General features: G+C 43.0%; 1 protein-coding gene and 5 non-coding genes across 6 annotated transcripts; 3 read left to right on the top strand and 3 right to left on the bottom strand.

The window, feature by feature from the left end:
- Window positions 1-44,550: 44,550 nt before the first annotated feature.
- Window positions 44,551-44,714, top strand: LOC130843196 (U1 spliceosomal RNA). The gene has a single exon (XR_009050804.1). It is a non-coding gene; the product is annotated as a U1 spliceosomal RNA (small nuclear RNA).
- Window positions 44,715-46,322: 1,608 nt separating this feature from the next.
- LOC130844775 (cytochrome c oxidase subunit 6C-like) lies at window positions 46,323-46,563 on the bottom strand. Its single transcript, XM_057720938.1, has one exon. The coding sequence runs from the start codon at window positions 46,561-46,563 to the stop codon at window positions 46,336-46,338; it is 228 nt and encodes a 75-aa protein (XP_057576921.1). The 3' UTR covers window positions 46,323-46,335.
- A 1,510-nt stretch (window positions 46,564-48,073) lies between these two features.
- Window positions 48,074-48,147, bottom strand: TRNAN-GUU (transfer RNA asparagine (anticodon GUU)). Its single transcript has one exon. It is a non-coding gene; the product is annotated as a tRNA-Asn (tRNA).
- A 3,004-nt stretch (window positions 48,148-51,151) lies between these two features.
- TRNAN-GUU (transfer RNA asparagine (anticodon GUU)) lies at window positions 51,152-51,225 on the top strand. The gene has a single exon. It is a non-coding gene; the product is annotated as a tRNA-Asn (tRNA).
- Window positions 51,226-65,783: 14,558 nt separating this feature from the next.
- On the bottom strand, window positions 65,784-65,949 carry LOC130842017 (U1 spliceosomal RNA). The gene has a single exon (XR_009050326.1). It is a non-coding gene; the product is annotated as a U1 spliceosomal RNA (small nuclear RNA).
- Window positions 65,950-67,687: 1,738 nt separating this feature from the next.
- TRNAQ-CUG (transfer RNA glutamine (anticodon CUG)) lies at window positions 67,688-67,759 on the top strand. Its single transcript has one exon. It is a non-coding gene; the product is annotated as a tRNA-Gln (tRNA).
- Window positions 67,760-72,089: the final 4,330 nt, after the last annotated feature.

Raw genomic sequence — 72,089 nt, 5'->3', positions numbered from 1 at the left:
AATGTTTTCTTAAAAACAAGGGTTACTGCTTCTTCTATTGGGAGAGATGGAGAAGAGCTGCATTAGGCATCTTATCAGCGACCCAATTTTCTCCAAGTCCGTGCAGATGAGATGAAATGAAACAATGGTTTAAAGAGGTCAGGTGAGAAGGAGATCAAGATGGTGGAGTAGAACACCATTGAGCTCACCTTCCCCCCCCCCCCCACAACACATCAAAAACGCATCTACCTGTGGAACAATTCTCACATAATATCAACTGAAAGCTGGACGATCTTTCACACAACCAAAGCTGCAAGAAGGATTTCCACATAACCAGGTAGGAAAAAGGGGGGGGGGGAGAAAAAAAAAAGGATCAGGATGGGACCTGCACCCCTGAGAGGGAGCTGTAAAAGAGGAAAGGTCCCCTCACCCTGGGAACCTCCTGCACTGGTTGGAAGGTCCACTGCAACTCTTAGGAAGCTGGAATGGCCTGGAATTTGCTTAAGAGAAATGTGTGGGTGCTGGCTTGCTGCCAGGCAGAGTAGAGAGGGACTGGCACTGATGGCTGCGATGTTGCCACACTTCCCAGCCCAAGCCATATGCTGCTGGTGCATGGAGTGGCTAGGTGCTGAAACTCAAGCCTCAGCAGACAGACCTGGGGAAAGGACTGTTTGGCTTCACGGAGACAGCCCAAAGGGCCTGCAGTGTGGTCCAGGCCACCATTAAGTGTGCACACAGGACAGAGCACAGGTCTGCCATAGAAGCTCCACTGTCAGTGTGCCCAAGGTTGGGGCATAGCTCCATCCCTGGTGGGCTTTGATAGCATAAACATGGACCTGACATTAAAGCTGATTATTGGAGTTCCTGCAATGGGGGTGGGTCTAGGGGTAGCGCCAGCAGCAGCGTACTTTGTGGGTGCACACTTTGGTTGGCAGGCAGCATCAGAGTCCAACTTCCTGGCAGACAGCCCCTGGGAAGGAATACATGCCAACTTTTCCCATCAGTAGCACTCCAGTCCCACCTACCTCATACCACAGCTGAGAACTGGATCTGGGGGCTTCTATTCCAACAACTGGGGAGCAGTCCCTACCCCCAACAGGGCTGTGACAGCCACAGAGCAAAAAGGGGGCCTGCCCAACATCCAGTGCAGGCTCTGCTCACCACAACATGAAACACACCTCCTATCAGGGCACAACAGCAAGCAGCTCTCAGGAAAGACATGATAGGCATCCACCCATACCAAAAACAGCCTGTGCACCAAAAATACTGGACTCAGACAGTCTACACAGGAATACTCCCATATAAAAACAGCCCTTCAGGACCACAGTAGATAACTGTTTCTCCTAAATTCATAAAGTCACAAACATTTAACTAAACTGAAAAAGCAGAGGATCTACTCCCAATTAAAAGAACAAGAGAAATTCCCCAAAGAACAAACAATGAAACAGACATCTCCAGTCTACCAGACCCTGAGTTCAAAAAAGAGATAATAAAAATCTAACTGAATTAAGAAAGACTATCTACAGAAATGCAGATCTCTGTAACAAGGAACTAGAAACTATGAAGAAGAATCAATCAAAATTAGACAATTCAACTGCTGAGATAAAAATTGAACTAAAGGCAATAAATAGCAGACTAAATAATGCAGAAGAACAAATAAGTGATCTGGAAGATAGAATAATAGAAATCACCAAAGCAGATTACCAGACAGAAAGACAAATGAAATAACAAGGTCCCACTGTATAACACATAGAACTATTTTCAAAATCCTGCAATAGACCATAATATCATACACACACACACACACACACACACACACACACACACACACACACAAACACACACAAACACACTTTGCTATACACTGGAAATGAACACAGCACTGTAAATCAACTGTACTTCAATTTAAAAAGACAAAAAAAAAAAAAAAAAAAAAAAAAAAAAAAAAAACCAGAAAACTACACATAAGGCCTATGAGATAATGTAAAGTATGGCAACCTATGTGTGATAGGGATTTCAGAAGGAGAAGGAAGAGAAAGGGGTATTAAAAATGTATTTGAAAAAATTGTGGCTTACAACTTTCTGAACCTAAAGAAGGAAACACATATTCAGATACAGGAAGCACAGAGAGTCTGACACAAGATGAGCTGAAACAGACCTAACCAAGACATATCATAATTAAAATGGCAAAAGTTAAAGATAAAAAGAGGATTCTAAGGGTAGCAAGAGAAAAACAGAGTCAATTACAAGGCAACCCCCATAAGGCTATCATATGATTTCTCCACAGAAACATAGCAGGCCAGAGGGGAGTGGTATGATATATTCAAAGTCCTGAAAGGGAAAAACCTACAACCTAGAATAGTCTAGGTTATCCTTTAGATTATCCTTTAGAATCAAGGGAGAAACTAAGAATTTCTTAGACAAGCAAAAACTGAAAGAACACAGCAACACTGAACCTAACCTAAAAGAAGTATTGAAAAGTCTTCTCTAAATAAAGGAGCAAGAATCTATAAAAAGTGGAAAACACAATAGGAAAGGAAAACACATAAAAGGACTGAAGATTGCTTAAGTAATCCAGTACACAGATTTTAAAAACTTTTTTTTAAACTTGTGAATGTAATTGTAACTACAGTGAACAGCAAAAGGATGAAAGTGAGATGTAAAATAGAACTTCAGAATCACAAAATGTGGGAAAGGGGAGTAAGGAAATGTAGAATCATTAGAAAATGTTTGGACTTATATGACCATCAGTCTAAGGCAAGTAGATACTTGAAAAACACAGTAACCACAAATCAAAAATATACAATAGATTTACAAAAAATGAAAAGAAAGGAACCAAAGCATAATGCAAAAGAAAACCATCAAATCACAGGAGGAAAAACAAAGAAAAAAGAAAAGAACAAAGAAGAACTACAAAACCAACTGGAAAACAAGGTTTAAAGTGGCGATAAATACAAATGTGTCAATAACTACTTTAAAGATCAAAAAACTAAATGTTCCAATCAAAAGACACAAAGTAGCAGATTGGATTAAAAAAAAAAAGAACCTACAGTATGCTGCCTACAAGAGACAGACTTTAGGGCAAAAGATACATATAGATTAAAAGTGAGGGGACGGAAAAAGATATTTCATACAAATGGAAACAATAATAAAGTGGGAGGGATCATTAAACATCTCACTCAAGACTTCTGGGACAAGATAGCAGAGTAGAAGGACCTTGAGCTCACCTCCTCTCATGAGCACACCAAAAAACTAACTACTGAACAACCATCAACTAAAAAGACTGGAACCTACCAAAAAAGATAGTCTATTTTCAAAGACATAAAGAAGAAACCACAAGATGGTAGGAGGGGTGCACTTGCAATATAATTAAATCCTGTACCCACTGGGTGGGTGACCCACAAACTGGAGAACATTTATATGGATGAAGTTCTCCCACAGGAGTGAGAATTCTGGGAGCCTGATGTGGGGTCTGGAGGAAGAGACTCCAGAGCATGTGGCTTTGAAGGCCAGCAGGGCTTGATTGCAGGAAGTTCACAGGACTGGAAGAAACAGAGACTCCACTCTTGGAGGGTGTACACAAGGTCTTGTGTGCACCATGAGCCATGGCAAAGGCAGGGACTTCATAGGAGCCTGGACCAGATCGACCTGCTTGTCTTGGAGGGTGTCCTGAGGAGTCAGAGGGTGGCTATGGCTCACTCTGGGGACAAGGACACTGGTGGTGGAGGCACTAGAATGGTATGCATTGCTGTGAGCCTTCCTGGAGGCTGACATTTTGGCACCAAGACCTAGTCCCACCCATCAGCCTGTAGGCTCCAGTGCTGGTATGCCTCAGGCCAGATAACCAATAGGGTGGAGACACCACCACACCTATCAGCAGACAGGCTGCCAAAGACTTTCTGAGCCTGCAGCCACCTCTAGACACACCCCTTGACACAGCACTGCCCACCAGATGGCCAAGATCCAGCTCCACCCCTCAGTGGGCAGGCACTAGCTTCTCCCATCAGGAAGCCTGCACAAGCCTCTAGACCAGCCTCACCCACCAAGGGTAAAACACCAGAAGAAAACTACAAGCCTGAAGCCTGCAGAACTGAGTCTGCAAACACAGTCCAGACATTACCCTGGGAACAGCTGGCCCCTGATCCTTGGGTGACAAGAGGGGAGTGTACTTCTGGGACACACAGGACATCCCTACAAAGGGCCACTTCTCCAAAGCTGAAAACATAACTAACCTTCCATATACATAAAAATACAAATAGAAATTTAGACAAAATGAGATGGCAGAGGAATATGTTCCAGACGAAGGAACAAGATAAAACCCCAGAAGAACAACAAAGTGAAGTGGAGATAAGAAAATCAACCTAAGAAAGAGTTTAGAGTAATGATCTTAAAGATAATCCAAGACTTCAGGAAAAGAATGGATTACAGAGTGAAAAGTTACAAGATTTTTTTTAAACAAAGAGTTAGAAAACATAAAGAAACAACTAAACACAGTTGAAGAATACAGTAACTGAAATGAAAAATACTCTAGAAGTCAATAGCAGAATATGAGGCTGAAGAACGAATAAGTAAGCTGGAAGACAGAATGGTGGAAACCACTGCCATGGAACAGAATAAAGAAAAGATTAAAATGAAATGAGGACAGTTTAAAAGACTGCTGGGACAAAATCAAATGCACCAACATTCACATTATAGGGGTCCCAGAAGGAGAAGAGAGAAAGAAAAAGCCTGAGTAAATATTTGAAGAAGTGATAGCCAAAAACTTCCCTAACGTGAGAAAGGAAACAGTCATCTAAATCCAAGAAGTGCAGACAGTCCCATCCAGGATTAACCCAAGGAGGAATACAATAAGACACACAGTAATCAAATTGAAAAATTAAAGATAATGAGAAAATATTAAAAGCAACAAGGGAAAAAGCAACGAATAATCTACAGGGAATCCCCATAAGGTTAAGTGCTGATTTTTCAGTAGAAACTCTGCAAACCAGAAGGGAGTGGCATGATATATTTAAAGTGATGAAATGGAAAAAACCTACACTAAGAATACTGTACCCAGCAAGGCTCTCATTCACATCTGATGAAGAAATCAAAAGCTTTACAGAAAAGCAAAAGCTAAGGGAACTCAAGACCACAACACAGGTTTACAACAAATGCTAAAGGAGCTTTTCTAAGCAGAAAAGAAAAGGCCACAACTAGAAACAAAAAAATTACAAAATAAGAAAGCTCACTGGTAAATGCAAACAACCAATAAAGGTAGGAAATCATTCACACACAAATATATCAAAACCAGTAATCAACAAAGGAGAGTACAAATGCTGGATATTTGAAATGCATTTGAAAGTAAGAAATCAGCAATTTAAAACAATGTTGTATATATATAGATTGCTATATCAAAACCTTATGGTAAGGAGTTCCTTGGTGGCCTAGTGGTTAGGATTCTGGGTTTTCACTGCCTTGGCCCGGGATCAATCCTGGTCATGGAACAGATCCCACAAGCTGCATGGTATGGCAAAATAAACAAACAAACAAACTCTCATGGTACCAAAACCCCAAAATCTATAATAGATATGCACACAGAAAAGAAAAAGGAATCCAAACAACACTAAAGATAGTATTCAAATCATAAGAGAAGAGAACAGAAGAGGAAAAGAAAAAAGACAAACAAAAACAAATCCAAAACATTTAATAAAATGGCAATAAGAACATACATATCGATAATTACCTTAAATGCAAACAGGTTAAATACTCCAACCAAAAGACATAGACTGGCTGAATGAATTAAAAAAAAAAAAAAAGACCCATATATACACTGCCTACAAGAGACCCACTTTAGATCTAGAGAAACATACAGACCAAAAATGATGGGATGGAAAAAGGTATTGTATGCAAATGGAAATCAAAAGAAAGCTGGAGTAGTAATACTCATATGAGACAAAATAGACTTTAAAATACAGACTTTAGGGGACTTCCTAGGTGGCACAGTGGTTAAGAACCCACCTGCCAATGCATTGGACACAGGTTCAAGCCCTGCTCCAGGAAAATCCCACATGCTGCAGAGCAGCTAAGCCCATGTGCCACAACTATTAGGCCTGTGCTCTAGAGCCTGCAAGCCATAACTATTGAGCCTGTGTGCCACAACTACTGAAGCCCATGCACATAGAGCCCATGCTACACAACAAGAGAAACCACTGCAAAGAGAAGCCCATGCACCACAATGAAGAGTAGCCCCCACTCACTGCAACTAGAGAAAGCCTGTGTGAGGCAACAAAGACCCAATGCAACCAATAAATAAATAAATAAGCAAATAAGTAAATAAATTTATAAAGACTTTAGAGGGGACAAAGAAAAATACTATATCATGATCAAGGGATCAATCCAAGAAGAAGATATAACAACTGTAAATATATATGCACCCAACATAGAAGCACCTCAATATATAAGGCAAATTTTAACAGGCGTAAAAGGAGAAATTGACAGTAACACAATATTGCGGATTTTAACACCCCGCTTACATCAATGGACAGTCATCCAGACAGAAAATCAGTAGGGAAACACAGACCTTAAATGATACATTAGAGCAGATGGACTTCATTGATATTTTTAGACCATTCCATCCAAAAGCAGAATACACATTCTTTTCAAGTGCACATGGAACATTCTCCAGGATAGATCACATGCTGGGCCACAAAGGAAGCCTTGGTACATTTAAGAAAATTGAAATCATATCAAGCATCTTTTCTGACCACAACACTATGAGATTAGAAATAAACTACAAGAAAAAATTGCAAAACAAACAAACAAACAAAAACAAAACACACACACACACACACACACAAACCCATGGAGGCTAAACAATATGCTTCTAAACTGCCAATGGATAATTGAAGAAGTCAAAGAGGAAATCAAAAAATACCTAGGGGCAAATGAAAACAGAAACACAATTATCCAAAACCTATAGCAAAAGCAGTTCTAAGAGGGAAGTTTATAGTGATACAATCTTACCTCAGTAAACAAGAAAAATCTCAAATAAACAACCTAACTTTACATGTAAAGCATCTAGAGAAAGAAGAGCAAACAAAATGCAAAGTTAGTAGAAAGAAAGAAAACATAAAAATCAGAGCAGAAATAAAGAGATGAAGAAAACAATGGAAAAGAGCAATGGATGGAAAAAGATGGCGGCGAAGTAGAGGGACGTGGAATGCATCCCTCTCCACAGATGCATTGGGAATGCACAGAAGGACGCAATAATTCCCACAGACAACCAGCTGAACACCAGCAGACGGCCTCAGACACCAGAAAGGACTGTAAGGAGCCCGACATAACTGGTAGGGAGGCATCTACGATGGCTCAAAGAGGGTGAAGCGGCAGAGCTGTGGCAGATGGGAAGGAGTGAGAAACATACGGAAGGTCCGCACCGCTGCTCAGCGTTCCCAGACTGAGACATAGACTTACAGCTGAACAGAGGGTCCGGGAGAGGGAGCGTGGGAACCGGAGAGCTGGTTCAGGATGAGAAATATTGTTGCCAATAAGGTGATGGGCCGAGAGGACAGGAGGGAAGAGGTCCGCGGCGAGGAGTGCCCATCCCTGAGAGCTGCCTGGCCATGATGGCGGCTGGAAGCTGCAGGCTCACAGGTGGTGGGGAGGAGCTGCACACATAGCCTCTCTCTCTCTTTCGGGCACCTCTGCAGCGGGCAGTGGAGAGACGCCCTGTGGGCCACCTAAGGTGCTCAGGGATAACAAGCACCCTCAGGCACTTGGGCGGGGATAGATTAAAACCCCTTTGAAAGCCGGCAGCACGGAGGCTGCCGAGAAAACAAACAAACAAAAAAAACCTGAGAGAGGCCCAATTCTAAGACTTTCTGTTTACACCTGAGCCACCGGCGTCCCTCTGCAACAGGCACCTCCAAGCCCGACTGAAACAACAGTGCACCACTGCTCACTCACTCCCAGGGGAAGGAGCCACTATTGTACCCTCTCCCTCCCCACACACTGACGCTTACAGACAACAATAAAGGAACCTCTGCTGGTCACAGAATAATGCAAAAAAACTCAAGGCGAGTAGAAGGACACTTACAGCTGAGACTCTAAGGAAACAGAAATATTTGTATTGATCCTATTGAACTGTTCCATTCTGGGATCAGTTCTGGATTTTTTTTTTTCTTCTCTCTCTTTTTTTTTCTTTATTAATTACAATCTTAGTCCTAAGGGATCTACAAGTTTTATAACATAATTTTTTAATGATATTTTTATTCTATTTTCAGTTTTTTGCCTTTTTATATACTTCTGTATCTAGCTAAGTTTTTGGTAGTATGGACAATATAGTTCACATACTTTCCTTTCATCCCTATCTTTTATACATTTCTATTCCTTTCTTTTTATTTCCATATTTCCAACCACACTGTGCTCTTCTGTTTCCCTTTCTTCCAGCCATTTTAAGTTTATTTTCTCTTTACATACTTATAAGCAACACTATCGATTTGCTCAGACTCCTTGCTCTATTCTCCAGATGATGCACAACCTTGGTATTTAATATTAGGTTTTTGTCTTTATCTTACTTCTTAGTACAACTGTCTAATTTCATTCTGAGAATCTCCATTCTGTCTGGTGGTACCCTAGCTCTTTTCTATATTTGATCCTAGCTTACAAAATCTCCCTGGATTAGTGTTTGTATGTGTAAGGTGTTATTTGTTTGTTTGCTTGCTTTTGCTTTTGTCTCTGATTTGTTCTGTTTCAGTTGTCAATTTCTGTTGGGTTTCTTTATGAATATCTGATAGCATACTGGGGTTCTGTCAGGTCTTTCCAGAGCCTTATGTCCTAATGGATTCAGTAATTGTGTGTCTTATACATGTATGTGTTTCCTAGACTTAGTATTTGTTTAATTCAATCCTTGGACATTAGTCTGAGGCTTGGACAGTCTTCTATAAACACCTCTATCGCCGGGACAAGCAACCCGAAAAGCTTGGACAACCATGAGGAAACAAAGAAACACCATGCAGGCAAAGGGGCAGGAAAAAAACCCCACAAGACCAAATAAATGAGGAGGACATAGGAAAAGTGCCTGAAAAAGAATTCAGAGTAATGATAGTAAAAATGATACAAAATCTCGATAACAAAATAGAGAAAGTACAAGAAACAGTTCATAAGAACTCAGAAAAACAAACAGCAATGGATAACAAAATAACCGAAATTAAAAATACTCTAGATGCTATAACCAGCAGAATGACTGAGGCAGAAGAACGAATAAGTGAGTTGGAAGATAGAATGGGGGAAATAAATGCCACAGAGCAGGAAAAGAAAAAAGAATAAAAAGAATAGAAGACAGTCTCAGAGACCTCAGTGATAACATTAAGCATACCAACATTCGAATCATAGGCATCCCAGAAGAAGAAGAAACAAAGAAAGGGTCTGAGAAAATATTTGAAGAGGTTATAGTGGAAAACTTCTCCAACATGGGAAAGGAAATAATTAACCAAGTCCAAGAAGCACAGAGTCTCATACAGAATAAACCCAAGGAGAAATACACCAAGGCACATATTAATCAAACTAATGACAATTCAACACAAAGAAAAAATATTAAAAGCAGCAAGAGAAAAGCAACAAATAACATATAAGGGAAAACCCATAAGGATAACAGCTGGCCTCTCTACAGAAACTCTGCAGGCCAGAAGGGAATGGCAGGACATACTGAAAGTCCTGAAAGAGAGAAACCTACAGCCAAGAATACTCTACCCAGCAAGAATCTCAGTCAGATTCCATGGAGAAATCAAAAGCTTTACAGACAAGCAAAAGTTAAGAGAATTCAGCACCACCAAACCAGCCTTACAACAAGTGCTAAAGGAACTTCTCTAAGTAGGACACACAAGAAAAGGAAAACACCTACAAATACAAACCCAAAACAATTCAGAAAATGGTAATTGGAACACACATGTCAATAATCACTTTAAATGTAAATGGATTGTGGGAAGACATTCGGGAACCTTTTTGTAACCTTGAAAATGTTGAAGTATGTGGGCTGAGCGATGGGATTCAGAATGTCCTGCTTGAGCAGTGGAGGAGCTGAGGGTGCGGGGCGTGGAGACTAATATCACCCTGTTTGGTCCTGAAGGATGGCTGGTTAGCCGAAGACGGGTAAGATTCCTCAGAGGAGGAACAACCTAAGACAGGCACAGCCGCAGAGGGGCCAACAGGGGTGGTGCATAGAGCCTTCCTTGTATCACCCTGTTTGGCCCTAGAGGATGACTGGTTAGCCAGAGACGGGTAAGATTCCTCAAGGGAGGAACAACCTAAGACAGGCACAGTCTCAGAGGGGCCAACACGGGTGGGGCACAGACCCCCAATATCTGAGAGAGGTCTCCTGCCCCCAGGGCTGTTTTGCTCTCCACACCCAGCTCAAATCCACACCTGCTCAGCTCCGACCCAGGAGGCAAACAAGGATCATTGCCCCAGTCATGTGAGGCCTTTGATTGTTTATGAGTGTAACCTGAGAATGTTAGCTGAGGAACTCAATAAAAGCAACCTGGGATGAGTCAGCAGGGCTCTTGATCCTAGAGGTCTTGAGTCCCCCGGTCCCACTTTTCTCTTCAGTCTGTGTCTGTGTCTTCTTCAAGCTTGCGGCACCCGTCACTCGCCTCGAGTCGCCGAGCTGGTCTCGGCAAGTGGCGCCCAACGTGGGGCTCGAAAGGCTTGAGTGACGAAGGTTCACGGAAAGTGAAATTGATAAAAGTAAAGAATTGGGAAGTGCCATGAAGCCCCCAAGAGGAGAGTAAGAGGCCTCTGAGAAAATCCTGCCAGTAAGTAAATCTTTTGGGTAGTCTATGTTCGGGGTAAAATATGGGAAATAAAAGTTTAGATTAATATCGACCAGATGTATGCCTGTTACGGCAGCTCCTAAGGGCAGGTGGAGTAAAAAGCAAGTGACGGTCTTGTAAAAAGCAAGTGAAGGTCGATTGTTAGAAATTCTGCAAATAGTTGAGAATACTGTATGTGGTTTCCTTCTTTAGGCTAACACTGGGTTTATGTACTTAGGGATAAGGTTGGGAACGAACTTAAAAACTTGCATTCTAAAGGGACTCCCATACCAGGTTCTGTTCGGTCAAATGTGGTCTCTGATTAAGTCAGTATTAGAGTCTCTATTAGAGCCTCTACGGGCTCCTGAAGGCTCAGATGATAGCTTTGATGAAGAAGCTGGTCCGTCAGAGGACCGATGGGCATGTGCGGTGCCAAACGAAACTGAAAAACAAAAGGGAATACAAATGGCTGAGGGATTAAGACCCTCGGCTCCCTCAGTTGTGGAGGAGGGCAAAGTTCCTATACTGCCCCCTCCTCCACCCTCTTTAATGCCGCCTGGGGGAGTTTATGCCTTTCCTGTGTCTATAGGACACTCAGTTTTATCACCCTTACAGAAGGGTATTTTACAGGCTAGACAAGAGGGAGATCTGGAAGCTATGCAAATGGCATTTCCAGTGACTATTTATGAAAGGGTGGCACCTGGAGTGGATCCTAATAATCCCAATGGAATTTATGAGGCAGTACATGAGCCGATACCCTTCAAAATATTGAAAGAATTAAAACAAGCAGTACAAAATTATGGAGTAAATTCTCCATTCACCATAGGTATCATACAGGGAGTAGCCGAAGGCTCTCGTTTGATTCCAGCTGATTGGGCAACGTTGGCTCGTGCAGTACTAGCCCCGGGAGAATTTTTACAATTCAAAACCTGGTGGTGTGATCATGCTGAAACTATGGCAAACCACAATCGAGCAAGGCAGATTCCTATCTCCTTGGATCAATTGATAGGTAGTGGAAATTGGGGCAGAGTTCAAGATCAGATTCTGATGGAAGATCAGGCCATAGAACAGGTGAGACATTGTTGTTTAAGAGCCTGGGAGAAAATAGAAGCTAAAGGGCAAGCTCCTGTCTCTTTTCAAAAGATCATGCAGGGGGCAAGAGAGCCCTATACTGAATTTATTGCCAGATTACAGGAGACTATCAAGCGGCAGATCACTAATGCTGAGGCTGCTGATACTATTTTGCAATTATTGGCCTTTGAAAATGCGAATACAGATTGTAAGAAGGCCATTGGATCTATGAACGGAAAGGGAACATTAAATGATTATATTAGAGTGTGTCAGGGAGTGGGAACTGAGAGCTTTAAAGCAACAATGATGGCACAAGCTATGGCTGGACTGAAAATAAATAACAAATTTCCAGGGAAATGCTTTAACTGTGGTAAACAAGGACATACAAAGAAACAATGTAGGAAGAGAGTGGATAGAAGGGCTGTTAATTTTCAAGATAATGTAATCAAAGGGCAAAAACAGCCTGGACTTTGTCCAAGATGTGGAAAAGGATTTCACTGGTCAAGCCAGTGTAAATCTAACTTCCCTAAGGATGGAACCCCTTTGTCGGGAAACTATCAACGGGGCTCACTCCTAGCCCCGCAACCAAAGGGAGCCTATCAGATCTAGAAACAGGCAGAAATGGCCCAATACTCCGAAATGCCATGGAATTATCACCAGCCACAGCAGGCAGCGCAGCCTTAGACCTTCCTTGTGCAGAATCTATTATTATAGTGCCTGGAGAAACTCCAACATTGGTCAGGACAGGAATTACTGGACCTTTGCCAAAAGAAACCGTTGGCTTAATACTAGGAAGGTCTGGTTTAACATCAAAAGGAATTAGAATTCATACTGGAGTAATTGATAATGATTATACTGGAGAAATTAAAGTGATGATATCAACTTCGGTTCCATGGAAAGCCCATCCAGGTGATAGAATAGCACGGTTGCTTATTCTGCCATATTATAAGATTGGCAATAGTACAAAAGTAAGGAGAACGAGAGGCTTTGGAAGCACAGGAGAGGCTGGAGTTTTCCTCTCTGAAAAAATTTTAGAAACACGCCCGACGTACTCAGTAACTATAAATGGAAAAGCTTTTAGAGGATTAATAGACACAGGTGCTGATGTTTCAATTATAAGCAGTAATCACTGGCCTTCTCGCTGGCCTACTTGTCCTGCAGACATTACAGTGGTAGGTTTAGGTAGAGCTCATGGCTTGCAGCAAAGTGCTAAAATATTGCCTTGTATTGGCCCAGATGGGCAGCCAGCCCACTTACAACCCTATATAGCAGACCTTCCCATTAATTTATGGGGAAGGGATTTATTGCAACAATGGAAGGCTGAAATCCACATTCCAACGATAGATACTCATAGTATGCAAAGTCAAGAAATGCTATTAAATCAAGGATATCAGCCAGGGTTAGGTCTTGGTAAATATCATCAAGAGAAACTATTTCCCATTCCAGCTGAAGGTAATGCAAATAGAGAAGGTCTTGGATATCAATCTTTTCACTAGTGGCCACTGTTCGTAAAAGCTTACTGCTTCCCCCAGCACCAATCCCATTGACCTGGAAAACTGATATACCTGTATGGGTTGAGCAATGGCCTTTAACCATAGAAAAGTTAGAAGCTCTAACAGAATTAGTGACTGAACAGTTAGAAAAAGGACATATTGAAGAATCTTTTAGCCCATGGAACTCTCCAGTATTTCCAATAAAGAAAAAAACTGGTAAATGGTGTTTATTAACAGATCTCAGAGCAGTCAATGCAGTTATACAACCAATGGGGGCCTTACAACCAGGCCTCCCATCACCTAATATGATCCCTGCTAATTGGCCTCTCATAGTTATTGATCTGAAAGACTGCTTTTTCACCATTCCATTAAATCCCAAGGATAAAGAAAAATTTGCTTTTTCTGTGCCTGCACTAAATAATAAAGACCCTCGAAAAAGGTTTCAATGGAAGGTGTTACCTCAAGGCATGTTGAATAGCCCTACTATTTGCCAGAATTTTGTTGCTAAAGCCCTTGAACCAGTACGACTAGAATTTCCTAATTGTTATCTTATCCATTACATGGATGATATCTTGTGTGCTGCTCCTAATCAAGATTTACTTACTTCTGTGTATATTAGCATGCAGCTTTGCCTTGATAAAGCAGGACTTAAAATAGCTCCGGAAAAGGTACAAATGCATAGCCCATATCAATATTTGGGCACAATAGTTGATAGAACAACTATTAGACCACAAAAGGTGGAACTGAGGTCAGATCAAATCCAAACTCTTAATGATTTGCAAAAACTCCTAGGAGATATTAATTGGCTTCGCCCATGCATAGGGATCCCCACCTATGCATTGTCTAACCTATTTGCTTTGTTAAAAGGAGATTCAAAATTAAATAGTCCAAGAACTTTAACATCAGCTGCTTTAGAGGAACTAAAACTTGTAGAAAATAAAATTCATTCTTCTCCATTACAGAGAGTAACTGTTAATCAGCCATTGCAATTAATTATATTACCTTCTTCTCATTCACCTACGGGGATATTAATGCAAAATGAAGGAATTGTGGAATGGTTGTTTTTAGCAAATACTATGGTAAAATCCTTGTCACCTTGTTTAGAATTATTAACTCAGTTGGTTCTGAAGGGAAGAACTCGAAGTAAGCATTTAATTGGAACTGACCCTTCACATATAATTATTAATTTAACTACTAAAGAAATTCAGGCTTGTTTCCAAAATTGTGTAAGTTGGCAAATTGCCTTTGCTGCCTCAATTAGAGAATGGCAGAGCTCAAACAGAAATATGGAAACTTCCCTTAAGTTTAAGAACATTACAAATCTGGAATGGCCATGATGCCAATGACACATCTGCTGGGATATGGAGCGGATGGTCTCACACTGGACATACAACAATTACAAACTAAAATAACTGGCATGCAATATGATTTTTGCAGTCTCTACACCAAAGTGCTACTTTACAAAGTATAGCTGGTGGATTAAAAGCATTGCATCCATTGGATTGGATAAAAGGCATGAATAGCAGTCTCCTAAGCATTTTGATACTTTTTGTTGTCTTTTAATTATCCTATGTTTAAGTTCTCAGGTGCACAGGAGGAATGCTCCAAGGATTGACTGAAAAAGAAATAACTCGAATAGGCTTATCTTCTCCTACAGGCTTATCTTCTCCTACGAAAACAAAAAGGGGGAGATGTGGGAAGACATTCGGGAACCTTTTTGTAACCTTGAAAATGTTGAAGTATGTGGGCTGAGCGATGGGATTCAGAATGTCCTGCTTGAGCAGTGGAGGAGCTGAGGGTGCGGGGCGTGGAGACTAATATCACCCTGTTTGGTCCTGAAGGATGGCTGGTTAGCCAGAGACGGGTAAGATTCCTCAAGGGAGGAACAACCTAAGACAGGCACAGTCTCAGAGGGGCCAACACGGGTGGGGCACAGACCCCCAATATCTGAGAGAGGTCTCCTGCCCCCAGGGCTGTTTTGCTCTCCACACCCAGCTCAAATCCACACCTGCTCAGCTCCGACCCAGGAGGCAAACAAGGATCATTGCCCCAGTCATGTGAGGCCTTTGATTGTTTATGAGTGTAACCTGAGAATGTTAGCTGAGGAACTCAATAAAAGCAACCTGGGATGAGTCAGCAGGGCTCTTGATCCGAGAGGTCTTGAGCCCCCCGGTCCCACTTTTCTCTTCAGTCTGTGTCTGTGTCTTCTTCAAGCTTGCGGCACCCATCACTCGCCTCGAGTCGCCGAGCTGGTCTCGGCAATGGATTAAATGCTCCAACCAAAAGACACAGACTGGCTGAATGGATACAAAAACAAGACCCTTCTATATGCTGTTTACAAGAAACCAACTTCAGACCAAGGGATACATATAGACTGAAAGGAAAGGGATGGAAAAAGATAGTCCATGCAAATGGAAGTCAAAAGAAAGCTGGAGTAGCAATACTCATATCAGACAAATTAGACTTGAAAGTAAAGACTATTACAAGAGACAAGGAAGGACACTACATAATGATCAAGGGATCCATTCAAGAAGAACATATCACAATGGTAAATATCCATGCCCCCAACATAGGAGCACCTCAATACATAAGGCAAATGCTAACAGCTATAAAAGGGGACATCGACAGTAACACAATAATAGTAGGAGATTTGAACACCCCACTTACATCAATGGACAGATCATCCAAACAGAAAATAAATAAGGACACACAAGCTTTAAATGACACATTAGACCATCTCGACTTCATTGATATTTATAGGACATCCCGTCCAAAAACGACAGAATACACTTTCTTCTCAAGTGCACATGGAACATTTTCAAGGATAGATCACATCTTGGGTCACAAATCAAACCTCAGCAAATTCAAGAAAATTGAAATCATATCAAGCATCTTCTCTGACCACAACGCCATGAGACTAGATATCAATTACAGGAAAAAAATCTGCAAAAAATACAAACACATGGAGTCTAAACAATTCACTATTAAACAACCAAGAAATCACTAAAGAAATCAAAGAGGAAATCCAAAAATATCTAGAAACAAATGACAACGAAAACACAACAACCCAAAACCTATGGGACACAGTAAAAGCAGTTCTAAGAGGGAAGTTTATAGCAATACAGTCCTACCTTAAGAAACAAGAAAATTATCGAATAAACAACCTAACCTTACACCTAAAACAATTAGAAAAAGAACAAAGAAACCCCAAAGGGAGCGGAAGGAAAGAAATCATAAAGATCAGAGCAGAAATAAATGAAAAAGAAAGGAAGGAAGCCATAGCAAAAATTAATAAAACTAAAAGCTGGTTCCTTGAGAAGATTAACAAAATTGATAAACCATTAGCCAGACTCATCAAGAAAAAAAGGGAGAAGATGCAAATCAACAGAATTAGAAATGAAAAAGGAGAAGTAACAACGGACACCTCAGAAATACAAAAGATCATGAGAGACTACTACAAGCAACTATATGCCAATAAATTGGATAACCTGGAAGAAATGGATACATTCTTAGAAAAATATAATCTTCCAAGACTAAATCAGGAAGAAATAAAACCATGAACAGACCAATCACAAGTACGGAAATTGAGGCAGTGATTAAAAATCTCCCAACACACAAAAGCGCAGGACCAGATGGGTTCAAGGGCGAATTCTATCAAACATTTAGAGAAGAGCTAACACCTATCCTTCTCAAACTCTTCCAAAATATTGCAGAAGGAGGAACACTCCCAAACTCATTCTACGAGGCCACCATCACCCTGATACCAAAACCAGGCAAAGATGTCACAAAAAAAGAAAATTACAGACCAATATCACTGATGAATATAGATGCAAAAATCCTCAACAAAATACTAGCTAACAGAATCTAACAGCACATTAAAAAAATCATACACCATGGTCAAGTGGGGTTTATCCCTGGGATGCAAGGATTCTTCAATATACGCAAATCAATCAACGTGATACATCCTATCAACAAATTGAAGGATAAAACCCATATGATAATCTCAATAGATGCAGAAAAAGCTTTTGACAAAGATCAACATCCATTTATGATAAAAGCTCCCCAGAAAATGGGCATAGAAGGAAATTACCTCAACATAATAAAAGCCATATATGAGAAACCAAAAGCCAACATCGTTCTCAATGGGGAAAAACTGGAAGAATTCCCTCTAAGAACAGGAACAAGACAAGGGTGTCCACTCTCACCATTATTATTCAACATAGTTTTGGAAGTGTTAGCCACAGCAATCAGAGAAGAAAAAGAAATCAAAGGAATCCAAATTGGAAAAGAAGAAGTAAAATTGTCACTCTTTGCAGATGACATGATATTATATATAGAAAACCTAAAGACTCTACCAGAAAAACTGCTAGCACTAATTCATGAGTTTAGTAAAGTAGCAGGATACAAAATTAATGCACAGAAATCTCTTGCATTCCTATACACTAACAACGGAAGAGCAGAAAGAGAAATTAAGGAAACTCTCCCATTCACCATTGCAACCAAAAGAAGAAAATACCTAGGAATAAACCTGCCTAAGGAGGCAAAAGATCTGTATGCAGAAAACTTTAAGACATTGATGAAAGAAATCAAAGACAACACAAACAGATGGAGGGACATACCATGTTCCTGGATTGGAAGAATCAACATCGTGAAAATGACTGAACTACCCAAAGCAATTTACAGATTCAATGCAATCCTGATCAAATTACCAATGGCATTTTTCACAGAACTAGAGCAAGAAATCTTACAATTTGTATGGAAATGCAAAAGACCCCGAATAGCCAAAGCAATCTTGAGAAGGAAAAATGGAGTTGGTGGAATCAGGCTTCCTGACTTCAAACTATACTACAAGGCCATAGTGATCAAGACACTATGGTACTGGCACAAAAATAGAAAAGAAGATCAATGGAATAGAATAGAGAACTCAGAAGTAGCCCAAACACATATGGGCACCTTCTCTTTGACAAAGGAGGCACAAGTATACAATGGAAAAAAGACAGCCTCTTCAATAAGTGGTGCTGGGAAAATTGGACAGCAACATGTCAAAGAAGGAAATTAGAACACTTCCTAACACCATACAAAAAATCAACTCCAAATGGATGAAAGACCTACATGTAAGGCCAGACACTATAAAACTCCTAGAGGAAAACATGGGCAGAACACTCTATGACATCCATCAAAGCAAGATCCTTTTGGACCCACCTCCTAGAATCATGGAAATAAAATCGAGAATAAACAAATGGGACCTCATGAAACTTAAAAGCTTTTGCATAGCGAAAGAAACCACAAACAAGACTAAAAGGCAACCCTCAGAATGGGAAAAAATAGTTGCCTATGGAACAACGGACAAAGGATTAACCTCCAAAATATACAAGCAGCTTATGAAGCTTCATACCAAAAAAGCAAATAACCCAATCCACAAATGGGCAGAAGACCTAAATAGACATTTCTCCAAAGAAAACATACAGATGGCCAACAAACACATGAAAAGATGCTCAACATCACTCATCATCAGACAAATGCAAGTCAAAGCCACAATGAGGTATCACCTCACACCGATCAGAATGGCCATCATCACAAAATCTGGAAACAACAAATGTTGGAGAGGGTGTGGAGAAAAGGGAAATCTCCTGCACTGTTGGTGGGACTGTAAGTTGGTACAGCCACTATGGAAAACAATTTGGAGGTTCCTTAAAAACTACAAATAGAACTACCATATGATCCAGTCATCCCACTACTGGCCATATACCCAAAGAAAACCATAATCCCAAAAGAAACATGTATCATAATGTTTACTGCAGCACTATTTACGATAGCTAGGACATGGAAGCAACCTAAATGCCCATTAACAAACGAATGGATAAAGAAGATGTGGCATATATATACAATGGATTATTACTCAGCTATAAAAAGGGATGAGATGGAGCTATATGTAATGAGGTGGATAGACCTAGAGTCTGTCATACAGAGTGAAGTAAGTCAGAAAGAGAAAGACAAATATTGTATGCTAACTCACATATATGGAATCTAAAAATGGTACTGATGAACTCAGTGACAAAACCAAGGACGCAGGTGCAGAGAATGGACTGGAGAACTCGAGGTTTGGGAGGGGGCAGGGGGTGAAGGGGAAGCTGAGATGAAGCGAGAGAGTAGCACAGACATATATATACTACCAAGTGTAAAATAGATAGCCAGTGGGAAGTTGTTGTATAACAAAGGGAGTTCGACTTGAGGATGGAAGATGCCTTAGAGGACTGGGACGGGGAAGGTCGGGGGGACTCGGGGGATGGTGGGGGGGAGTCAAGGGAGGGAGGGAATACGGGGATATGTGTATAAAAACAGATGATTGAATTTGGTGTACCCCCCCAAAATAATAAATAAATAAATAAATAAAATTTAAAAAAAAAAGAGCAATGAAACTAAAAGATGGTTCTTTTTTTAAATTGGGGTATAGTTGCTTTACAATGTTGTGTTAGTTTCTGTTATACAACAAAGTAAATCAGTTATATGTATACATATATCCTCTTCTTCTTGGACCTCCCTCCCACCCCACCCCCATCCCACCCATCTAAGTCACCACAGAGCACTGAGCTGAGCTCCATGTGCTATATAGAAGCTTCCCATTAGCTCTCTGTTTTACACATGGCAGTGTATATATGCCAACCCCAATCTCCCAATTCATCCAACACCCCTCCCCCATGTCCATGCTTGTTCTCTATGTCCATGTCTCTATTCCAGCCCTGCAAATAGGTTCATCTGTACCATTTTTCTGGAATCCACATATATGCATTAATATACAAAATTTGTTTTCCTCTTTCTGACTTACTTCACTCTGTGTGATAGACTCTAGGGCCATCCATGTCTCTACAAATGACCCAATTTCATTCCTTTTTATGGCTGAGTAATATTCCATTGTATATATGTACCACGTCTTTTTATCCATTCATCTGTTGATGGACATGTAGATTGGGATAAACAAAACTGATAAACCTTTAGTCAGCCTCAACAAGAAAAAAGGGAGAGGGCTCAAATCAATAAAATTAGAAATGAAAATCTAGAAGTGACAACAAACACCACAGAAATACAGAGGACAATAAGAGACTACTACAAGCAAGTATATGCCAATAAAATGGACAACCTATAAGACATGCACAACTCTAAGAAATATACAGTTCCCAAGATGGAACCAGGAAGAAATAGAAAATATGAACAGACCAATTGCAGTACTAAAATTGAATCAGTAATATAAAAATTCCCAAGAAACAAAAGTCCAGGACCAGGTAACTTCACAGGTGAATTCTATCAAACATTTAGAAAAGACTTAACACCCATACGTGAAACTATTCCAAAAAAATTTCAGAAGAATGAACACTTTTAAACTCATTCTATGAGGCTGCCATAACCCTGATACCAAAACCACACAAAGATAACACATGCACAAAAAAGAAAATTATAGGCCAATATAATTCATGAACATAAATGTAAAAATTCTAAACAAAATACTAGCAAACCAAATCCAACAATACATTAAACAATCACACACCATGATCAAGTGGGATTTATCCTAGGAATGCAAGGATTTTTCAATATCCACAAATCAATCAGTGTGATATACCACATTTAAAAAACTGAAGAATGAAAACCATATCATCATATCAATATGTAGAAAAAATGTTTGCTAAAATTCAACATCTATGTATGATTAAAAAAACTGTTTAGAAAGTGGGCATAGAGGGAACCTACCTCAACATAATAAAGGTCATATATGACTAACCCATAGCTAACATCATGCCCAATGTCAAAAAGCTGAAAGCATTTCCTCTAAGATCAGGAAGAAGACAAGGATGCCCACTCTCACCACTTTTATTTAACATGGTATTGGAAGTCCTAGCCACAGCAATCACAGAAGAAATAAAAGAATTCTAAATTGGAAAAGAAGTAAAACTATCACTCTTTTCATATCATATGATACTATGTATAGAAAATCCTAAAGACACTACCAGAAAACTATTAGAGCTCATCAATTAATTCAGTAAAGTCACAGGATAAAAGAATTAATAGACAAGAATCTCCTACATTTCTATACATTAACAATGAAAAATCAGAAAGAGAAATTAAGGGAACAATGCCATTTACCATCAGGTCAAAAAGAATAAAATACGTGGGAGTAAACCTACCAAAGGAGGCAAAAGACTGGTACTCTGAAAACTATATGATGAAAGAAATCAAACATGACACAGATGGAGGTATACCATGTTCTTGGATTGTCAAAATGACTATACTACCCAAGGCAATCTGCAGATTATATGCAATCCCCATCTAATTAACAATGGCATTTCTCACAAAACTTGAACAATTTTTTTTTAGTTTGTATGGAAACACAAAAGACCCTGAATAGCCAAAGCAATCTTGAGAAAGAAAAATGAAGCTGGAGGAAACAGACTCCTTGACTTCAGACTATACTATACTACAAAGCAACAGTAATCAAAACAGTATGGTATTTGAAAAAAAAAAAAAAACAGAAATATAGATAAATGGAACAGAATAGAAACCCCAGAAGTAAATCTATGCACCTATGGTCAATTAATCTATGACAAAGGAGGCAAGACTATACATGGAGAAAAGATAGTCTTTTCAATAAGCAGTGCTGGGAAAACTGGACAGCTCATGTAAAAGAATGAAATTAGAACATTCTTTAACACCATACACAAAAATAAACTCTAAATGTATTAAGGAACTAAATGTAAAACAAGATACTATTAAACTCCTAGAGGAAAACCTAGGCAGAACACTCTTTGACATAAATCACAGCAAGATCGTTTTTGACCCACCTCCTAGAGTAACAGAAATAAAAACAAAAACAAACAAGTGGGGCCTAATGAAACTTAAAAGCTTTTGCACAGCAAAGGAAACCATAAACAAGATGAAAAGAAAACCCTCAGGATGGGAGAAAATATTTGCAAACAATGCAATCGACAAAGGTTTAATCTCCAAAATATACAAGCAGCTCATGCTGCTCAATATCAAAAAAAAAAAAAAAAAAAAAAAAAAACCCAATCCAAAAAAAAAAAAAAAAAAAAAAAAGAAAGAAAGAAAGAAAGAAAAAAGAATACACCTACCAATGGAAAAATTCTCACAGAGCACCTGCCGAACACTAGCAGAGGACCTTGGACACATAAAAGGACAGGAAAGATCCCTGCATAACTGGGTAGGAAGGAAAAAAGAAAAGGAGAGGAAGTGGAATGGGACTTGCATCCCTGGTGTGGGGAGCTGAAGGAGAGGAGAGGTTCCTGCATCTGGGAAGTCCCCACACTGGTGGGGATATTGGCTGAGACAGAAGGAGAGCTTCATGGGCTTGGAGGAAAGCAGAGCAAATGGTCTGCTGCAGGCATGACAGAGTAAGACCTACACAGATGGTCTGTGCCACAGCCCATTATGCACTAGCCTGAGACATGTGTCTGCCAGTGTGGTCAGGGGCTGTGTGCTGGAACGTGGGGCAGGCCCAGGGAGAGGACTGATGTTGGCTATGAGGAGACAACATGAGGGGATGGGAGTGAGGAGCTCCACAACTGGTGGTCCAGGCTTCCTCCACAACTGCTTGTGGAGGAAGCCTGGACCACCATAGAAGTGAAGCACTATTGCTGAGTGATGCACAAAGGGCAGAGCCACCATTGTGAGCTCTCTCCCCATGCACCAGCCTGTGCCTCCCTGGCACTAAGAAGGGCTCCCACTGGGGTGGGCACTTGCACCCCAGGAAACTGCCTCCTCTGTGCGCCCTCTCCACCACAGCAGGCTCTTGTGTCCCCAGCTATCACCTCTTCCACACCCCATCCCCAACAAGAAGGGCTCTCATGTCCCTGGCTACCACCTCCTCCATATCCCCTCCCCACAGGGGTGAGCTCTTGTGCCCCCAGTTGCCACTGCCTCCACTCCCCCTCCCTGCCAGGGTGGGCTCATGTGCTCCAGGGCAGCCTCAGGAGCAGACACCTGTGGATGGCCCACAGGCAGAGGTAGGGCTGAAACCACAGCTGATCCCCAGGGGCCATGCAACTAAGGAATAAGCACTGAAATCTCTCCTCACAACTGCACAAACTGCAGATTTACACCCTCGCAACTGGCTTTGTAAACTCAGTAACTGTAGAACATCTGAACATACAATGAGTGCTCCCACAGTCAAGACAGGTCTAGCTTTAGCAGCCAAGTGGGGTCTAGCTTTAGCTTTTGTGTGTATGGACATTGTGAGCACATATACAATGGGGTTGGGTCAGACCAGAGTCTGAGCTGCCCTCATAGTGCCTACAGCAGGTCCAGATCCATGATTACTGCAATCCTGGGACCTGATTTCAGTAGATCTACACTGGTGGTCTGGTGAAAACAACACCTGAGAAGCACCAGGACCAATTGCCTGCATGACCACAGTTAAGGTGGGGCCGAGAGCAATACCAACAGCAGTGCAATCTGAGAGCCCACATAATGGATGAAAGTTGACAATAGAGCACATCCATGGATGAACAACTCCAGAGGAGGAATACTCAGTGGCTTCTCTCACAGTGGGTGTGCTCCAATCCCCCTACCTCACACAGCAGGTCAGAAACACAGCTAAGAAACAGATATTGGGGCCTCCACTCCAACAAGTAGGGAGCAACCCCCACCACTGACAAGGCAGTGACAACCACAGAGCAAAGGGAAGGGCCTGCTTAATATGCAGTACAGGCTCTGGTTATCACAGCATGAGTCACATCTATCAACGGGATAATGGCCTGTATACACTGAGAAAAGAGGTGGCAGACATCTGTACTAAAAACTGCCCTCGCAGCAAAAAATATTAAACCTACACAGACTACACAGGGATGTTCCAACATAAAAATAGCCCTCCAAGACAGTCTGAGGGTCTGGCGTCAAGAGAAAGAGCCACCAGAGCATTCCGCCTTGAAGGCCAGCAGGGCTTGAGTACAGGAGCTCCACAGGGCTGGAGGAAACAGAGACTCTACTCTTGGAGGGTGCACACAAGGTCTCATGTGCACTGGGACCCAGCACAAAGCAGTGCCTCCATAGCAACCTGGGCTAGACATACCTAGATGTCTTGGAGGGTCTTGTGGGGAGGCAAAAGTTGGCTGTAGCTCACTGTGGAGTAAAGGAGACCAGTAGGAGAGGCCACAAGGAATATTGACCTGTGTGAGCTCTCCCAGAGGTCTGCATTTTGGCACCAAGACCTGGCCCCACCAACAACCTGTAGGCTCCAGTGCTGGAAAGACTCAGGCCAAACAACCAACAAGATAGGACCACAACCCCACCCATCAGAAGACAGGCTATCTAAAGTCTTACTCAGCTCAAAGCCTCCTCAAGATACACCCCTTGACATGGCCCTGCCCACCAGAGGGAGAAGATCCAGTTCCAACCACCAGAGGGCAGGCACCAGTCCCAATAGGACACCTATACAAGCCCCGGGACCAACCTCACCCACCAGAGGTTCAGACACCAGAAGCAAGGGGAAGTATGATCCTGCAGCCTCTGGAAAAGAGACCACAAACACAGAAAGGTAGACGGAAGGAGATGACAGAGAAATATGTTACAGAAAAAGGAACAAGATAAAAATCCACAAGAACTAAGCGAAGAGGAGATAGGCAATCTGCCTGAAAAAGAATTCAGAGTGATGATAGCAAAGATGATTCAAAATCTCAGAAAATGAATGGATGCACAGACTGGGAAGATAAAAAATGTTTAACAAAGAGAAAGAAGATTTAAAAACCAGATGGAGATGTACAACAGAATAACTGAAATGAAAAATACACTAGAAAGAATCAATAGCTAAATAACTGAGGCAGAAGAATGAATATGTAACCTGGAAAACAGAGTGGTGTAAATCACTTCCACAGAACAGAATAAATTAAAAAGAATGAAAAGAAATGAGGACAGTCTCAGACACCTCTGGGACAACATTAAATGCACCAACATTCACACTAAAGGGGTCCCAAAAGAAGAGAAAGGGAAAGGGCCTGAGAAAATATTTGAAGAGATTATAGCCAAAAACTTCCCTAACATGGGAAAGGAAACAGTCACCCAAATCTAGTAAGAACATATAGTCCCATACAGGATAAACCCAAGGAGGAACATGTCAAGATATACATTAATCAAAATGACAGGGACTTCCTTGGTGGTTCAGTGGTTAAGAATCTACTTGCCAGTGCAGGGCACATGGGTTTGATCTCTGCTCCAGGAAAATCTCACATTCCATGGAACAACTAAGCCCATGAGCCACAACTATTGAGCCTGTGCTCTAGAGCCCATGAGCCACAACTATTGAGCCTGCATGCCACAACTACTGAAGCCAACATGCCTAGAGCCCTTGCTCTGCAACAAAAAGAAGCCACTGCAATGAGGCAACTGCACACCACAATGAAGAGTAGCCCCCACTCACTGTAACTAGAGAAAGCCCATGTACAGCAATGAAGGCCCAATGCAGCCGATAACTAACTAAATAAATGTATTAAAAAATCAAAATGACAAAAATTAAATACAAAGAAAAATATTAAAAGCAGCAAGGGAAAAGCAAGAAATAACACACAAGGGAATCCCCATGAGGTGATCAGCTGATATTTCTGCAGAAACTCTGCAGGCCAGAAAACAGTGGCATGATATATTTAAAGTGATGGAAGGGAAAAACCTACAACAAAGAATACTCTACCCAGCAAGGCTCTCATTCAGATTTGACAGAGAAATCAAAAGCTTTACAGATGAGCAAAAGCTAAGAGAATTCAGTACCACCAAACCAGCCTTACAGCTAATGCTAAAGGAAATGCTCTAGGTGGGGGAAAAAAGAGGGCACAACTAGAAACAAGAAAATCACAAATGGGAAAGCTCACCAGTAAAGGCAAACATAAAGTAATAATAGAAAAATCATCCAGATGCAAATAGGATAACAAAACAAGCAACCATGAGAAGAGGAGATTACAAATGCAGGAAATGGGAACTGCATTTGAAATTAAGAGACAAGCAACTCGAAACAACTTTGTGTATATATAGACTGCTATATCAAAACCTCATGAGAACTGCAAACCAAAAATCTACAATAGATACACACAAAAAAGATAAAGCAACCCAAACACAACACTGCAGACCCAAACCACAAGAGAAGAGAACAAAACAAGGGAAGAAAGAAGACTGATAAAAACAAATCCAAAACAATTAAGAAAATGGGAATAGGAACATACTTATCAATAATTACCTTAAATATAAATGGATTAAATGCTGCAAAAGCCATAGACTGGCTGAATGGATACAAAAATAAGACCCCTATATACACTGTCTACAAGAGATCCACTTCAGACCTAGGGACACATATAGAATGAAACTGAGTGGATGCCAAAAATTTTCCATGCAAATGGAAATCAATAGAAAACTGAAGTACCAATAGTCACACCAGACAAAATAGAGTTTAAAATAAAGTCTGTTATAAGAGACAGGGAAGGACACTACATAATGACCAAGGGATCAGCTCAAGAAGAAGATATAACAATTGTTAATATCTATGCACCCAATATAGGAGCATCTCAATATATGAGGCAAGTGCTAACAGCCATAAAAGGGGAAATCAACAGTAACACAATAATAGTGGGTGACTTTCACACCCAACTTACACCAATGGACAGATCATCCAGACAGAAAATCAATAAGGAAACACAAGACTTTAATGACAAATTAGGCCAAATGGAATTAATTGATATTTTTAGATCATTCCATCCAAAAGCAGCAGAATACACTTTCTTCTGAAGTGCGCATAACATTCTTCAAGATAGATTACATCTTTGGCCATAAACCAAGCCTTGGTAAACTTAAGAAAAATGAACTCATACCAAGCTTCTTTCATGACAACAACTCTATGAGATTAGAAGTAAATTACAGGGAAGAAAAACCTGTAAAAAACACAAATACATGGAGGCTAAACAATATGTTAATAAACAACCAATGGATCAGTTAAGAAATCAAAGAGGAAATAAAAAAAATACCTAGAGAAAAATGACAATGAAAACAAGATGATACCAAACTTACGGGATGAAGCAAAAGCAGTTCTAAGATGCAAGTTTACAGCAATACAATCTTACCTCAGTAAACAAGAAAAATCTCAAACAACCCAACCTTACACCTAAATCAACTAGAGAAAGAGCAAACAAAACCCAAAGTTAGTAGAAAGAAAGAAATCAAAGATAAGAGCAGAAAGAAATGAAATAGAGACAAAAAATAAAAATAAAAAAGATCAATGAAACTAAAATCTGGTTCTTTGAAAAGATAAAGTTGATAAACCTTTAGCTAGACTTATCAAGAAAAAAAAGGAGAGGGCTCAATAAAATTAGAAATGAAAAAGAAGTTACAACTGACACCACAGAAATACAAAGGATCACAAGAGATTACTACAAACAACTATATGCCAAAGAAATGGACACCTAGAAAAAATAAACGAATTCTTAGAAAGGTACATTCTTCCAAGACTGAGCCAGGAAAAAAACAGAAGATATGGACAGACCAATCACAAGCACTGAAATTGAAACTGATCAAAAAACTTCCAACAAATGAAAGTCCAGGACCAGATGGTGTCACAGGTGAATTCTATCAAACATTTAGAGAAGAGTTAACACCTATCCTTCTGAAACTATTCCAAAAAATTTCAGAGGAAGAAACACACCCATGCTCATTCTCTGAGGTCACCCCTGATACCAAAACCAGACAAAGATACCACAAAAGAAAATTACAGGCCAACACCACTGATGAACATAGACGCAAAAATCCTCAACAAAATACTAGCAAATAGAATCCAACAATACATTTAAAGGATCAAACACTGTGATCAAGTGGGATTTATCCCAGGAATGAAAGGATTCTTCAATATACGCAAATCAATTAATGTGACACACCATACTAACAAACTGAAGAATAAAAACCATATGATCATCTCTATAAATGCTGGAAAAGATTTTGACAAAATTCGACACCGTTTATGATTAAAAACACTCCAGATAGTGAGCATAGAGGAAACCTACCTTAACATAACAAAGGTCATATACAACAAACCCACAGCTAACATGGTTCTCAGTGGTGAGAAGCAAAGCATTTCCTCTTAGATTAGGAATGAGACAAGGATGTCCACTCCCACCCCTTTTATTCAACATAGCTTTGGAAGTCCTAGCCATGGCAACCATAGGAGAAAAAGAAATAAAAGGAATCCAAATTGGAAAAAAAAGTAAAACTATCACTGTTTGCAGATGACATGATACTCTACATAGAAAATCCTAAACATGCTACCAGAAAAGCACTAGAGCTCCTCAATGAGTTTGGTAAAATTACAGGATAAAAAAATTAATACACAGAAATCTCTTGCAATTCTGTATGCAAACAATGAAAGACAGAAAGAGAAACTAAGGAAACAATCCCATTTGCCACTGCATCTAAAAGAATAAAATACCTAGGAATAAACTTACCTAAGGAGGGAAAAGACCTGTACTCTGAAATCTACAAGATGCTGATGAAAGAAATCAAAGATAACACAAACAGATCAAAAGATATACCATGTTCTTGAACTGGAAGAATCAATATTGTCAAAATGACTATACTATCAAAAGCAATCTACAGATTCAATGCAACCCCTGTCAAATTACCAATGGCATTTTTTACAGAATTAGAACAAAAATTTTTGTAATTTGTGTGGAGTCACAAAAGACCCTAAATACCCAAAGCAATCTTGAGAAAGAAAAATGGAGATGGAGGAATCAGGCTCCCTGACTTCAGACTATACTACAAAGCTATAGTAATCAAATGGTATGGTACTCACACAAAAACAGAAGTATAGATGAATGAAACAGGACAGAAAGCCCAGAAATAAACCCACACACCCATGATCAATTAATCTACAATAAAGGAGGTAAGACTATACATTGGAGAAAAGACAGTCTCCTCAGTAAGTGGTGCTGGGAAAACTGGACAGCGACATGTAAAAGAATAAAATTAGAACACTCTAACATCATCTACAAAAATAAACTCTAAAAGGATTAAAGCTCTAAATGTAAAACCAGATACTATAAAACTCTTAGAGGAAAATATAGGCAGAACACTCTTTGATATAAATTGCAGCAATATCTTTTTGGATCCACCTTCTAGAGTAATGAAAATAAAAACAGAGATAAACAAATGGGGCCTAATGAAACTCTTGCACAGCAAAGGAAACCATACACAAAATGAAAAGACAACCCACAGAATGGGAGAAAATATTTGCAATCACTGTAACCAGTAAGGGATTAATCTCCAAAAAACACAAACAGCTCATGCATCTCAATATCAAAAAAACAAACGACCCAATCAAAAAATGGGCAGAAGATCTAAACAGACATTTCTCCAAAGAAGGCGTACAGATGACCAAAAAGCACATGAAAAGATGCTCAACATCACTAATTGTTAGAGAAAGGCAAATCAAAACTACAGTGAGGTATCACCTTACACTAGTCAGAGTGGCCATCATCAAAAAGTCTACAAGCAATAAATGCTGGAGAGAGTGTGGAGAAATGGGAACCTTTCTATGCTGTTGGTAGGAATGTAAACTGATACAACCATTATGGAAAACAGTATGAAAGTTCCTTAAAAAACTAAATATAGAATTACCATATGATCCATCAATCTCACTCCTTGCCATATATCCAGAGAAAACCATAATTTGAAAAGATATATGCACCCCAATGTTCGATGAAGAACTATTTACAATAACCAAGGCATGGAAGAAACCTAAATGTCCATCAACAGAGGAGTGGATAAAGATGATGTGGTACATACATACTATGGAATATTACTCAGCCATAAAAAGAATGAAATAACGTCATTTGCAGCAACATGAATGGACCTAGAGATTATCATACTAAATGAAGTCAGAAAGACAAATATATGATATCACTCATATGTGGAATCTATAAAAAATGATACAAATGAACTTATTTACAAAACAGAAAAAAGTCACAGATGTAGAAAACATACTTATGGTTACCAGGGGGAAAATGTGGGGAGGGATAAATTGGGAGATTGGGATTGACTTATACACACTGCTGTATATAAAACAGATAACTAATAAGGACCTATTGTATAGCACAGGGAACTCCACTTGATACTCTGTAAAAGTTACATGGGAAAAGGACCTAAAAATGAGTGGATATATGTACAACTGATTGACTTTGCTATACACTTGACACTAACACAACATTGTATATTAACTATACTCCAATGAAATTTTTTGAAAAAAACTAAAAATAGAGCTACCATTATCCTGCAATCCCACTCCCAGGCATATATCCAGAGAAAACCATAATTAGAAAAGATACATTCACCCCAATGTTCATTGCAGTACTATTTACAACAGACAAGACATGGAAGCAACCTACATGTCCACTGACAGATAAATGGATAATGAAGATGTGGTATATTTATACCATGGATTATATATACTTAGCCATAAAAAATAATTAAATAATGCCATTTGCAGCAACATGGATGGACCTAGAAATTATTATACTAAGTTTCGTAAGCCAGACAGAAAAAAATAATATCATATGATATCGCTTATGTGTGGCATCTAAAAAAATACACAAGTAGACTCATATACAAAACAGACCAAAAGACATAGAAAACAAATTTATGGTTACCAAAGGGGTTTGCGGAGGAAGAATAAATCAGGAGTTTGGGATTAACATATACACACTACTGTATATAAAATAACCAACCAGGACCTACTGCATAGCACAGGGAATTTTATACACACACCCATACACACACACACACACACACACGTGTGTGTGTGTGTGTATAACTGAATCACTTTGCTGTATATCTGAAACTAACACAACACTATAAATCAACTATACTTCAATTTAAAAAAAAGAAAGTGGGGGTAGCAATACTCAGATAAAATAGACTTTAAAACAAAATCATAAAGAAAGAAAAAGGACAGTATATAATGATAAAGAGACTAATACAAGAAGAGGATTGTACACTTGTTAACATATATGCACCCAACATGGGGCAGTAAATACGTAAAACAAAGACTAACAGACATAAAAGGGGAAAGTGACAGGAATGCAATAATAGTTGGAGACTTTAACACCCCACTGATATCAATGGACAGATCCTCTAGTCAGAAAATCAATAAGGCAATAGAGATCCTAATTGACACAATAGACCAGTTGGACTTAACTCATACCTACATTCAAAAAAATAAAAAACGGAATATACATTCTTTCAAGTTTGAATGTAACAAATTTAAGAGGATAAACTATTTCAAGCATCTCTTTTGATCAAACGGTATGAAAGTAGAAATCAACCACAGAAAGAAAAAGAAGAAATAAAGATTATATGGAGAATAAAAAACATGCTACTCAAAAACCAATGGGCTTGGGACTTCCCTGGTGGTGTAGTGGTTAAGAATCCACCTGCCAATGCGGGGGACAAGGATTCAATCCCTGGTCTGGGAAGATCCTACATGCCATGGAGCAACTAAGCCCGTGAGCCACAACTACCGATCCCACATGCCACAACTACTGAAGCCTGTGTGCCTAGAGCCCGTGCTCTGCAACAATAGAAGCCACCACAATGAGAAGCCTGTGCACCACAACAAAGAGTTGCCCTGCTCATTGCAACTAGAGAAAGCCTGTGCAGCAACAAAGACCAAACGTAGCAAATAAATAAATAAATAAGTGTATATATATATATATATATATATATATATATATATATATATATAAAAACCAATGAGCCAATGATGAAATCAAAGACGAAATAAGAAAACACTTTCATACAGACAACAATGAAAACACAACCATACGAAATCTATGGGATGTAGCAAAAGCAGTTCTATCAGGGAGGTTCATAGCAATACAGGCTTTCCTCAAAAACCAAGAAAAATCTCGAATAAACAACTTAATGTACAACCCAAAAGAATTAGGAAAAGTAGAACAAACAAAGCCCAAAATTATCAGAAGGAAGTGAATAATAAAGATCAGAGAAGAAATAGAGATAAAAAATAGAAAAGAATAAAGCCAAGAGCTGATTTTTTGAAAGGATAACCAAAAATCAACAAACCTCTAGCCAGGCTCACCAAGAAGAAAAGAGAGAAGACACTCCCCACCCCCCCAAAAAAAATTAAGGAAAGACGAAATATATGATCCTCCAGAAACACACAAAAAAATCATAAGAAAATACTATGAACACTTTTATGCCAACAAATTGGACAACTTAGAAGAAATGGACAAGTTTCTAGAAACATACAGCCTGTCAAAACTGCATCAAGAAGAAACAGACAATTTGAACAGACCAATTACTAGAAGCGAAATAGAATCTGTAATAAAAAACTAAAACAAACAAACAAAAACTCTCTGCAAACAAAAGTCCAGGACCAGATGGCTTCACAGGGGAATTCTATCAAACATACAAAGAACTTATACTGATCCCTCTCAAACTCTTTTAAAAGACTGAAGAGGAGAGAACACTCTCACAATCATTCTATGAAGCCACTATCACCCTGACCCCAAAACCAGACAAAGACAATACCAAAAAAAAAAAAAAAAAAAATTACAGGCCAATATCTTTGATAAATATAGATGCAAAAATCCTCAACAAAATATTAGCAAACTGAATCCAACAACACATAAAAGGGATCAACACTACAATCAATTTGGATTCATTCCAAGGTCACAAGCATAGTTCAACATATGCAAATCAATGTGATACACTGCATCAACAAAAGACAAAAACCAAATGGTCATCTTAATAGATTCAGATAAAGCTTTCAACAAAATTCAGCATCTGTTCATGACACAAACTCACCAAAGTGGGTACAGAGGGAACATATCTCAACATAATAAAAGCCATTTATGACAAACCCACAGCCAATATAATATTTAATGGTGAAAAGCTGAAAGCCTTACTGCTAAATTCTGGAACAAGACAAGGATGCCCACTCTCACTACAGCTCAACATAGTGTTGCAAGTCCTAGCCACAGCAAACAGACAAGAAAAAAATGAAAGGTATCCAAATTGGAAGGGAAGAGGTAAAATTGTGTTTATATTCAGATGACATGATACTCCATGTAGAAAACCCTAAAAACTCTACACAAAAACAATTAGTAATAAGTGAATTCAGCAAGGCATCAGGATACAAGATTAATATACAGAAATCTGTTGCATTCCTTTACACTGAAAGAAATAGAGAAAGTTAAAACACAATCCCATTTAAAATCACGTCAAAAAATACCTAGAATGAAAACTAACCAATGAATGACCTATATGCTGAGAACTATAAAACAGTGAGAAAGGAAACTGAAGATGATTCAAGGAAATGGAAAGATATTCCATGTTCTTGGATTGGAAGGATTAATATCATTAAAATCACCATATTACCCAAAGTCATCTACAAGATTTAATGCAATCCCTACTTTTCGTAGAACTAGAACAAATAATCCTAAAATTTATATGAAACCAAAAAACACCCGCAACTGCCAAAGCAATCCTGAGGACAAAGAATAAATCTGGAGGCATAACCCTCCTGGCCTTCTGACAATACTACAAAGCTACAGTAATCTAAACAGCATGGTATTAGCACAAAAACAAATATATGGATCAATGGAACATAATAGAGAGCCCAGAAATAAACCCACACACCTATGATCAATTAATCTTTGACAAAGGAGGCTATAATATACAATGGAGAAAAGACAGTCTCTTCAACAAGTGGAATTGGGAAAGCTGGACAACCTCATGTAAATAAATAAAATTAGAATACTCCCTCACACCACATACAAAAATAAACTCAAAATGGTTTAAAGACCAAATTTAAGACATGACACCATAAAACTCCCAGGAGAGAACATAGGCAAAACATTCTCAGACATCAATTGTAGCAATATTTTATTAGATCAGTCTCCCAATGCGAAAGAAATAAAAGCAAAAATAAACAAATGAGGCCTAATCAAACTTACAAGCTTTTGCACAGCAAAGAAAACCATACACAAAATGAAAAGATAACCTACAGAATGGGAGAAAATATTTGCAAACGGCATGACTCACAAGGTGTTAATATCCAAAATATACAAACAGTTCCTATAATTCAAAAAAACAAACAACCCAATCAAAAAATGGGCAGAAGAACTAAATAGACATTTATCTAAAGATGGCCAACAGGCACATGAAAGGATGCTCAACATCGCTAATTGTTAGCGAAAGGCAAATCAAAACTATAATGAGGTCTCACCTCATATTGGTCAGAATGGCCATCATCAAAAAGTCTATAAATATTAAATGCTGGAGAGAGCATGAAGAAAAGGGACTCCTACACTGTTGGTGGGAATGAAAATTGGTACAGCCACTACGGAAAACAATATGGAGTTTCCTTAAAAAACTAAAAATACAGCTACCATATGATCCAACAATCCCACTCCTGGGTATTTGTTCAGAAATGATGAAAACCCTATTTTGTAAAGATACCTGCATCCCAATGTTTATAGAAGCACTATTTACAATAGACAGCACATGGAAGCAACCTAAGTGTTCATTAACAGACGAATGGACAAAGATGATGTGGTATATATAATATATGCACGATGGAATATTAGCCATGAAAAAGAATGAAATATTGCCATTTGTAGCAACAGAGGAAACTAGAGATTATCATACTGAGTGAAGTCAGAGAAAGACAATTATACAATATCACTTATATGTAGAATCTAAAAAAATATTATTTGCAAAACAGAAATAGACTCACAAAGAAACAAACTTATGGTTACCAAAGGGGAAATAAGAGAGGAGGAATAAATTAGGATCTTGGGATTAACAGATACATACTACTATATATAAAGTAGATAACAAGGATTTACTGTATAGCACAGGAAGCTATATTCAATACCTTGTAATAGCCTATAATGGAAAAGAATCTGAAAAATGTATATATGTATAACTGGATAATTTTACTGTATATCTGAAACACAATATTGTAAGAAAAAAAACTATACTGAAATTTAAAAAATATATAAAGAGGGGGACTTCCTAGGTGGCACAGTAGTTAAGAATCCGCCTGTCAATGCAAGGGACATGGGTTCGATCCCTGCTCCAGGAAGATCCCACATGCCGTGGAGCAACTAAGCCTGTGCGCCACAACAACTGAGCCTGTGCTTTAGAGCCCATGAGCCACAACTATTGAGCCCATGTGCTGCAACGACTGAAGCCCACATGCCTAGAGCCCATGCTCTGCAACAAGAGAAGCCACGGCAATGAGAAGCCCCCACACCGCTACGAAGAGTAGCCCCCACTCACCTCAACTAAAGAAGAAAGCCCGTGCACAACAAAAAAGACCCAACACAGCCAATAAAATAATAAATTAATTAATTTAAAAAAAAGGAAAAAGAATATATATCACTGAATCACTTTGCTGTACACCAGAAACTAACATAGCATTGTATATCAACTATACTTCAATTAAAATAAAAGAAAAAAGAAAAAATCGGAACCTAAAGCTTTTACCTTAAACCGTAAGCTATTGAGCACACTCCAAGAATGTTCCTAAATGTTCCGCAGAGAATGTGGAGCCTGCAGTGTGAAAATGGCTTGGGCCATGATTCCTCTTTACTTATTTATTTTTTTTTGTAATTCCTTATGTTTTCCTCTGCTGATTCCTTTCTTTCCTGAACCTTTTTATTTTTTTTCTTCACATCTTTATTGCACTATAATTGCTTTACAATGTTGTACCAGTTTCTGCTGTACAACAAAGTGAATTGGCTGTATTTATACATATACAACGTTGCCTCTGTAAAGCTTTATTCCTGTCCCCCAGCAAAGATAACCCAAGAACCTCTCATACCCACCGGCTTCACCAGTTTGGAAGTCTCCCCTCTACTAACGCAAGGTCCCTGGAAAGGCCCCAAGCCTGGGTTCTAACGCCAGGCTTGTCATTAACTGGCTGTGTGGCTTTGGCTGGACCCAGTCTCTATGAGCCCACTGACCCTCATCTGTAAGACGGGGCACTAGACTTGGATGATCTCCAAGGTCCCTGCTGACCTGGCCCCTTTCTCTCCTCATCAAGTAAACAGAACGTGAAAGTAACAGGGGGACCTCCATGCAAAATGTCCTCTCCTTCCTACAACAGGATGTCTATATGTGCCTGTTTCGTACTAAACATTTCTTTTCCTGGGAAAACACAAAGGCCATCCTTTTGCTCCAAAGTGAAGTGGAGAGTGAATTGGCCCCAGAAGAGGGAGTGGAGGGATCCAGCCACCTGGTGTGCAGTGGCTTTGAGCAGAGATATGACCACAGGAGGTGGTGGGAAGCTTGTCCTCTAACCTGGTGGCACCAGTTGCTCCTCCAGACCTCAGCCCACCCCTCAGCTCATCCTCTTGACAGGCTCTCACCGTGCTCCTGGCTGCTGTCACCACTCAGCGCTCGCTCCAGCCTCAGCCACCAGCAGGGCCTGATAGTGGACTCTTAATTTGATTGTGTTCTTTTGGCCTCCAGCTGAAATCCCTAAGGGCTCTGCCACGCACTCCAGCCCTGTGACCCTTGCCTTCCAGGAGCCAGGCAAGAAGCGAAGCCACCAGAGGTCCTTCAAACAGCAGGAAGGAGGGGCCTGCCCCCCTTCTTCACAGCTCCCTGTCTGCTGAGGAGGATCTGGGCCCCCCTCCTCCACACCTGCTGGAGGGTCTGGAAGGAGTCACAGATGTGGCCTGCGGGGGCAGGGTGAAAGGCAGAGGGGCTTTCCTGCGGTTGAGGAATAACCAGCCAAGGACCACTGGGCCCAGCACTAAGCAAAACAGGCACAGTGTGTAAGGACCTTGTGACACGGCCTGTGAGTGCCCCAGGGGCATGGGAACCAGCAACAGCACATTTCTCACCCCTCATCACCTACCCCCAGAGGATCAACTCAGGGGAGATGGGCCCTGCTCCCCAGCAGTGGAGCATGTGGTCCCGACACTGGAGCTCCACGGCAGATCTAAAAGCATAGCACTGAGCAGCAGTGCCCTGCAGGACAGTGTTGGCAGGGGCCCGACGACCTGACCTGGGTCAGTGCAGCTGGGTTGCAGTCAGGCTGGGTGTCAGTCTACACGGCAGCACCTGAGTTCTTTGAATCTGCATGGTGAGAGCAGTGACTCCACGATGCCATCTCATGCTTAGCCTAGACCTCCCATTTCTGTTCTTTTTTGATCTCTAAGGAGTGTACTGACCTCACTCTAAATATGCTGTCTCATTTTGTCATCCTAACTTCACTCTGGAACTTGGGTACTAATGGCCACACCAAGCCCATTGGAAGTCTTGTGTAAAGCAAACCAGTGATCATTTTTAAGTGACATATGTGAGGTCCCCCATTGTGCTAAAGCCTAGTCTGTCTTCACAATGCTTAGAATGTGTGTATGTGTGTAAAATGTATAACATATATTTATATATGTTGCTATAGCGATATGTTAGAGGCCAACATAACTGATGGACAGGGTCAGTGAGAGGAAATGAAAGTCTTTTTGGTGGCTATTAAAGGCAAATGTGTATAAAGAAATAAAAAGTTTCCACAGCCTGTTTTGTTTCCCATTTCTGCACTAGTCCTTACACTGAGAGGGTGAGAATAGGAAAGACAAACTGTCACTAAGAGCTCACCTCACTAGACAATGCTTAAAGTCTGAGTTTAAAAGAATGATTTATTCTCCTGTCATTTTGTAAAAATCTCCAGTCTAAAAATATAAAAGGGTAGTTCTTACATTTAGAGTGCCTTAGAATCAGCTTTGCAGATTATAGAAGCTACTTCCTGGGCTCCAATCCCAAGAAATTTCATTGATATGGGGCCCTAGAGTCTGCATGTTTTACAAAAACACAACCAGATGTTTCTGATGCAGGTGGGCTGCAGATCACAGTTTAAAACACATTGTTCTATAACACTGAATCAAAACTATAAATTTCTTTTCCTTTAATTAATAAGTTTTAATTGAAAAGTGTTTAAGTCCCACCATAAATGTTGACATAATGATCTTAAGATTTCCTTTGGGAAAAGTTCTTAGTGATGTTCTTTTGCATTCCAGAACTAAAAGAAAACTATCATTCCACAATTATATCCTAGAGGCAGTAATAAGTTACAACAAACAACAACACAAACAAAAAATTCAACCATGATCACCACCACCACCACCAATAGCAAAAATATCCATCAACAGACTCAGGCCTGAGGTAGACATTTCCATGGTAGATGGATTGATTTTGACTTCTGCTTTTACACTTGGTTGTTTAAGTATTTTCCATGAGCGCCTCTGGCAGAATCAGCCGAATGGATGAAAAGTCAGTCAAACTATGAAGTATTACTCAAAGATAAAGTAGGAAACATCGAGGACCTCTTGCCCTGCAGTTATTCAAGTATCCCAGCAATTCTTCCTTCATTCCTGTGCCTCCAGGGCTGGAAGACATTGATGATATAATCAGCAATCAATGGAGAACTCAAATATTATTTATAAGAACTTCATTTTACGGACATAACATTTATGAAAGCAATAGAATTTAATCATATAAATCTCAGATCTGTTCAGGATCCAGTCACAACTTGCTTATGGGGAAAATTCCTAACAGCCATTCTTGTGTTTCGCCCTTTGAAAAGTAGTTCTTTACCCTATTAAAAAAGTTGCAAAAAATTTATCTTTGGAATGAAAGATTCTCCAATATTTAACTTTTCATAAATTATATTATTTTCCTCTATATGTCAGAAGCAGAATTCATTCTTAAAAATAAAATCAACCTACATGACCATCAATGTCTTCCAACTTGCCATAATTCAAATGAGAACCATGTTGGGTTCTGGGCAGGAAATAGGGTGAGAACCCTTTAAGAAAAAAATGGAAAGGAAGAAAGATGGCAGGTACCTAATGTAATGATTCAAACATGTACAACTATCTCTTGATCTGTCAACTTAAGACAGAAAAACAACGTGCAGAATTTATGCAGGGTTTATTATATCTGCCAGATTTTATTACTTCTAAAGTGAATACGCTAGGCACTTATTGAATTAGTTTTCTATTTCTGCTGTAACCAGTGACCATAAGTTTAGTGTCTTAAAAGAACACACTTTTATATTAATTATATTATATTATATTATATTATATTATATATTATATTAATTATATTATATTATATTATTGTTCTGTAGGTTAGGAGTCCAACAAAAATCTCACTGGACTAAAATCAAGGGGTCAACAGGATTGCCTTACCTTCTGGAGGTTCTAAAGGATAATCTCTTTCCTTGCCTTCCTAAAAAGTTTTTAGAGGCCACCACATCCCTTGGCTTTGACCCTCTTCCTACAACTTCAAAACTAGAACAGAAGGCTGAGTCCTTCTAATTTCACATCATTTTGACCTTCTTTTCTGCCTCCCAATTCTAAGGTCCTGTATAATTTCATGGGGCCCATTTGAATAGTCCAAGATAATTTCTTCATCTCAAGGTCTTTATCCTAATCACATCTGCAAAGTCGCCTTTGCTATGTGATGTAGTATATTCACGGGTTGGGGGAATTACAACAGGAACATCCTGGGGAGACAGTATTATTCTGCTAGTCACAACACTATTAACTGAGATGCCAACTAATATTGGAACTAAGAAAAGAAGAACTTCTCTAAGTTCAACAAAGTTTAGTAAAAATACGACATTACCTGAAGGCACAGTCAAGCAAAGACATTACCTAAAGCAAATCAAGACAAAGTCAACTTAGAACCCTAGAAGTGCTTCACTGATGTCCATAAAATTGCACAAGTACTAGTCTCTTTATATTGTTTGTTGTTTTTTTCCCCCAAACGTGGCTTTTTCCCCCCTCTAAGGCTGATTTTGATGGGAGAAATCTCATCCGAGATAAAAGCCTGTGGTGGAGGAAGTGAAGGTGGTGGTGGAGTTGGCGCACCTGGGACCCCACTAACTTCTAACTCTAAACTTTCAGCTGGTCTCAATGGAATAGATGGAAGGGTTCTCCCACACCTACCCTTGCCTGAACAAAGGGATCCTCCTGTGCCTTCTCCAGGCTGCCAGGAAGAGGCGACGTGGTCGTTCCCTTGGAACTTGCCTTGTAAAGAAGGCAGGCACCAAGATATTAACTTCTCTGGGATCTTGTGGACCAGATGCTGGCCTTCTGTGTAGAGAGCTCCCTGACTTTTGCTCACACATCCCCGGGTTGGCCTAAGGCCCGTGCTGCCTGGGCTGGCTGTGGAGGCTGAGCTCCTCAGGTGGAGCCATCTTGCTCTGTCTCCTCCAAACCAGGATCTGACCAGAAAGAAATGTAATCGTGCTTCTTAGGCTGGTGGAAAACACGCCTCCTCTTCCTCTCGGACTGGGGCAGCCCTTTCCTATGTTGGCCTGCTTTTTGTGGGAGTGGGGGAGGGGTGGGGAGGATGAGAGCAAGAGGAGCAGGGACCAGGGGGAGGAGTGAGAATAAAAAAAGCCTGGGGAGATGCTAGGGGAGGATGGGGAGGAGGAGTGGAAAATGGAGGCAGAGGAAGAGTGTGAATTCCAAGGAGGTTCCAGTCTCTGATCCCAGAATGGCAGCTGCTCTCTCTTGAACTTCCCCTGACCTCATGCTGGACACACCACACACACACAAACACATACACCAGCCTCCTCTCTCATCCTCCAACCTCGTTTTTTCACAGAACAGCCTCTTAGCCCCTGCCCCCTCCCATGCTCTGATTCTGGGAATTATTTCCTTTTGCTCTGGGTTTCCCCAGATTTAGGCACAGATTCCTCACCAGCAGCCAAATGCTCGTCTGTGGATCTGGAGAGTCCAAGGGAGAGAAGTCATCCAGGAGAAGAGGAAACGCAGGCCACATGGGGTCATGGGGTCACCCTGAAGAATGTGAATCCAGCTATCCCAGGTCATTCTAGGTTGACATTTTTGAAGATGTCAAACTTCTTGGAAAGAAACTCTAAGAAGATCCTTGGTGCACGTCATTGTAGCAAATTATGCGATGAAATCCTAAACCAGGTGATCAATCCTCATTCCAAAGTCATGGATCAGCCTTAAGAAGGGCAAGCAGGTTGTGGGTATTAACTAAAGGAAATGAACAAAACTGGGGCAGATCCCACAAAGGCCCAGGTAGGAGAAGCAGCTTAGGCCAATGGCTAAGTAATCATCTGTATTAGTCAGCTCAGGCTTCCAGAGAAAAATACTACAGACTGGGTGGCTTAACCAGAAATCTCTTTTCACACATTCTGGAAGCCCAATATCACGATCAGAAGTTCCTGCCAATTCAGTTTCTGGTGCGAGCGCTCTACCTGGCTTGCAGAAAGCAGATGCCTCCCTGGGTCCTCACAAGGCCTTTTCTCCTTGCTTGAGCTGCGGTACAGCAGGAGCCCAAGCTCTCTGGTATCTCTTCACTTAAGCACACTAATTCTATCAGATCAGGGCCCCAAGCTTATGACCTCATTTAATTTTAATTATCCTTAAAGGCCCCTTCTCCAAATACAGCTCCACTGGGGATTAGGATACAAGATACGAATTTTTTGGGGGGGATACATACAGTCAGATCATAACACCCTCCACAGCCTCCTCCTCCCATGAAGGCTCTGGTCTCTTAGCTCTGCTCACTGGGAACTTCCCAGGCACTGGGTCCTCCTATTCCTCTCCTCACAGACATCCTCCTTCTCTCTCTCTGACTCAGATGCCTCCACATGAGGCACAGCTGTTGCCTGGCTGACACTCAAAGGCAGTGGACTGACTTGCATTCACCTGGATGACTTTCAGAAGACAGGGGCCACCACTGACTGATACGCTTGCAGAAATGTGTTCACCGAGGAGACGGGCTGTGGTGGCAGAATAATGCTTCCCCAAAGAGGTCCACATCCTGGTCCCTAGAGTGTGTGAACATGTTACCTGACATGGCGAAAGAGACTTTGCAGGTGTGATTACATTCAGGCCCTTGAGATGGGGAGGTTGTCCTGGAGGGCCCCATGGAATCCCAAGGGTCCACGTAAGTGAAAGGGAGGAAGAAGAGTTGGGGTCAGAATAACGCGTTCTGAGAATGACTTGATCAGCCGTGACTGGCTCTGAAGACGGAAGGGGGCTATGAGAGTAGAATGTGGGCACCTTCCAGAGGCTGGAAAAGGCAAAGAAAGAGATCCTCCCCTAGAGCCTCCAGAAAGGACCTCAACCCCACTGTCACATTGATTTTAGCCCAGTGAGATGCATCTTGGAATTCTGATCTCCAGAACCATAAGATAATAAATGTGCGTGGTTTTAATTCACTAAGTGTGTGGTAATGTGTTACAGTAGCAACAGGAAACTCCTACAGTGGACATCGGTGGCCATTTGTTACCATGGCTGTAGACCAATTACTCTAGCCCCAGAAATGTGAACTTTCAAGCTTGTCAATTCTCAGTGGAGATAATGTAAATAATACTGGATGGTGTACCAAACCATCCCCTTATAAGAGGCTGAAACCCTCACCCTGGGCTCAGGGATAAACATCTAGTATGCTCCGAGGCTGGGTGGTACACGCGTGTATATTTGAGACAGGGTTGCATGGCCTTGGGCACTGGATTTACAATGTTCTCCACGGGGCTAGCTGCAGGGGGTTTTATCTGAACCCCCTGCCTGTGTATGAGGACCTTCCCACATTCTGCAACTTTTAAGGATCACATACTGGCTTTCACAGTTTTCCTAGGGGCTAAGATGTGGGTCTATTACCAAGAGCTGGCCAATCCCCATGAGTAACAATGACCCCAGCATTTGACAGGAGTTGAGAGACACAAGGAGTAGGCCCTGGGGAAATTCTTCCTGTCCCGTGCAACAGAAGACTCTCCCCACCTCCAGATCCTTAGTTTAACACCGACCAGGTGCAGCAGAAGTCGCAGAGCCATTGGCGGTGTCTAGTGTCCAGGGCCAGTAGTGTCACCTGTGCAGAGCCACAGGGGTTGTCACTCAGCAGGGGGCACCCATGCCCTTCCCATTTGGTCTGTGTGCTCCCTTCCATTGGCCTTGCTTATTCCTCCCTGTTTGTAGAGCCTGGTTCTCCAGTTGGCTGGAGAGTCTCTGAGCTAGCACTATCCCTTGAAGAAAGTATATTTCAGAGGAAAGGAGCCAGAGTCTATTTCTGATGGCTGCAGAGAGAGAAAGGAGGGGAAAGGGAGAAAGCAGGGAGGAGGAAAGGAAGCTTCTTCCTGGAAGTTGGCTGGGTGCTGAGTTCCTCTGCGTCTAGGATTCTCCGCAAGAGTCACTTTCCCCCTTAAGCCAGAGGCACCCTCAAGGATCCAGTCACTCCACTCCTTGCTCTCTGGTCTGAAAACACAAGCTGGCTTCCTTCTCCAGCCTCCGCGGCCCCGGCCCCCACCCCCACCCGCAGGGCGAACCAGTCTTACCCAGAAAGAGAAAACAAATCAACAAACAAACCAACCGCACTCTCCAAGCAAACACGTCATCTTTCTATCCCTTCTTTTGGTCATCCGCTTCTTTTTCAGAATCTTCATTTCCCGTATTCTGTTCGGTGAGGAAAGCAAAAGCACGGTCCCTGGGGCACCATGAGAACCAAGCAGGAAGGACGTGCACAGACAATACACCGAGCAGCACTGTGAGAGGCAACCCTGAATCTGTGTGTCTATGCACAGGACACAGACATGTGCTTTCATTGTGTTCCTATAAATACATACCTGTACCCTTTGCTTTACGACTTCTTTATTACTAACAAACATTTTGGGTCAGTAACACACGATGCCAGAATTCATTTCCTTGGTGTGTAACGCAAGACAGAAGGGAAGAATGCCAGGAGGCTGGCAGAACCTGCCAGTATTTCAGATGAAAGCTTAGAGGTCCGTTACCTACGTGGGCGGAAATCACGATGTCACGTCTCCTTTCGGCAGCCGATGCGCCCATTGGTCGTCTGGGCAGGGGTGGGATGGGAGATGACGGCCCAGGGACCTGGCGTGGGTGGGAGGAGGGGAGCCTCCTTAGAGGTCAGGGATGGGGCTTGGCTTATGTAAATCTTGCAGTGCAGGGGTGCCATTCCCGGCCAGCCACTCCCCGGGCTGTGGAAGTTTTCCGGAGATGTTGCTCGGATTTTCTTAGGAGAGTTGTTTGGAGGGGCGTGGAAGAGGAGGGGGTACGGGGGGTGGTGGAGGGGCTGGGGTGGGGGTTGTGGCAAAGTGAGCGTGTGTGTACAGTGGAAGAGCCTAATGCTGTGCGGGGGCGGGGAGCAAAACGTTCATACTTACCTGGCAGGGGAGATACCATGATCACGAAGGTGGTTTCCCCAAGGCGAGGCTCACCCATTGCACCGGGGGTGTGCTGACCTCTGCGATTTCCCCAAACGCGGGAAACTCGACTGCGAAATTTGTGGTAGTGGGGGACTGCGTTCGCGCTCTCCCCTGGCAATGAGTACAAAATGACAGATAAATCCAAGCAACTGGGATAGTGGGTGGAAAAGCGGTTGAGCAAGAACTGTGACCTTCTCGCTTATCCCAGAGTTTTGCATTTTTTTTTTTTTAATCTTTTTCTCTAGCGCATTGGGTAAAGGTGGTAGATAAACCAGTAATGCTTCAATGAAAACTGGGAGGTCTGCATCACGGCCAATGCCTAGCCAGGTTCTTTCTTTCCCTGCACAAACCAAACACAGGCTTTTGTTACCACTGCAGATATAAGTTTCTCTGCAGATTTAAGCTTCAAGGGGTTTTCCTACTTCAGGATTTCATTCTGACTGTGGAGCTCTGTTCTATACCCTGCAAAAATCTTGCACAATCTTCACCGGTGTTTCCAACTTGGACTTCAAAGTAGGGGTGGCCCACCATACACACTCATAACGACCTCGGTTTATCCTCCTGCCAACAACAACAGAAAACGTGAAACAAAGACTTTGAAGAGACTGGGGCATCAGGTGAAAAAGGACAGTGCGTGGTTCTGGAGAGGTGGTGGGAAACAATGGCTCCAATTTACTGTCTGCAGAGAGTTTCCAAGCAAGGCACTCCAGGGCAAACTGAAAAGGAGCCCGGTGGACCTTGCTGAGTTGAGGACACTGAACCTGAAGTCCAGGGAGGCCAAAGGAGCTAGGGTCCACAGAACAGACTCCCAGAGGGGAGAGAGATGCTGAAAGTAAATCAGAGAGAACTACAGAGGAGATCCCTCCTGCGTGCAGCACAGTACTGATCAGTGCAGCCCTGGCAGGAAACTCCCCAAGGTCAGGGGGAGAGCTTTGACAGGATCAGAGAACAGTGCCTGGCACTCACACAGATAGTGCTTGTCCCCAACAGATAGACTGCAAGGAAGAAAACAAAACAAAACAGACAGACAAAACCTCTCAATTCATGAAGGCGTGGGGTGGAGTACTCAGGAATGTCTTGCCTCAGGAGGGCAACTAGTTAGCCATAAACTGAGTGCTGCTCAGAACCACTTACTGAATCATCAAAGCACGACCTGAAAGGATCAAACTGTTTGCAAGTAACTTGAACGCATCCCTGAAGAAAGCCCAACGTTTACAGGAACACACAACTCTCCATCATCCAACAAGGCAACATTCACACTATCTGGCATTCCATCAGAGATTCGGAGGTATCCAAACAGGCAGGGCAAATGACCCATAATGCAGAGACACATCGATCATGTGCAAACGACCCAGAGCTGACACCAGAGAAGGACATTAAAACATTTATTCCAACTGTATTCCGTAACTTCAAACAGTTCAGTAGACACATGGGAAACATAAAAAAGACGCAAATGAACTTCAAGAGATTAAAAAAATAATAATAATAAGAGGGATGAAAACTACAACATACTGCAAGGGATTAACAGCGAGCAATTAGAAAATGCAGAAAACAAAATTTTTTTAAAATCATTTATTTATCAAGAGAAACTATTCCTTAGCCCAGATATTCATAGTTCACAGTTTCACAGTTCAGGAATACAGGTAAGTGCCAAACTTCCATGAAACTCAACACAAAGAAATTATATGGCACTTAGAATGCTCCTTCAGGAACAGTCTGCCTTTATATTCCAAAATCACTTTGCACTCTGAAAGATACCAGCCTTCCTCATCTCCTCAAAATCTTTCATGGAATCATAATTTCTGTAGAAATCTGCATATGCCTTCTTTCTTGGTTCAGCCACAGCAAACTTACACAAAGTTGCAACTCCCAGGGAGACAATGAATGCTCCAACCATATGAAATCGCAGACGCTTGGCCAGAAGGCCACGCATCTGAGGTTTCATCAAAGAACTGGAAGCCATGGTAGTTTTTCTCCTTGACAGCTCAACGACGACGTCCTTCCAGACAGATGGAGAAATGGACCAGAAGAAACAAATTTTTTTTTTGAAGGTGGCAAAACAACAGTAATTGTTGACTTAAGTACAGAGGAAGGAGCAAACTCTTCTAATGAGTTCATTAGGTGCACAGGCAGCTTCCTAAAAGGTTCCTGGCAGCACCCACTTATCCAGCACGGAGCACAGCTCTGAGATGCCACCAAGGAAGGGGCTCGCCCACCAGGGAGTTCTTGTATTAAATACCCAGGTTGAAATAATGTGGGCCCCGTTTGCAAGGAGTTGAACTTTGTCTTGGGTTGGCAGTAATGTAGGAGGTCCATCCAGCTCCTCAGAGGGGAATGCAAAGATTTTCTGTGATTCTGTTTTCCTAGTCATCCAGTCAAGGCCTGGTCTGTGGCTCGGTGTGGTGGGGTGCCAGCCCAGTGAGTGCTGGCAGTGGTGACGTCATGAAGCGTTACCCACGAAAGGGTGTGGGTCCTCTGAAGTCCAGGATTTGAGGAATGGCCTGAGGACAGATTATGCTATTTTTAGTCGTCATGTTGAGCCCACTGTAAAACAGCCGCTGTGAGGAGAATCATGTCTGAGAGGGAATGCAGGCATCTCCATCTCTTTTTCTCCCCCAGTTCGGGATGGAGCTGGAAGGAGTTAAGGTACTCTTTAGACCAAGGCATGGCAGTTTTCTAGGCATGTTTAGAGATGTAGGTGCTCTTCCTGGAGGGCTAGATTATCCACCACTTTCAGTGCGTCACCACTTAGAGATCTTTGGGTCTGCCTGTTGCCTCCTGCACCAGTGCAGCTTTGTGAGGCCCTCACTGTTGTCTAATCCAGCCTGTGTCCCCTCCTCATCACACCCCAGCAGGTGCCCTGATCCCAGCGAGGGCTTCTTCTCATTGCCTCCCAAATTGGCCATAACGTAATTTTTTTGTGTGTAGTTGATTTACAGTGTTGTGTTAGTTTCAGGTGTACCACGAGGTGACTCGGTTATATTGGGTTGGCCAAAGAGTTGGTTCGGGTTTTTCGGTAACAAACTTCAGAAGAAACAGATTTGAATAGGAATTGCATTCACTCTGCAGATCACTTTAAGTCGAAAGCCACAGTCCCAAATGAAAGGGTGCAGGCGCCCTGAGACCAGGCGGTGAATACTCCGCTTTGGGGGTGCCGCGCAGGTGGTGCACAGAGCCTGATTGCCGACGTCAGAGCTTGAGTAAGAGATTCCCCCCATCCGTGTGCGTGTGCCTTCATCCTCTGGCAGCTGCCCTGGAATGTACAAGGCGGATGACTTAGCAAGGGCAGCCCCCCAGGGGGTGCCAAGAGACCGGGGCACCAGGGTTAAAAACCGGGATGAACGCGCGTACTGGGGATCCGCTGGGTGGAGATTCCAGGAGAGTTCAGGCAGTAGGGCGCGGGGGAGGCACTGCAAGGGCAGACGCATAAAAGCGGCGGCTGAGGGCCCGCTAATCAGATGCCAAGCCAAGTTCGTCCCTCAGTGGGCTCGAACCACCAACCTTTCGGTTAACAGCCCAACTCGCTACCTGATTGCGCCACAGAGACAAAAGGCTGCAGGGTTTTGTTGTAACATCCTGGAATCAGAATGTATTCCCCCGTTCTTTCCAACCCAGCGGAAAATAGAGTCAAATGCCTCTATCTTGTCCAACCTTGCTGGCACCAGAGGCATTGACTCCCGTCACTCAGGAATGTCCGACCGTGGACACCGAGCCCGAGTCAGCTGCGGGCTCCAACGAAACAACGCCGGGCCCACGACCATCCTCGCCTGCTCCTGGCCGCCCCCCACTCCGCGGGACGACTGCAGCCTCTCTCGGGCCAAAGTCCCCGGTTTCCCACTCGTGATCCGCCTTACTCGTCACGCTCACCGCAAGTCCCCCCTCACCCCACCCCACCCCCAGGTCCAGTGGTCGGGCGGGAGAAAGGACAGCAACCGGCTGTGTCCCCACCGCGCTGCCTCCTCTTGGCGCTTCCAGAGAAGGACTCCACGAGGCACGACCTGGAGTTTGCGCACCAGGCAGCCCCTCGCCCGGAACAGGGCCTGGCATCCAGCAGGTGCCCAATAAATGTCTGGCTGAGGATGCATTCCGCCGCAGGGGCCGGAGGTGGTGGGTCCACCGAGAATTCTTATGCCACCTCTAAGTTTTTAGTCCTAGAGGAACGTAAAAAAGTTCTATAAAGTCCAAGAGGGCACCACTTGGACCGGCTCTGAGCTCCCCATGTAAGACGGTACGCCGGCCTCAGCCTGCGGGTGCAGGTGTCATGTCTGAGAGGGACGAAGGAGGAAAGCTTCAAAGTAGAAAGACGGTTGGGGTAGGCAATCTGGAGTATGAGGGAGAGAGGGAGAGAGACTGGTTCATCTCTAGCCATCTGCTTACCTCCAGTGCTAATGTCGACCCGACCACCGCTCCGTGGATCCCCTGGTGGAGCACAGTGGTCACGGTGTGATTGGTGCGGTGATGGAAGCCTGGCTGCTTGGGTCTGAATTCAAATCCTAACAGAGAACCGGCTTCCCGTGCCTGATCACCGCCGGCAATAGCCTGTGGGTCTACCTTTTGGACTTGGTGGCTTGCCCCCTACTGCCCACAGAGCAGGTGGGCGAGGGGACGCGGCGCACACCTCACCGGGGGACTCAAGCTCTGAGGCGGCCCAGACTTCGCCCGAGGCCCCCAAGGCCTGAAGTCAGCATCCCCTCCAGGTCCCCCCTGCGCTGAGAAGAGTGCCTGGGGCTCCAGGAACAAACTTCTCCTCTGTCTAACTGGAGACTTGGCTGGATTGGTCAGAATCTACCCTTTTCTGGCCTCATGGGGCCGAGTGCCCCTTGCAGGGGCCTCGAGGGGTCGCTGTGTTCCTGCCGATTGGATTTTGGCTTGCAAAGAACAAGGGCTCAGGCAGATTTTGATTTCCCTGGCTTAGGCTGTGCAGGCTGATACAAGCAAGGCTCAGGGGCTGCAGCCACCCAAACAAGGAACCTCTCCTGTCTGTCATCGTCTTTGTGAATGGCCAGCTCCTATACATAGAAAAATCCGCAATAACCCACACAACACAAGGCTACCAGTCAACAAACGAATTCTGTATAGTGGCAGAGTACAGATAGGCAAAAATCAGTTGTATATCTATACATTAGAAGTGAACAATCTGAAAAAGAAATTAAGAAAACAATTCGATTTAAGATTGAAGAGGAAAATTAGAAGTTTGGAATCAGCTAGAAATAACTTCATGCTTGCTCTGCTTTTGTAAAATCTGCTTGCTGCAACCAAGATAAGAACAGATGACCTAGCAATCAACTGTAACCTTAAGATGTTCTGATAAATATGGAATGTTCTGCTCTTGCTCCTGCAAGTTTCTGTTTGGAAACCCTCTGCGAGGGACCCACAACAACTCCCACTCTGTAACTGCCCACAACCTATAGTAAGCAGGTAACCAATCAACCAAAATGCTAAGGGGGCCGCCGGCTTAATAAATCTGAGTTCTCCAACTCTCCGAGTGTGGTGCTTGGTTTCTCGACAGACCGATTCGATTTCTGCAACAAGATAGCACCCAAAAGAATGTAATATTTATGAATTGAATTAACATATACAAGGAGGTGAAACTTGCACACTGAAACCCACAAAACATAGTTGCAAGTGATGAAAGCATACCTAAGGAAATGGAAAGACAGCTTCCACAGATCTCTCTCCCTCTCTCTCTCCCTTTCTCCATCATACTTGAGGTTGCCTACTCCAACCGTCTCTCACCTTAGCAGCTTTCCTCCTTCATCCCTCTCAGACATGACACCTGCACCCACAGGCTGAGGCCACTGCACCGTCTTGGATGGGAGCTCAGAGCTGGTCCAGGTGGTGCCCTCTTGGACTTTCTAGAACTTTTACCTGGTTCTAAATCAGCTGCCAGAAGAAAGGTTTTGAAGAGCAGCCGATTGGAAAAATCTAGGTTCCTCTAGGACTAAAAACTTAGAGGTGGCATAAGAATTCTCGGTGGACCCACCACCTCCGGCCCCTGCGGCGGAATGCATCCTCAGCCAGACATTTATTGGGCACCAGCTGGACGCCAGGCCCTGCTCCGGGCAAGGGGCTTCCTGGTGCGCAAATTCCAGGTCGTGCCTCGTGGAGTCCTTCTCTGGAAGCGCCAAGAGGAGGCAGCGCGGTGGGGACACAGCCGGTTGCTGTCCTTTCCCCCACACGACCACCGGACCTGGAGGTGGGGTGGGGTGAGGGGGGACTTGCGGTCAGCGCGACGAGTGAGGCCGATCACTAGTGGGAAACGGGAGACTTTGGCCCGAGAGAGCCTGCAGTCATGCTGCGTAGAGGGGCTGCTTTTAAGGAGGCCAGGAGCAGGCGAGGATGGTCGTGGGCCCGGCGTTGTTTCGTCGGAGCCCACAGCTTATTCGGTCTCAGTGTCTACGGCCTGACGTTCCCGAGTGACAAGACTCAGTGTCTCTGGTGCCAGCGAGGTTGGACAAGATAGAGGCATTCTACTCTGTTTTCCGCTGGGGCTGGAAAGGATGGGAAATACATTGTTTCCAGAATGTTACAGCAAGATCTCGCAGCCCTATGTCTCTGTGGCGCAATCGGTTAGCACGTTCGGCTGTTAACCGAAAGGTTGGTGGTTCGAGCCCACCCAGGGACGAGCTTCGGCCTAGAATCCAAGGAGGTCTCAGCTGCCGCTTTTCCGTGTCTGCCCAATTGCCCTTTCAGTTCCTCCCCAGCGCCCTTCTTCAGGAATCTCCACCCAGCCCAGCTGATCCCCAGCACGCTCCTTCCTCCCGGTTTTTAACCCTGGTGCCCCTGTGTCTTGGCACCACTCCATGAGGGCTGCCCCTCACTAACTCATCTGCCTTGTACATTCCAGGGCACCTGCCAGAGGATAAAGGGACATGCACACGGGTGGGGGGAATCTCTTACTCAAGCTGGGATGTCGGCAATCAGGCTCTGTGCACCACCTGCAGGGCACCGCAACGCGCAGTATTCACGGACCAATCTCAGACGCCTCCACCCTTTCATTTGAGACTGTCGCTTTCTTTTTTCCTTTATTGCCCCACCCCCAGGTACCATAATCCAGGTTCAGAACACTGCTTTCGATTCCCTCCAGCCCTGCTTCAGACAACCCTCCCTCAAGCCCCAAGCAATATTAATCTGCTTTCTGCCTCCATAAGTTTCTTTTCTGGACATTTCAGATAAATGGAATAAATCAATATGTAGTGCTTTGTGACTGGCGTCTTTCACTTAGCACAATGTTTCTGAGGTTTATCCATGCTCTGGCTTGAGTTTCTTTGCTTTTTATTACTGAGCAGAATTCCACTGTGTAAATATAGCACATTTCAGGTGCCATTCACTAGTTGATGGGCATTTCAGTGTTTCCTGTTTTTTGATTTTGTGGGTGTTTTTCTTTTGGTTTTGCTATTATAAATAATGCTGCTATAAATACATTGAACAATCTGCACCTATGTTTCATTTCTCTTCAATAGATATAAAGAAGTGGAATTGCTGGGTTTATGGTAAGCTTATGCTTAACTTTTGAGAAACTGTCAAACTGGTTTCCAAAGTGGCAGTATCATTTTTACATTCTGACCAGCAACATCTGAAGGTTCAGTTTCTCCACCTTCTCACAAGCACTTGCTATGGTCTATCCTACTTAAACATAGCCATCCTAGTCGGGGAAAAGTGATATCTTGTTGTTTTAATGTGCATTTTCCCAATGGACACTGACATTGAGCACCTTTTCTTAAGATTATGACCCATGTATTTGTCTTCTTGGGGAAAATGTCTATTCAAGTCTTTGGCTGATTTGAAAAATTGTGTTGCATCTTTCTATTGAGTTGAAGTAGCTCTCCAGCAATTGTAAATACAATTCCTTCATTGGCAATTTGATATGCATATATTTTCTCCTAGTCTGTGGTTTGTCCTTTCATTTTCTTAATGCTGTCTTTTGAGGCAAAGTTCTCAATTTTCATGAAAGTTCTCTTCTATATAACACGTTTGCTGTAGTATCTTAGAACTCTTTGCTTAACCTAAATGCACAGTAACTTTTCTCCTATGTGTCCCCTTGAAGTTTTGTTTTAGCTCTTACATTTAGGTCTGTGGTTCATTTTGAGTTAATTGCTATATGTGGTGTCATTTCAAGCAAAGTGCCCTATGACGGCAAGAGATCTTGGAGGTAAATTACCTTTAAGAGTTAATCTCCCCCAGGCCAGGACACTGAGATTTCATATTCCTGCACCCTTTATTGAGTGGCTAAGTGCCTAGGGAGAGGTCAAATAAATGGGTTCTGGTGCTCATACACTCCATGTACTTCCCATTCTCTGGGACTGGGAACAAGGTAGCTCTATGAGTCAGAGGACTGTCCTACTCAGAGGAGGCCTTCGTCACAAAATAGACCAAAAGCAGGAGAGGGTTACACAGGAAGGATCAAAGGGATCCAGGTGATCTGGGTTGGGCTTCTAGAAGGTCTCCTACTGGGTGGATGGGAAGGAGGACTTGCACAGCACGAACTCAGTGAATATATACCTGGAGGGATCACAGCAGATGGAACACATTTTGCACTTTCGTAAATGTTATTGCCAACATGAAAACAGTGGGGTGTGTGCATTTGCGTGCATGTATGTTTGTGTTTGTGTATGTGCGTGTGTGTGTTACCTTGGCTATCATAAAGTGTGTGGATCAGGAATCTGGAGTTACTCCGTCTAGGGAAAGGATAGGGGATCAAGAGCCAGATCAAGAGCCATTCTCAGCTCTGAGAGAATCCTAAGCATTGGCTGGCATTTCCCAAGCTCATCCCAGAGACCCTACAATTTGAAGATTCCTGGATTTGTCATGTGTGGTCAACGGTACACTAGCAGACAGAAGTTGACATGCTGAGTACAGAAATAGACAAAGAAATACAATATTCCGTAGACAGACCACATTCCTTACCGCCCTCACTGTAGTGGTCTCACTGAAAATAGGAATGGGCAATTGAAACGTGGTATGCAACACAGGTTATGGGAACAGGTTGAAAGTGTCGGTTAATAGTATAAATTATTGTGTCCTCAGATTGAATTTGCTGGAAAGTAAAGTGGGGACTCCACTGAAAAATGTTCTAGGTTCTGCAGGAAGAAATGTAACTGAGCATGACCTCATGGGGCCTTCACAGGACAACCCCCTCCCCAACACCCATGTCCTCTGTCTGACTCCTGACTATAGAAAAATTTTAGCTGAAGGATAAAGTTAATCAGAAAAATGAGAGAATGCAGAAGCAAAGGAAAATAGTCAAACAAGACAAAATAATAATTAGCCATTAACCAAAGTGAAGGACCTTTAGGTCCTCCTCAAGGGCAATACGTGATATTCTAAGCCATAGCCTTTGAGCTGTTTTGCAGATACTGAAAACCCCACCAGGTGATACAAGTTAACTACAAGGTGACCAGACTGTAACCATGACATAAGCTGCTCCATCCTACACAATTCTGAGAACTCACCTCAAAGGAATGGGAACAAAGCAACTCTGGACCTGAAGATTAACCGTACTTCAAACAATCAAGGTGACACTCATCAGGCCACCGCAGGAACAATTTCAAGTTGACTGTCAGAGCCAACTGTCCTGTTCTGCACAAAGCCCCCTCCCTCAACCTATACACTCGTGAAACTGCCCTTTAAAAGCTCTTGCCCACTGATTGGCACTTGGGGAATTGGCTTATGGACACAAGTCTGCCTTCTCCTCATGTTGCTGGCCTCCTGAATAAAGCAACCTTCCCTTTCCTACCAACACTTGTCTTTCCAGTACTGGCTTTTGAGCAGCAAGCAGCCAAACCTGAGTTCATTATCAGATGTGGGGAGGCTACAGGAGAGTGCAATTATACAACTCAGTATAACGCAGATAACAACATCTTCCACGCTTCATGCAGTTTTTCTTTCATTTTTTCTGAGGCCATGGTCTCATGCATAAGTCTAAATACATTTGTACCAAGAAAGTTGATATCAATACAAAACACACAAAATCTACCATTACATTCGGCAGTGCATGTTCCTAATGGTACTGTAGCCGGGTTTATACCAGCAAGTAGCCAAATTGTGGCTAACTTTGAATGCAGCCCCAAGATAGCCATGTGTTTGCTTCTCCTTGGCCCCACCTCTAGGTTAAGCACTACATCTGAGCTGGCTCCATCACTGAGGGAAGATGTAGGTCAAATAGTGCATAATGCAAATGGGGGAAAGCATAGCAAAAAGCAGGCATGCTCATAAGTGAGTTAGGATTCCAGAGAGGAGTGTGATCATGCTATTGTGAAGAAAAACATGTCTAGCTCTCTCTCTGAAATATGGCACTGACTAATCAGAGATGCTGGGAGAAACCACTGTACCTTCTCTCAAAGAAAGACAAGTAAATCCCTACTGATGTATAAACTGTGCCTAAAATCTCCACCTAGACAGTTTAGGGATAGAAGGGAAACAGTATTTCTTCTAGTTGCTATCATTTCCTTTCAGTGGGGGATGGCCTGGAAAGAAAGAAAAATATCCTGGTCAACTTCCCTTGTAAATAGTTAGCGAGGACTCTCCTGGCAAATGCATTAATGCTGGTTACTATTGGGAGACTATTTACCTATGGAATATTTTCAGTGGGATGTATCTAGTCTGTGTTGAACTCTTTAGGGGATCAAAACTAGAATCCCGGGATTTAAGTGGACTAGTTCCCTGGAGACTGTCACATTGATTAAGTAAGTGTCAGCATAGGAGATGACCCCAAGAGCTCCATTCTGTGTAACTGATGACCTCATACATCACTTAGAGACCACGTGTGTTGAGGCTGGGCCAGAGCATGTGCTAATGTGGCAAGAAGGTCCTTGCAGTCAGTGCTGGTGAGCTCAGACGTTCTGTTGCTTTGTTCATCCTTCACAATTAACTTCCTCCTTGAAAATGTGAGTAAAACTCGACACTGGGCAAGATTTATGATTTTTGTGTTTTTCATGTTATCTCCATTTCAAGTGGATGTGCTCGTATACCATTCACTGACCTTTTTAAATATCACAGTTTTAACTTTGTTAAAAGTCACTGTTGGCCAAAGTCAAACCAGGCTAATCAGTGTACAAATTGATTGGCAAATCATGGATTAAACATTCAATGGCCTTTATAACCACATATTTTGCTAGAGTGTCTTCCAAAATCACTACTGTTCTTTTGCAGGTACCATGAGCAACTCCAAAATCCCAAGGCCATCTTTCCCTGATACCTTGTGGTCACTGTCATCAACTTCAGTCACTTTATCCTGTACCTTGAAGATCTCTGCATTATTACATGATTTGAGAGACAGAGATGGTATGTATAGTTTGTTTAAGTGCAGGAAGAGACTCCTGTTTCTCTGTGGATCAATGGAGTTGAATAGCACTGTTTGTTCCAAACAAGCCATCTCAGATTTTTTCATAGACATATTTACACTACCAGCTGTAAAACAGATAGCTAGTGGGAAGTTGCTGTATAACAAAAGGAGATCAACTTCATGGGAGATGCTTTGGAGGGCCAGGACGGGGAGGGTGGGGGGGAGTCGCGGGAGGGAGGGGATATGGGGATATGTGTGTAGATGCAGATGATTCACTTTGGTGCACCTCAGAGATGGGTACAAGAGTGTAAAGCAAATATATTCCAATAAAGAGTTTAAAAAAAAAAGAATTGCGGATTATTCTATTCATGGTAACATTTTTATACAGAACAGATACTACTTTAGTTGAATCATTCAGAAAATGATTTCCATGAGACAAAAACTAAAAAATAAATCATCACTCCGAAAACTAGCTTTCTGCACTGAGCAAGTTCTGCCTAGGGCTCCAGAGGTTTTGAATAAGCTTGGTGCTTAATTGCTTTAATATACGGTCTATGGGGTTTAGGCTATTTTAATAGCACTTCAAATAAATCATTGCAATGTGACTTTAAGCAAGTCACTTAACTTTGATTAGGTTTCAATTGCTGAAGTTTAGGAAGAATTTGGCCAACTATTGTTTTCCTGCCATAGAATGTACTCTTGAGCTTCCTCACACCCTAAATTCACTCCTCAGTTTGCATGGGGGTTGTGAGAAGGTGGAGCCCCAGTGCAGAAAAACAATCTGCTTGCTCCTTCCTTTACTTAGTCATGAATGCTTAGAGGGACAGCTGGACGTTGTGGCCATTGTCACCCTTGTGAAACCACCAGCCTAGCCAATCCCAGCAGAGTTAGAGTGACACACAGATCAGGGGAACTGCCCATGTTCCAGGCTCACAAACCATGAATAGGATGTAGATTAGAAGATGACTCTCTTTCCCTGGGTAACCCATGAGCTCGTTTACCTGTTACTTGAATGGTTGATGGTTTGAGCCCAACAGATAGTGTTCTGTGACTGATCCCAGGTGTTTTTGAGCTCTGTTTGTGCTGCACATTCTCTGTGCACTACTTCTCTGATCCTGATCCTCACCCTCTCCCTTTCAATCAGATACAGGAAAATACTGCCCCTACTCCTAAGGTTCACGTTAGTTTCTAAAGGGCTTGGTAAAAAGAATTATTTTTTTTAAGGGTAAAAACAAGTTCTGGAATTCCAAGCTCACTGACAATATAACCTTTCTTCCTGAGGCTGAGTTTTCTGCAGCTGCTCACTCCTGGACAGCTGGTACCGATTCCCTGAAGCTAAATAGCGAGAATACGTCTCTCATTGAACAACTTGGTTTGGGGGGTTCTTTTTTGTTCTTTGTTTGTTTGTTGTTTGTTTTTTATTCCTTGTAGCCAGAAAGAACACACTTCAGGGTAAGAGGATGTTAGAAAGAGTCTATTATAAGATTTGGGCTTTGGTTGGGTGATATGGGGGAGGATGGGAGGACGTAGGGGATGTTCCATATTGAGTACTGTTAGCACCGGCAATTTATGATTGAAGTAAGGAAGTAACAGTCATTTTGTTATGAAAAGAAGAGGAGGTTTGGGATTTTGTAGGTTCCACGGTGACCTTGTTTTAGTCTGTGCCTGGAAATGTTTATGAGGTAGACTTGTTTTGCTTGATTTTCAGTCTCAGAATAATCTTGTGTGAGGCTGATATTCTGCATCTGAGATTGTTTACTTCCAATATGAAAAGAAATCAGTCAGGCTGTGAGTGTAAGATTAGTTCAGGGCAGCAGACGCTGGTATTTTTTCTTTCTCACTGGAAATCCCTAAAAGAGAGAACAAAAAAAGCAAGCACTCTGGTCCTCAAGCTGTAGATGCAAACCTGACAGGGTATCAGAGTGACTTTAACTAAGTGTTTGGAACTGTTAAAAATATTGTCGGTCATTGTTTGTTTGAGTCCAGGAATGCGCAACCAGCAGGCTACAGTGCCAACTATATCCCCATTATTGCTGGTGTAAGGGTTTTTCTAGTAGCTATTCTTGTAAAAGGAATTTCTCAGCTTAGAAATGGTTTGTACACATGTATCTCATTTTGCTAATCCTGCCCTACTGCCTTGCAAAGAAGCTTTACAAATTCATATTCTCAATCATTTATGAGAAAAGTCTTTTTGCCACTCTGTGTTCAACACTGGATAGCTCTGTACATGCCATTTATTTTGTCAACAATTAACCCCTTATTGAGAGATGTCTTCAAGTGAGTTTACACTCATTGGTTTAACTGACATCCTGGAAAAGCTGATATTTTGACTTTTCTGTGTTCTCTTCTTCTTTATGACTGCTCTGTTCTCTCAGATAAGCTGAGCCAAGTAAAGTGCAAACATATCACTGTTGCTTGGTGGATGCTCGTGCCTGTTGGGTTCATGTATTGTTCGCGATGTTGAGGGTGAGGGATTGATTCACAGAAGAGATATGAGGTTGTGTTAACTTGACTTCCCTTCACAGACAGCCCAGGCTGCTGCCAGTTGGGAACTCACTCATCCTGAGGAGTGAATCTCCATGATTGAGCCTGAGCAAAATAAAAATTAGAAAACAGATTTCTAAGTGTACGTTTCATTTGAATAGGACATTAACTATTAGATCTTTTCTTCATTTGTAGTCAAAACAAAAGGAGAGACTGTGCCGAGACCAGCTCGGCGACTCGAGGTGAGTGACGGGTGCCGCAAGCTTGAAGAAAACAGACACAGACTGAAGAGAAAGATGGGACCGGGGGACTCAAGACCTCTAGGATCAAGAGCCTTGCTGATTCATCCCACGTGGCTTTTATTGAGTTCTTGGCTAACACTCCCAGGTTAATCCCATAAACAATCAAAGGCCTCACATGACTGGGGCAATGATCTTTGCCTCCTAGGTCCGAGTTGAGCAGGTGTGGATTTGAGCTGGGCGTGGAGAGCAAAACAGCCCTGGGGGCAGGAGACCTCTCTCAGATATTAGGGGTCTGTGCCCCACCCCTGTTGGCCCCTCTGCGACTGTGCCTGTCCTAGGTTGTTCCTCCCCTGAGGAATCTTATGTGTCTTTGGCTAACCAGTCATCCTCCAGGGCCAAACAGGGTGATATGAGGAAGGGTCTGTGCCCTACCCCTGTTGGCTCCTCTGCGGCTGTGCCTGTCTTAGGTTGTTCCTCCCCTGAGGAATCTTACCCGTCTTTGGCTAACCAGCCATCCTCCAGGGCCAAACAGGGTGATATGAGGTGTGCAAGTGAGAAAGGGGCTGTGCCCCTAGAGACGGCCAACCCTCTGCCTACGCCCCCATAGTCTCCACGCCCCGCACCCTCAGCTCCTCCACTGCTCAAGCGGGACATTCTGAATCCCATCGCTCGGCCCACATACTTAAACATTTTCAAGGTTTCAGAAAGGCTCCTGAATGTCTTCCCACAAGACTGCATTCAAAGGACTTTGTTTGGGGAACTTAATAACAGTGGCTGATGTATTGCTTTCCTGGAATTGGTTCGCCTATGCTGGTAACTGATACTTCACATAAGCCTTGTCTGGAGAGCCCAGGAAAACAAGGATCTAAAAACAAATCTGCCACAGGACACAGAGATATATGATAAATTCTTGGACAATATTATGTGGAGTTAAGTGTTGTACCCTCTTTATTCTTTTCGAGGTTGTTTGGTAACATTAATGACACATTCCTCTACCACCAGAAATGCCCTTCATAGTGTCCTTCATGTTACAAGGGCTTGGAAACAGCCACATGAAGGTGAGCACAAGATTTTTACTGTGATTCTTTGATTTTTTTTTTTTTGCATACAAGTTTAGCATACATTTTTTCTGAAAAGTCAGAAAATCAGGTAAGTAGAGATAAGCATCTGAATTAGTTCCCTATTTCTGCCTATTAACAGGTTACAAAAACAATAGTTTAAAGCAATCCATTTTTGTTATCTCAGAATCTTGTTGATTAGAGGTTTGGAAAGATGTAGCTGGGTCCTCTGCCCACACAATTGGCCACTATGTCCTCCCCACCTGAATAGGGCTGATATTGACCACGTTGTGGTGTGACCATCTCCCATGAGGGGCTGCCCTCGTGGTCTCGTGTTCCTCTGGGATCCTCTTTATTGACCTGAATTCTAACCCCCATGATTTCTTGCAGCTCACCTGAAAGAAAGAGGCTTAGGAGAAAGCCTGGAATGTGGAGGCCCAGAACTGATCTCTGCCATGTCCTTCTCCAAGAGGAGAATAAAATAACAGAGGTCTTCATAAAACAGGACCCATATGAGGGCTGAGATCCCCAGCGATTAGAGCAGGGGAGAAAATCTAAGAGACAATGGAGGCACTAAAAGCCCCGAATGAAGAAGTAGGGTCCTCTTTGTGTTCCACTTCAGGTAGGTGCCCTTCCTGGAAAAGAAGACATTTCCCCTTGGCAGAGCACCTTGGACAACGGACTTGGTTTGATCCCACTGGGTCATTCCTGTTGCCACTAGGCTTTTGGGGTCTCCATTCTAAAGTGCTTGTTTGAAGGTGTGGCTTCTTCCTTTCATGAAAATCTCCTGGGAATTTCTGTCTGAAATGCAGTTTCTTAGGCCTTTAAGAAGCAGCACAATGACCCTGATGTAGGTGTTCTTTAGCTGTGCAGCTAGGGCCCAGGGATTGGGGCCTGTCAGCCGCATGATATCATAATTACTCATCCAAAGTTAATACTACTTTCTCTGTTTTACATTATACATTCTTCTCCATTATACATGAGAACCATATGCTCAAAGACGGTAATGAAATCACCATGTACAGCAAACTTGGTACGCGGTGGAGCTGGTATTTGCATCTTGGACAGCTATTCCGAGGGCTGTGCTCTCGTTGCTACAGCACAGTCCTAGGATAGGATTGGACTGGAAATACGGTAGCACTAGAACACATCAGTAAAAGTTAGTTTCTCCTTGTTACCTATATTTACCTGCTTGACAAATATTTACCGAATGTTCTATCTGGCAGGCTCTGGAGCAGGCACTGGGGAGGAGGGGTGAACAAGGCACACAGAGCACCTGCTCTCAGGAAGATGACCTCTAGCACCAGAGCCAGGTGTTTTACAGAGAATCACATATATGTTTTTTAAGGATGACCGTGGTGTATTTCATACACATGTTCCTTGCTCCCATTTTGTCAGCAGGGATTGAAAATTGACTGAGTATAAATAATCAGACTTTATTTTGTTTTACCAGTAGAAATACTGATGTTTGACACAATGTCCTCTGAATTTCAGCTGTAGGTTCCTGGACAGTGTGTTGTACGCTTCGGACAGCGTAGCCTGTGTCCAAACCTGTGTGATGGTTCTACCGTCACTAAGTTGTTCCCAGGGTTTTGGAAATCTCCTGTTCTCTTTGGGAATCAGTTTCTTTATCAGTAAAAAAAAGCTGTTATTCAAGTCCTCCAAAGTCCCTTTCAGTTCACATTTCTCTGAATGCATAAGAGACTGAGATGCATATTAAATGGGACCTGGGAACTGCAGCCAAGAGCAGACCTTGATCTTCTCTGTGTGTCTCATGCAGGAGCCTAACCCAAGCCCAAACCCTGAAAAGACATAAATGATAGAGGAGATGGAAGAAAGAAAATCAGCAGCTTGGAAGAACGAGAATAACACAAAGAAGGGTAAAGAAATGGTAGAGCAGTTGGCTGCCAGCAGAGATGAAAAGAAGGACAAGCTGAGTTCACAAGAATCAAGGGAAAGTGAAGAGTGCACACAGCATTATCCACGTCCTCAAGGAGCAGCCTGAGCTGAGCAGGGAGGACTGAGAGAGTAACTTACTCCACAGTGAACCTGTGCACCTGCCGAGGAGATCCACAGCATGGATCAGGGTTCGTTTGCACTGCTGGGAGCACCAATTCCAAAAGGAGGAGGAGGAGACCCTGAGGCTCTGTGCTGGACCCTGCTGTTTGCACCTGCAGCTGCCCCCACAGCAGATGCCCCAAGTAAGCATGAGCTTAGAGAGAGAAAGAATGTTTGGAGAAGGGATGGAGATGTCCATTCTTTTCTTCACCAGTTTTGCCCTGAGGTCAGGAGGGGGCAGGGTAAGGGAACCCTTCCATCTGAAGCAGAGATACTTGTAATATTCTTCCACATTTACACTTGGAAAGACTTTACACACAGTATTTCTTAAGTATTTGTGAGGGTTTATTTTTCCTCATGCTTTGTGAACAACTTGGAGTTCAGCTATCAGTAAGATTTACCTGAGGACATCAAAGCAGTGGGAAGAAGAATCCAAGTGGATACTTTCAACAAAGTGTGGGGCTCTTCTCAATTAGGTGTTGTGGCAGACCAGAGGATGGGAGGGGAGGCCAAGGACATCTCTTCCTAATGACAGTGAACCCCTGAGAGGAATCACTGTGGAGAGGTGAGTCTTCATCAGATTCACCAGAGGTCTGGATCAAAGGGCTTGGATAATGTAGGGCGGGCACGTCCTTAAGGAAGGGGATTTACTACATCTTGGGAGAAAGCAGAGTATCTCTGAGAGCACATTTGGGAAGGAATGTAGTTGAAAAGGTGGAAGATTTGCAACCACTTTTATTCAATCAGTGAACAAATGTCACTGAGACCCTACTCGCAGCTTGATTCGGTGCCAGGAGACATGAACACAGAGATGATTAAAGGGTATTCCAACTTTCCTGGAGCTCTCAGTCCAGCGACCAAAAAGTCATGAGAAGTGTAATGGGGGTGGATTCACTGGAGGAAGTGACCCGTGCTGCCTAGGGATGACCTCAGTGTTTCTCGTGGCCGCCCTTCTTTCTTTATCAACAGCTGGTGACCAATCCAGGTCCAACAACTGTGGCTCTCAGCCAGATTTCATCCTCTCATGATACAACTAACATCTGCAATCTATGTTGGCTCAAAGTAGCCAACACTGCCAACGTTTCCAAAGGAAACTGCTGATGTCTGTCTCTACTGTCTATGTCCTGGTCAGTAGGAGAAATGAACAGGCAAATTGAATAAGTCTTATAGTTTCATCATGTCATAACAATCAGGGACTATCTGTCTTCTCTTACAAAAGGCAATGCCTTCTAGACTTCAAATTCTCTCCCCATTTCAAAGACAATTTAAATATTGGTCATATTCCTAGAATTTTAGAACTTGGTGCTTTACCCTTACATTTCAGATCCAGTAAGCAAAGTAAAGGAGTAAAGCAACTTCCAAGTTTGCAGTGAGAATGTAGTGGGGTCTAGCAGTAAAATCCTGGCTTTCACGTGCCTGATATCTCTTTAGTGCTCTTAGAAACAGAATAATCTAACACTCCTTGACTCACTCCTCTATCCCATCATGTTGTACAAAATATAATATCTCTGCTCATCTAGATGACTTGGATCCTAAATTAGCTGAGTTCCACGAATGCATTTACAAAGCCCCTGTGGGTAAAGCACTGTGCTAATTCTACTGTGGGATACGAATGAGGGTACACATTCCTTACTGAAGAAAGTGTGAAGATGACTGTTCCCAGCTCAGCCTAGGTATCTCTCTGTAGGTAGAATAACAACAGCAGACACCAATAGGTTCCACCTGCTGAAAGGCAAGATGAGGATGAGGTGCAATGACTCAGCTCAGTGTCCTCAACTCAATGAAGTCCACTGGCTTGTTTTCAGTTTCCTCTCCCCTGCCTTGCTTGGAAACTCTCTCCAGGTGGTAAACTGGAGCAAATGTAGGCTCATCTGCTTGTTTCTCATCTCTCAGGATCACTCACTGACCTTTACTGCCTGTTGGCCAGTCTTTTGAAAATCTCTGTCTCATCTATTTTGTCCAGTTTATTGTTGTTGCTTTCTTTTGCTGTTTCAAGTGGGAGAGTAAATCCAGTTTCTGTTAGTGTGTATTCGTGTGGCACCCCCTTTATAAAATCACAGTTGGAAAATATCTATCAAGATCCTGAAAAGAAACTTTTACAAAATAAAAAGCACAGTCACAACCAGGGTAAGACTGTGAACGAAGGAAAACCCTTAAACTTGACTGATAAGGAGCTAATATCCAAATATATAAACAGTTTGTAGGACTCAACATCAACAAACCCCAAACAACCCAATTAACAAATGGGCAGAAAACCTGAGCAGACGTTTTCCCAAAGAGGACATACAGATGGCCAACAGGAAAAAAGCTCAACATCAACTATCATCAGGGAAATGCAAATCAAAATCACAGTGTGATGTCACCTCACACCTATCAGAATGGCTGTCATCGAAAAGAACACAAATAACAAACACTGGCCAGGATGGGGAGAAAAGGGAACCTTGACACATGGTTAGTGGGCACAGAATTATCACATAACCCAACAATTCCAGTGCTGGGTATGCATCCAAAAAAACCCCAAAACACTAATTTGAAAAGATACATGCACCCCAGTTTTCATAGCAGGGTTATTTAGAATTGTCAAGATAGGGAGGCAATCTATGTGTCCATCAACAGATGAATGGATACAGAATATGAGGTATATGTAGTAAATGGAATACTTCTCAGTCTTAAAAAAATCAATGAAGTTTTGCCATTTGCAACAGTATGGATGGACTTGAAGAGTACTGTGCCAAGTGTAATAAGTCAGACATCACTTATATGTGGAATCCTCAAAAATACCACAAACTAGTGAATAAAACTAAACAGAAACAGACTCACAGATATAGAGAACAAACTAGCGGTTACCAGAGGGGAGTGGGGAAGGGGAGGGGGAGGGGCAACCTAGGGATCGGGATGAAGAGGTACAAACTATTATGAATAAAATAAGCTACAAGGGTATATTATTCAACACCGGAAAGATACTCAATAGGTTATAATACATATAAATGGAATATAACCTTTAAGTTGTGAATCACTATATTGTACATGTGTAAATTATATAATAATGTATATCAACTCTACGACCAAAAAAAAAAAGTGTATTTTAAAAGCACCATACCCGTTTTAAGGACAATGCTGGCCTGACTCTATGTTGGGGATTGCAAACCCCATAGCCCCTTGGCCAAAGGCTGAGGGAATGTTCCCTTGAGGTCTGTGGTGAAAACCAGTCCTTTGTGAGTGGAGATGCCTCTTTAAAAGCATGTCACCCTTGATTATTCCTATTCTCCAAAAGGTCCTTCAAAGGAAGGGTGAACGTGACTACAAAGTGGCCCAATGGAAAGTTCCAGCTTTGGGGTTTCCGTGGAGTATCTCTTAGGAAACACTGCTTCCAGGCTGACTTATGTTCCCTGAGGAACCAGGGAGAGACACCAAACATTTCAAATTGGTGGGCTACAACCCAGGCACTGAACGAGGGGCAGAGATTCCCAGACCCTCTCTCAGGAACCTCATCGGTTGCTCCAAAAGAGACCCCACAAAGTCCTCCACTCACAGGATCTTCCTCCTCTTGGTGGTATAAAATGACCCTGTGCCTTATTTGCTAAGCAGGGGACACAGCGCTAGATACTACTGTTTCTTGGGTGTATTGCCATGCCAGTTATACAAAAGAAAAGAAAGACGGGAAAGCTAGGTGAGGTATTAGAAATATCTGTCCTCCCGGGGCTGCAAGAGGCAGTCACCTGGCCACACAGGTCTCCCTGAGTTTAAGACCTCTGGTGGTGGTTCTGCAGTAAAGGAATAAGCTGGTCCACTTTCTTTCCAGCAGAAAATGGGGAATGGGACTGGTCTGAAATAAAGTGTTCTTCATTGGCTGATTAGGGCCTTAATCCTCATCAACTATGATGGTTGTCAATTCAGTCTGGCCCTGGAAAGGAATACAGCATTTTTCCCCAAAACAAACTTAGAAGGGGAGTAGGAAGGTTTATCTTCCAGGAAAATGTATCTAGGAAATGCTCCCCAAGAATTTGCCCAAACTACTGAATATATTTACAGTGGTCTGTTATTAACCATTACCTGTCAGGAGAGTGTGCAAACACTGTCCCCCATTACCACAAATTGTGCAGTCGAGTTTCCTAAATTTGGAGAAATCAAAGGGCTCAGTACATCCGGAGTGCAATGGATAAGCCTTTTTTTTTTTTTGGAAAACCATCTTCCTGATCATGGGATCTCCCCGGCGCCTGTACCACAACAATGCAAGATACCAATAATAGAAGAAATTGTGTGAGAGAGAACAGAGCATATGTGAGAACTCTCTATCTGCTCAATTTGTCTGTAAACCTAAAACTGTTCTAACAAGTAATGTCATAAATTTTTTAAAAAATGTAATGATGCAACACCCTCAAATCAAAGTGTTGCTGGCATCCTATAACTGCATAGTTAATACTAGCCCTTGAGGTGCACCAACCTGGAGTCTGACCAGGCCTATGCCATCAGCCTCTGCAGCCTGGCAGTTCCCCTGGAATCTGGCTGTGGAAACATGTAGGTCAAGGTGGCCGCAGAGCTCCATATGGTGCAGAGAGAACACTGGAATGTGGTGACGGCGGGGAGAAACCATCGGAGGGCCGAGGTCGGTGAAGATCCAGGACGACTCAGATTCAGCAGCTGCCCCACCCGCGGCCACAGAGCAAAGGACAGGGAGGACAGGAACTGAGAGCTACCGGATGAGGTCGCTGCCTGAAAGATAAAAGCAGCTCAGGAGGCTTTGGTCAATTTTGAGAATGGGAAGCAGGAAAATGAGTTGAAGTACGACTCGCATGTTCCGTGGTGGCTTGAGCCACCAGTCTTCCAGGTAACAGCACGCTCGCGTACTGTACTCACAGAGCCGCATTACACACTCTTCTGCTGTTGCCACGGGGTGAGAACGTGCCCCCCAACCCCTCCCTCCGGTTCTGAAAACACACTCAGACTGGCCACTCAGGACACGCTGTTCTCACATGGGGCACATGAGGGCGTTGATACCAGGGAGTGGGCCAGGCCGCCTGCGCCTCGCCGCCTCGCGAGCCTCCGCTCAGGTGACAGGGGACCGCCACAGCCTCTGGGGCTGCAGCCCGCCCTGTGCCCCTCTTCCCTGCGCGTCCCCCTCCGCCGAATGCGAGGCTGTGACAGGCTTTCAAAAGTGGCCGACGTTCAAAACTTTAAAACTGGCCGCTGAGCCATATAAACGTCCGGAGGCTGGAAACGTCGACGGGGAGCCCGTGGGCCGCGCTGAGCTCCGCTCCCAGGACCCAGCGGCCGCCTCAGTCTCGGGGACGCGGGTGGGCGGAGAGGGGGTGAACCCGGAAAGCGGAGGAGGAGCACGAAGGGGAGGGAGGAAAGAGCCCAGAAGAAACACTGTCAGCTGCTCACACCCGACCTCACCCCTCAGGGCGCCAGCGGCCTGGGTGCTCGCGGTGCGACGGGTGGGGCCGCGGCCGCTTCGGCTCCCATCCGGTTCCCAACAGAGAGAGGACGCGCCGTCCCCCGACGAAGCCGGCAGCGCCCCGCGCGTCTACCCTTGCACCTGGGTCCCAGGGAGGGGACACCCCACGACGTGCCTAGCCCTGTCCTGAGGATGTTCAGAGCTGCCAGGGCAGCGGCGAGAGGACAACTGCAAAGAAGGGGAAAGGAAGTTTGGGGGTTTTTTGGGCGTTTGGGTTTTTTTTTCTGGCGGGAATTTTACCTCAGGGCAGAAAACTCTAGAAATGCCGGCAGAGCAGGCGCATTTGGGGGAGGCCAACAAGCCGTCCCCTGTCGCTCCTCCCGAATGGACTTCGTGTCTTTCCACGACGTAGAAACCTGAGGGCAGGCGAGTCAGGCGCCTCCTGGCGTCGCGGAGGAAGCGGGCTCGGGGCGGGGGGACGAGAGCGCCCGGCGGGAGGCGGGTGCTGGGCCCGCGGGGCTGCGCGCGGCCTGGCTCCGCGGCGGGAGGGGCGGGCCTGCGGCGGTTCCATGGTGTCATGGTGAGCACTCTGGACTCTGAATCCAGCGATCCGAGTTCGAGTCTCGGTGGGACCTTTCCCTTTAGGCCGCGCCGGCGTCTTTTACTCCCGCAGCCAGAACTCAGTCTCCTGCCGAAGCCCGCGTTCCTCCGGCTCCTGTTCCTGCCACCGCAGGCACCTCGCAGCCGCGTCCCTGACCTCTGCCGGCTCCTTCTCCAGAAAACCGGCTTCTCCGACCTGCGCGGTCCACATGGGCAGGTGGCGCGCAGGTAGGGGACGAGCCCGGCGTGTCCTCGCTGGCCCCGGGCGGTCAGCCCGTCTCTAGCCATCGGAGGCCCGGCCCCGCCGCCGAGCGGCGCAGCGACCGAGCCAGTGCCACCCCGCCGTCGGGGCCCCCTGGGTCTCGGGGGTAAAAGGCAGAGGCTGCGCCGCCTGAGTCCTGCCCCGCGAGGGGGCGTCACACCGCAGGCGTAACTGCGCGCTTGTCCCTGTGAGTCAGGGGTCGCTGTGGGGGGCTGTGATGTCGCTGGTCAGACAGGGTGACAGCCTCTTATGGTTCCAGACCCGAATGGGTAGTGCTGTATTGAGGTGCCTATTCTATTCTGAAGTTTGATTGATCCTATTCCACTGTGTTCCGATTTTATTCAGAATTTCTAGCTCCTAAGTCTCCATTGGACACGAAAAGCCGCTGTTAGGCTGAGATTTCAATCTTGACCCCAGGAAGTCCCGTGCTTTCATCCCAAGCTCAGCCAGAAAGAGGAGAAAGGCCAAGGATTCCAGCGTCTGGGGAGACCAGGGCTCCCTGACCCCTCTCCACCCAGGCCTTTGAGACACTTGCAGAGCTTATCATCAAGGCTAGCCTGTAGCGAATATACCTTGTTTGGTTAGATTTGGGTGGAAACCAGATTTAATTTTTTATCATTATAAACTTAAATTCCTTTTTCAAATGTTGCCTCTGGATATGGAAAACACAATGTAACACATAAACCTTTTGTGCAAGGCCTTCTGTGGAACAGCCACATGGATAAGAACTAGCCGAAGAGAGTATAAAACATAATAATTTATGTGTACCCCAGAACAGTGACAAAATTTTAACACCTGCTTTCGTCAATTGTGTTATGATTGGCATTGTTGGGTATTTCTTTATTCTTTTGTCAATATAGTGTGGGGAAAAGCAAAGGAGGCGGTATAAGATATTGTATTTCTATTACTCCCAGTGCCCTTAAAAACAAAACTAGTGGTATTAGAGAAAAGAGTCTCAGTTGAAAGACAGACATTCAATCAAAGCCTGTAGTTCTGAGTTTGAATTGTGAATGTGAATATATGTGAATGCATGAACACATACAAATATGAGTATGTATTTGCTAGCTCTGTCCACTGCAAAGGTCTAGAATTCAACCACTTCCATTGAGTGTCTTTAGGTTACACAATTTGATTTGGGAATAATGTTTTTCACAGAAAGGAATCAGAGATTTTGAGAGATATGACTGAGTCCCAGTCAGGGGCAGATGAGACAGAAGCACCTTGTCATAGTGATATCTACAAAGGTCTCAAAGACTGTTAAAATCTTATGAAAAGGAGAAAGGAGCCAGCTTAAAGGCACATTCACTGCTGAAAGAGAGGATCATTGGAGTATCAGTAAGGACTCTATTGCAATGAATTGAAATACTTCAATGTGTTTGAAACTTTGATTTCATATTAGCACAGGGGGAAAAAAAAGAAATAAAAGAAACTAGTTGGTGACCATGGAGGATGCTTGGGGAATTGCTCATTAAGCTGCAGTTTTCTTTACAGAGGGAACCACTAAGTAACTAAACAGTATTTAGTACTAAGGGGAAGTTTTTTTTTATGCAAGTGTACCAGCTAGATAACACATGGCCATGGAATATCACCATTTTGCTCCACATAACTAGTTCACGGATCTAGGCCTTGAACTCCAAGGGCTGCTAACATTATTTGAGGAAACACACAGGAGTTGATGTGCCTCCTGATCAGAGAGCACACACCACTTCTGAGGTGCCCTTGCCAGGATACCAAACACAATCTCCTCTGCCTCTGTATCTACTGTGTCCAAAATAGGGGCCACTAGACACATATGGCTATTGAATACCTAGAATGTGGCTAGGACGACTAAGGAACTGGATTTTAATTATATTTAATTTATAATTCATGTGAATGTAAACTTAAAGGCTGAAGATATGCACAACATTTTTCTATTAAACACAACTTTAAAGCTTTGGTAGAATTATGTTTCCCTTAATGTGCAGCATTAATTAGCTGTGTAGAAGATAATATTTGTATTATTGTGTGCTTATACTTTTCAGTTTTCAATGTGGTTACTCGGAAAATTGAAATTACATATGTGGTTTGCAATTTCATTATATTCCAGCACTGCTTTAGATTCTACCACCAAAAAGAAAGTATGGAGGACGGAAGAATTTATTAAAGTACACCCAGTTATACAATTTACATTGTGGGAATGCTACAGAACAAACAACTCCATTTCTTCAACAAATGAATGATTTAAGAAAGGAAAAGAAAAGGACAGCAAGAGACCAAGAGAGCTAGAGCAAGAGTGAGAGGGAAGGAAGCAAGGAAAGAAGGGCGGGAGGGACAACGGGAGGGAGGAAGGAAGAGGCAGGGGAAGAAAGGAAGGGAGGGAGGGAGGAAGAAACCCAGAGTAAATATGTGTGTAAAGACTTCAACACATATCCTACTAATTACAGTTTGTGCATTTTCTTTGGGTCCCAAGAAAGAATAACTTAAAAACAATAATGGGAAATTTGAGCACTCTTTTATGACATTAAAGATGCTGAATTAATTTATGAACAATTATAATGCTATGATGAGAATACTTTCAAAAAGAGTCCTCATTTACGGAAACATACTGGCAAAATGACAGACGAAATATGATATCTGAGATTTGCTTTACAGAATATAGGGAAAGGTAAGTGGGTGGCTTGTAGTAAAACAAGTGCAGCCATAAGCTGATATTTGTTGGTCGTGGCTAACAGAGATGGGGATGTTCTTATATAATTCTATTTTGTGTACTATTGAAAACCTGCATTTGAAAAAGAATGATAGGAGAGCACAGGTCCACCTAGGATAATGGCAGCAGGAACTCTCCACGTGCATTTCAGAGGGCTAGGGACTAACAGAGAGAGTCAAGGACACCAGTCATAACCCTGCCCCAACCAAGGGCCAGAGGACACCGTGGACTCCAGTTGGTTTGTATTTAGCCCGGTGTGGGAGCCACACAGAAGTAGAGGAACCGGCAAAGACTCTGCACATAGAGGAGCACAAAGATAATTGACACACATCAGGGATCGATAAGGGCTGGTAAAATTTTAGAGAAAGCATCATAGACTAAGATATTCATACACTCTCAAAGCACCACTAATCAAATTACTGATTATAGACAGCAAACATGTCTTTCCAATGAATGGATCTCATGAAGCCCTGCACAACAAAGTGTCCAATGCTAAAATGACAATAGTGGTGACAGGCAAAGTGGACACTCTCAGCCTCCAAAGGGGCTGTGCTAGGAAGCACACAGCATGCACTAGGTGGTGTTCTAGGCAAAAAGGTTTCCCCTGAATTTAATCATGAGGAAATGATCAGACAATGGCAAACTGTAGGCCTTTGAGCCAGACAACTGACCTGTCCTCTGCAAACAAGTCAATGCCACCACCATTGAAGACAGCTACCAAAGCAGCACAATCTTTTTAGGCCTTTGGAACCCAAAACATCTCTTCTCCTTTTTGTGGTCTTAGTTGTGGAGACCTTGACTATTTGAAGAAAGACTGGCCAGGTGTCTTGTTCAGTGGCCTAAATTCTGCAGTTGTCTGATCACTACCTTGTAATGAAACTCAGGCTAAACATTTTCAGCAAGAACACTGCATAGTTAATGCCAACTACTCCTGGTCCAGTCCATCTAGTGGCAAAGAATGACCAGGTTGACATGTTGCCTTCTTCCAGTTGCTCCTGATGCTGGTGTGTGGAGGAGGCATATTGAGAGGAACAAGAGTTAAGGTCTCTCCAAACTGTGTGTCCATCAAAGCATTAGTCTCCTTATTGACTGATCACACTTGGAGGCTGATGGCTGGGATTTCTTCCATCAAATCTGTCTTTTGGAGTGTGGAAAGTGGTTGTTGGTTGGGATGTCGATTCTCAGGAAAGGATCCCTCCAATATTCTGTTGAGGCTTGAACTTGACTTGCTGTTGTAGATTTTTTTCATCAAATGGAAAAGGTACATTTTATAATATGGATTCATCCAAACTGGCAATATCTTTTCTTAGTTCCTAGGGAAACTGGTATCTGCAAAAGACAGAGGGAGAGAGAGAGATGACACGGGAGTTTTCCTAGGTCCTGCTGATACCTGAGCCTGGAGGGATGGCTGCATGAT

Source organism: Hippopotamus amphibius, chromosome 1 (assembly GCF_030028045.1).
Source record: "Hippopotamus amphibius kiboko isolate mHipAmp2 chromosome 1, mHipAmp2.hap2, whole genome shotgun sequence".
Classification (NCBI taxonomy): domain Eukaryota; kingdom Metazoa; phylum Chordata; class Mammalia; order Artiodactyla; family Hippopotamidae; genus Hippopotamus; species Hippopotamus amphibius.
The sequence above is the reverse complement of the archived record's forward strand: the minus strand, read 5'-3'. Positions and strand labels throughout refer to the sequence as shown.

Bases quoted from the DNA above. Each gene is read 5' to 3' on its own strand.
- LOC130844775 (XM_057720938.1), bottom strand. From the start codon at position 46,563: ATGGCTTCCAGTTCTTTGATGAAACCTCAGATGCGTGGCCTTCTGGCC.